Source organism: Electrophorus electricus, chromosome 17, assembly GCF_041902795.1.
Source record: "Electrophorus electricus isolate QZ-2024a chromosome 17, ASM4190279v1, whole genome shotgun sequence".
Classification (NCBI taxonomy): Eukaryota; Metazoa; Chordata; class Actinopteri; order Gymnotiformes; family Gymnotidae; genus Electrophorus; species Electrophorus electricus.
The window spans coordinates 13,149,360-13,221,125 of NC_137513.1; positions in this window are offsets into that span (position 1 = coordinate 13,149,360).

A 71,766-nucleotide genomic window follows, 5' to 3' on the forward strand; every position below is an offset into this window, starting at 1 on the left:
ACACAATCTCTTGCCCTGCAACAGTGTTTAAGGTGAATACAAAGCTGTTTCGTAGTGTGAAAAAGGTAAAGAACAGAGTTTCAAAGTAAAGATTCTTCTTACAATGCATTCCCTTTTAGTCTAAAACACAATCTCTTGCCCTGAAACAGTGTTTAAGGTGAATACAAAGCTGTTTCGTAGTGTGAAAAAGGTAAAAAACAGAGTTTCAAAGTAAAGATTCTTCTTATAATGCATTCCCTTTTAGTCTAAAACACAATCTCTTGCCCTGAAACAGTGTTTAAGGTGAATACAAAGCTGTTTCGTAGTGTGAAAAAGGTAAAGAACAGAGTTTCAAAGTAAAGATTCTTCTTATAATGCATTCCCTTTTAGTCTAAAACACAATCTCTTGCCCTGAAACAGTGTTTAAGGTGAATACAAAGCTGTTTCATAGTGTCAAAAAGGTAAAGAACATAGTTTCAAAGTAAAGATTCTTCTTATAATGCATTCCCTTTTAGTCTAAAACACAATCTCTTGCCCTGCAACAGTGTTTAAGGTGAATACAAAGCTGTTTCATAGTGTCAAAAAGGTAAAGAACAGAGTTTCAAAGTAAAGATTCTTCTTATAATGCATTCCCTTTTAGTCTAAAACACAATCTCTTGCCCTGCAACAGTGTTTAAGGTGAATACAAAGCTGTTTCGTAGTGTGAAAAAGGTAAAGAACAGAGTTTCAAAGTAAAGATTCTTCTTACAATGCATTCCCTTTTAGTCTAAAACACAATCTCTTGCCCTGAAACAGTGTTTAAGGTGAATACAAAGCTGTTTCGTAGTGTGAAAAAGGTAAAAAACAGAGTTTCAAAGTAAAGATTCTTCTTATAATGCATTCCCTTTTAGTCTAAAACACAATCTCTTGCCCTGAAACAGTGTTTAAGGTGAATACAAAGCTGTTTCATAGTGTCAAAAAGGTAAAGAACATAGTTTCAAAGTAAAGAGTCTTCTTATAATGCATTCCCTTTTAGTCTAAAACACAATCTCTTGCCCTGCAACAGTGTTTAAGGTGAATACAAAGCTGCTTCATAGTGTTAAAAAGGTAAAGAACAGAGTTTCAAAGTAAAGATTCTTCTTATAATGCATTCCCTTTTAGTCTAAAACACAATCTCTTGCCCTGCAACAGTGTTTAAGGTGAATACAAAGCTGTTTCGTAGTGTGAAAAAGGTAAAGAACAGAGTTTCAAAGTAAAGATTCTTCTTACAATGCATTCCCTTTTAGTCTAAAACACAATCTCTTGCCCTGAAACAGTGTTTAAGGTGAATACAAAGCTGTTTCGTAGTGTGAAAAAGGTAAAAAACAGAGTTTCAAAGTAAAGATTCTTCTTATAATGCATTCCCTTTTAGTCTAAAACACAATCTCTTGCCCTGAAACAGTGTTTAAGGTGAATACAAAGCTGTTTCGTAGTGTGAAAAAGGTAAAGAACAGAGTTTCAAAGTAAAGATTCTTCTTATAATGCATTCCCTTTTAGTCTAAAACACAATCTCTTGCCCTGAAACAGTGTTTAAGGTGAATACAAAGCTGTTTCATAGTGTCAAAAAGGTAAAGAACATAGTTTCAAAGTAAAGATTCTTCTTATAATGCATTCCCTTTTAGTCTAAAACACAATCTCTTGCCCAGAAACAGTGTTTAAGGTGAATACAAAGCTGTTTCATAGTGTTAAAAAGGTAAAGAACAGAGTTTCAAAGTAAAGATTCTTCTTATAATGCATTCCCTTTTAGTCTAAAACACAATCTCTTGCCCAGAAACAGTGTTTAAGGTGAATACAAAGCTGTTTCATAGTGTTAAAAAGGTAAAGAACAGAGTTGCAAAGTAAAGATTCTTCTTATAATGCATTCCCTTTTAGTCTAAAACACAATCTCTTGCCCTGAAACAGTGTTTAAGCTATTCAATTTGGTTAAAAACAAGATGTCTTGCTCTGAAACAGTGTATAAGCTGATTACAATGCATAGAAGCCCTGTTTCTTTGTGGTTAGAGGTGTACAAACAGAGTTGCAATTACTTTAAATTGTCATATTACAAACACCTTGTTTCTCCCCTGTATAAACTCTTTTCACTTGAAATATGTGTTTTCTTAGGATATTGTAAGTTGTTCAGTTTGGTTAAAAACAATATTTCTTGCTCTGAAACTATGTATGAGCTTATTATAATGCGTGGAAACGCTGCCTCCTTGTGGTTAGAGGTGTAAAAACAGAGTTGCAATTACTTTCAAGGGTCACATTAGAACCATGTTAAAACAACTTGTTCTCCCCTGGATAAACTCTTTTCACTTGAAATATGTGTTTTCTTAACACATTGTAAGTTATTCAATTTGGTTAAAAACAAGATGCCTTGTTCTGAAACAGTGTTTAAGGTGAATACAAAGCTGTTTCGTAGTGTGAAAAAGGTAAAGAACAGACTTTCTATGTAAAGATTCTTCTTATAATGCATTCCCTTTTAGTCTAAAACACAATCTCTTGCCCTGCAACAGTGTTTAAGGTGAATACAAAGCTGTTTCATAGTGTCAAAAAGGTAAAGAACATAGTTTCAAAGTAAAGATTCTTCTTATAATGCATTCCCTTTTAGTCTAAATCACAATCTCTTGCCCTGAAACAGTGTTTAAGGTGAATACAAAGCTGCTTCATAGTGTTAAAAAGGTAAAGAACAGAGTTTCAAAGTAAAGATTCTTCTTATAATGCATTCCCTTTTAGTCTAAAACACAATCTCTTGCCCTGAAACAGTGTTTAAGGTGAATACAAAGCTGCTTCATAGTGTTAAAAAGGTAAAGAACAGAGTTTCAAAGTAAAGATTCTTCTTATAATGCATTCCCTTTTAGTCTAAAACACAATCTCTTGCCCTGCAACAGTGTTTAAGGTGAATACAAAGCTGTTTCATAGTGTCAAAAAGGTAAAGAACATAGTTTCAAAGTAAAGATTCTTCTTATAATGCATTCCCTTTTAGTCTAAAACACAATCTCTTGCCCTGAAACAGTGTTTAAGGTGAATACAAAGCTGCTTCATAGTGTTAAAAAGGTAAAGAACAGAGTTTCAAAGTAAAGATTCTTCTTATTATGCATTCCTTTTGTCTAAAACACAATCTCTTGCCCTGAAACAGTGTTTAAGGTGAATACAAAGCTGTTTCATAGTGTTAAAAAGGTAAAGAACAGAGTTTCAAAGTAAAGATTCTTCTTATAATGCATTCCCTTTTAGTCTAAAACACAATCTCTTGCCCTGAAACAGTGTTTAAGGTGAATACAAAGCTGCTTCATAGTGTTAAAAAGGTAAAGAACAGAGTTTCAAAGTAAAGATTCTTCTTATAATGTATTCCCTTTTAGTCTAAAACACAATCTCTTGCCCTGAAACAGTGTTTAAGGTGAATACAAAGCTGCTTCATAGTGTTAAAAAGGTAAAGAACAGAGTTTCAAAGTAAAGAGTCTTCTTATAATGCATTCCCTTTTAGTCTAAAACACAATTTCTTGCCCTGCAACAGTGTTTAAGGTGAATACAAAGCTGCTTCATAGTGTTAAAAAGGTAAAGAACAGAGTTTCAAAGTAAAGATTCTTCTTATAATGCATTCCCTTTTAGTCTAAAACACAATCTCTTGCCCTGCAACAGTGTTTAAGGTGAATACAAAGCTGTTTCATAGTGTCAAAAAGGTAAAGAACATAGTTTCAAAGTAAAGATTCTTCTTATAATGCATTCCCTTTTAGTCTAAAACACAATCTCTTGCCCTGCAACAGTGTTTAAGGTGAATACAAAGCTGTTTCATAGTGTCAAAAAGGTAAAGAACATAGTTTCAAAGTAAAGATTCTTCTTATAATGTATTCCCTTTTAGTCTAAAACACAATCTCTTGCCCTGAAACAGTGTTTAAGGTGAATACAAAGCTGCTTCATAGTGTTAAAAAGGTAAAGAACAGAGTTGCAAAGGAAAGATTCTTCTTATAATGCATTCCCTTTTAGTCTAAAACACAATCTCTTGCCCTGAAACAGTGTTTAAGGTGAATACAAAGCTGCTTCATAGTGTTAAAAAGGTAAAGAACAGAGTTTCAAAGTAAAGATTCTTCTTATAATGCATTCCCTTTTAGTCTAAAACACAATCTCTTGCCCTGAAACAGTGTTTAAGGTGAATACAAAGCTGCTTCATAGTGTTAAAAAGGTAAAGAACAGAGTTTCAAAGTAAAGATTCTTCTTATAATGCATTCCCTTTTAGTCTAAAACACAATCTCTTGCCCTGAAACAGTGTTTAAGGTGAATACAAAGCTGCTTCATAGTGTCAAAAAGGTAAAGAACATAGTTTCAAAGTAAAGATTCTTCTTATAATGCATTCCCTTTTAGTCTAAAACACAATCTCTTGCCCTGCAACAGTGTTTAAGGTGAATACAAAGCTGTTTCATAGTGTCAAAAAGGTAAAGAACATAGTTTCAAAGTAAAGAGTCTTCTTATAATGCATTCCCTTTTAGTCTAAAACACAATCTCTTGCCCTGCAACAGTGTTTAAGGTGAATACAAAGCTGCTTCATAGTGTTAAAAAGGTAAAGAACAGAGTTTCAAAGTAAAGATTCTTCTTATAATGCATTCCCTTTTAGTCTAAAACACAATCTCTTGCCCTGCAACAGTGTTTAAGGTGAATACAAAGCTGTTTCGTAGTGTGAAAAAGGTAAAGAACAGAGTTTCAAAGTAAAGATTCTTCTTACAATGCATTCCCTTTTAGTCTAAAACACAATCTCTTGCCCTGAAACAGTGTTTAAGGTGAATACAAAGCTGTTTCGTAGTGTGAAAAAGGTAAAGAACAGAGTTTCAAAGTAAAGATTCTTCTTATAATGCATTCCCTTTTAGTCTAAAACACAATCTCTTGCCCTGAAACAGTGTTTAAGGTGAATACAAAGCTGTTTCATAGTGTCAAAAAGGTAAAGAACATAGTTTCAAAGTAAAGATTCTTCTTATAATGCATTCCCTTTTAGTCTAAAACACAATCTCTTGCCCTGCAACAGTGTTTAAGGTGAATACAAAGCTGTTTCGTAGTGTCAAAAAGGTAAAGAACAGAGTTTCAAAGTAAAGATTCTTCTTATAATGCATTCCCTTTTAGTCTAAAACACAATCTCTTGCCCTGCAACAGTGTTTAAGGTGAATACAAAGCTGTTTCGTAGTGTGAAAAAGGTAAAGAACAGAGTTTCAAAGTAAAGATTCTTCTTACAATGCATTCCCTTTTAGTCTAAAACACAATCTCTTGCCCTGCAACAGTGTTTAAGGTGAATACAAAGCTGTTTCATAGTGTCAAAAAGGTAAAGAACAGAGTTTCAAAGTAAAGATTCTTCTTATAATGCATTCCCTTTTAGTCTAAAACACAATCTCTTGCCCTGCAACAGTGTTTAAGGTGAATACAAAGCTGTTTCGTAGTGTGAAAAAGGTAAAGAACAGAGTTTCAAAGTAAAGATTCTTCTTACAATGCATTCCCTTTTAGTCTAAAACACAATCTCTTGCCCTGAAACAGTGTTTAAGGTGAATACAAAGCTGTTTCGTAGTGTGAAAAAGGTAAAAAACAGAGTTTCAAAGTAAAGATTCTTCTTATAATGCATTCCCTTTTAGTCTAAAACACAATCTCTTGCCCTGAAACAGTGTTTAAGGTGAATACAAAGCTGTTTCATAGTGTCAAAAAGGTAAAGAACATAGTTTCAAAGTAAAGAGTCTTCTTATAATGCATTCCCTTTTAGTCTAAAACACAATCTCTTGCCCTGCAACAGTGTTTAAGGTGAATACAAAGCTGCTTCATAGTGTTAAAAAGGTAAAGAACAGAGTTTCAAAGTAAAGATTCTTCTTATAATGCATTCCCTTTTAGTCTAAAACACAATCTCTTGCCCTGCAACAGTGTTTAAGGTGAATACAAAGCTGTTTCGTAGTGTGAAAAAGGTAAAGAACAGAGTTTCAAAGTAAAGATTCTTCTTACAATGCATTCCCTTTTAGTCTAAAACACAATCTCTTGCCCTGAAACAGTGTTTAAGGTGAATACAAAGCTGTTTCGTAGTGTGAAAAAGGTAAAAAACAGAGTTTCAAAGTAAAGATTCTTCTTATAATGCATTCCCTTTTAGTCTAAAACACAATCTCTTGCCCTGAAACAGTGTTTAAGGTGAATACAAAGCTGTTTCGTAGTGTGAAAAAGGTAAAGAACAGAGTTTCAAAGTAAAGATTCTTCTTATAATGCATTCCCTTTTAGTCTAAAACACAATCTCTTGCCCTGAAACAGTGTTTAAGGTGAATACAAAGCTGTTTCATAGTGTCAAAAAGGTAAAGAACATAGTTTCAAAGTAAAGATTCTTCTTATAATGCATTCCCTTTTAGTCTAAAACACAATCTCTTGCCCAGAAACAGTGTTTAAGGTGAATACAAAGCTGTTTCATAGTGTTAAAAAGGTAAAGAACAGAGTTTCAAAGTAAAGATTCTTCTTATAATGCATTCCCTTTTAGTCTAAAACACAATCTCTTGCCCAGAAACAGTGTTTAAGGTGAATACAAAGCTGTTTCATAGTGTTAAAAAGGTAAAGAACAGAGTTGCAAAGTAAAGATTCTTCTTATAATGCATTCCCTTTTAGTCTAAAACACAATCTCTTGCCCTGAAACAGTGTTTAAGCTATTCAATTTGGTTAAAAACAAGATGTCTTGCTCTGAAACAGTGTATAAGCTGATTACAATGCATAGAAGCCCTGTTTCTTTGTGGTTAGAGGTGTACAAACAGAGTTGCAATTACTTTAAATTGTCATATTACAAACACCTTGTTTCTCCCCTGTATAAACTCTTTTCACTTGAAATATGTGTTTTCTTAGGATATTGTAAGTTGTTCAGTTTGGTTAAAAACAATATTTCTTGCTCTGAAACTATGTATGAGCTTATTATAATGCGTGGAAACGCTGCCTCCTTGTGGTTAGAGGTGTAAAAACAGAGTTGCAATTACTTTCAAGGGTCACATTAGAACCATGTTAAAACAACTTGTTCTCCCCTGGATAAACTCTTTTCACTTGAAATATGTGTTTTCTTAACACATTGTAAGTTATTCAATTTGGTTAAAAACAAGATGCCTTGTTCTGAAACAGTGTTTAAGGTGAATACAAAGCTGTTTCGTAGTGTGAAAAAGGTAAAGAACAGACTTTCTATGTAAAGATTCTTCTTATAATGCATTCCCTTTTAGTCTAAAACACAATCTCTTGCCCTGCAACAGTGTTTAAGGTGAATACAAAGCTGTTTCATAGTGTCAAAAAGGTAAAGAACATAGTTTCAAAGTAAAGATTCTTCTTATAATGCATTCCCTTTTAGTCTAAATCACAATCTCTTGCCCTGAAACAGTGTTTAAGGTGAATACAAAGCTGCTTCATAGTGTTAAAAAGGTAAAGAACAGAGTTTCAAAGTAAAGATTCTTCTTATAATGCATTCCCTTTTAGTCTAAAACACAATCTCTTGCCCTGAAACAGTGTTTAAGGTGAATACAAAGCTGCTTCATAGTGTTAAAAAGGTAAAGAACAGAGTTTCAAAGTAAAGATTCTTCTTATAATGCATTCCCTTTTAGTCTAAAACACAATCTCTTGCCCTGCAACAGTGTTTAAGGTGAATACAAAGCTGTTTCATAGTGTCAAAAAGGTAAAGAACATAGTTTCAAAGTAAAGATTCTTCTTATAATGCATTCCCTTTTAGTCTAAAACACAATCTCTTGCCCTGAAACAGTGTTTAAGGTGAATACAAAGCTGCTTCATAGTGTTAAAAAGGTAAAGAACAGAGTTTCAAAGTAAAGATTCTTCTTATTATGCATTCCTTTTGTCTAAAACACAATCTCTTGCCCTGAAACAGTGTTTAAGGTGAATACAAAGCTGTTTCATAGTGTTAAAAAGGTAAAGAACAGAGTTTCAAAGTAAAGATTCTTCTTATAATGCATTCCCTTTTAGTCTAAAACACAATCTCTTGCCCTGAAACAGTGTATAAGGTGAATACAAAGCTGCTTCATAGTGTTAAAAAGGTAAAGAACAGAGTTTCAAAGTAAAGATTCTTCTTATAATGTATTCCCTTTTAGTCTAAAACACAATCTCTTGCCCTGAAACAGTGTTTAAGGTGAATACAAAGCTGCTTCATAGTGTTAAAAAGGTAAAGAACAGAGTTTCAAAGTAAAGAGTCTTCTTATAATGCATTCCCTTTTAGTCTAAAACACAATTTCTTGCCCTGCAACAGTGTTTAAGGTGAATACAAAGCTGCTTCATAGTGTTAAAAAGGTAAAGAACAGAGTTTCAAAGTAAAGATTCTTCTTATAATGCATTCCCTTTTAGTCTAAAACACAATCTCTTGCCCTGCAACAGTGTTTAAGGTGAATACAAAGCTGTTTCATAGTGTCAAAAAGGTAAAGAACATAGTTTCAAAGTAAAGATTCTTCTTATAATGCATTCCCTTTTAGTCTAAAACACAATCTCTTGCCCTGCAACAGTGTTTAAGGTGAATACAAAGCTGTTTCATAGTGTCAAAAAGGTAAAGAACATAGTTTCAAAGTAAAGATTCTTCTTATAATTAGTCTAAAACACAATCTCTTGCCCTGAAACAGTGTTTAAGGTGAATACAAAGCTGCTTCATAGTGTTAAAAAGGTAAAGAACAGAGTTGCAAAGGAAAGATTCTTCTTATAATGCATTCCCTTTTAGTCTAAAACACAATCTCTTGCCCTGAAACAGTGTTTAAGGTGAATACAAAGCTGCTTCATAGTGTTAAAAAGGTAAAGAACAGAGTTTCAAAGTAAAGATTCTTCTTATAATGCATTCCCTTTTAGTCTAAAACACAATCTCTTGCCCTGAAACAGTGTTTAAGGTGAATACAAAGCTGCTTCATAGTGTTAAAAAGGTAAAGAACAGAGTTTCAAAGTAAAGATTCTTCTTATAATGCATTCCCTTTTAGTCTAAAACACAATCTCTTGCCCTGAAACAGTGTTTAAGGTGAATACAAAGCTGCTTCATAGTGTCAAAAAGGTAAAGAACATAGTTTCAAAGTAAAGATTCTTCTTATAATGCATTCCCTTTTAGTCTAAAACACAATCTCTTGCCCTGCAACAGTGTTTAAGGTGAATACAAAGCTGTTTCATAGTGTCAAAAAGGTAAAGAACATAGTTTCAAAGTAAAGAGTCTTCTTATAATGCATTCCCTTTTAGTCTAAAACACAATCTCTTGCCCTGCAACAGTGTTTAAGGTGAATACAAAGCTGCTTCATAGTGTTAAAAAGGTAAAGAACAGAGTTTCAAAGTAAAGATTCTTCTTATAATGCATTCCCTTTTAGTCTAAAACACAATCTCTTGCCCTGCAACAGTGTTTAAGGTGAATACAAAGCTGTTTCGTAGTGTGAAAAAGGTAAAGAACAGAGTTTCAAAGTAAAGATTCTTCTTACAATGCATTCCCTTTTAGTCTAAAACACAATCTCTTGCCCTGAAACAGTGTTTAAGGTGAATACAAAGCTGTTTCGTAGTGTGAAAAAGGTAAAGAACAGAGTTTCAAAGTAAAGATTCTTCTTATAATGCATTCCCTTTTAGTCTAAAACACAATCTCTTGCCCTGAAACAGTGTTTAAGGTGAATACAAAGCTGTTTCATAGTGTCAAAAAGGTAAAGAACATAGTTTCAAAGTAAAGATTCTTCTTATAATGCATTCCCTTTTAGTCTAAAACACAATCTCTTGCCCTGCAACAGTGTTTAAGGTGAATACAAAGCTGTTTCATAGTGTCAAAAAGGTAAAGAACAGAGTTTCAAAGTAAAGATTCTTCTTATAATGCATTCCCTTTTAGTCTAAAACACAATCTCTTGCCCTGCAACAGTGTTTAAGGTGAATACAAAGCTGTTTCGTAGTGTGAAAAAGGTAAAGAACAGAGTTTCAAAGTAAAGATTCTTCTTACAATGCATTCCCTTTTAGTCTAAAACACAATCTCTTGCCCTGAAACAGTGTTTAAGGTGAATACAAAGCTGTTTCGTAGTGTGAAAAAGGTAAAAAACAGAGTTTCAAAGTAAAGATTCTTCTTATAATGCATTCCCTTTTAGTCTAAAACACAATCTCTTGCCCTGAAACAGTGTTTAAGGTGAATACAAAGCTGTTTCATAGTGTTAAAAAGGTAAAGAACAGAGTTGCAAAGTAAAGATTCTTCTTATAATGCATTCCCTTTTAGTCTAAAACACAATCTCTTGCCCTGAAACAGTGTTTAAGCTATTCAATTTGGTTAAAAACAAGATGTCTTGCTCTGAAACAGTGTATAAGCTGATTACAATGCATAGAAGCCCTGTTTCTTTGTTGTTAGAGGTGTACAAACAGAGTTGCAATTACTTTAAATTGTCATATTACAAACACCTTGTTTCTCCCCTGTATAAACTCTTTTCACTTGAAATATGTGTTTTCTTAGGATATTGTAAGCTGTTCAGTTTGGTTAAAAACAATATTTCTTGCTCTGAAACTATGTATGAGCTTATTATAATGCGTGGAAACGCTGCCTCCTTGTGGTTAGAGGTGTAAAAACAGAGTTGCAATTACTTTCAAGGGTCACATTAGAACCATGTTAAAACAACTTGTTCTCCCCTGGATAAACTCTTTTCACTTGAAATATGTGTTTTCTTAACACATTGTAAGTTATTCAATTTGGTTAAAAACAAGATGCCTTGTTCTGAAACAGTGTTTAAGGTGAATACAAAGCTGTTTCGTAGTGTGAAAAAGGTAAAGAACAGACTTTCTATGTAAAGATTCTTCTTATAATGCATTCCCTTTTAGTCTAAAACACAATCTCTTGCCCTGCAACAGTGTTTAAGGTGAATACAAAGCTGTTTCATAGTGTCAAAAAGGTAAAGAACATAGTTTCAAAGTAAAGATTCTTCTTATAATGCATTCCCTTTTAGTCTAAATCACAATCTCTTGCCCTGAAACAGTGTTTAAGGTGAATACAAAGCTGCTTCATAGTGTTAAAAAGGTAAAGAACAGAGTTTCAAAGTAAATATTCTTCTTATAATGCATTCCCTTTTAGTCTAAAACACAATCTCTTGCCCTGAAACAGTGTTTAAGGTGAATACAAAGCTGCTTCATAGTGTTAAAAAGGTAAAGAACAGAGTTGCAAAGTAAAGATTCTTCTTATAATGCATTCCCTTTTAGTCTAAAACACAATCTCTTGCCCTGAAACAGTGTTTAAGGTGAATACAAAGCTGCTTCATAGTGTTAAAAAGGTAAAGAACAGAGTTTCAAAGTAAAGATTCTTCTTATAATGCATTCCCTTTTAGTCTAAAACACAATCTCTTGCCCTGAAACAGTGTTTAAGCTATTCAATTTGGTTAAAAACAAGATGTCTTGCTCTGAAACAGTGTATAAGCTGATTACAATGCATAGAAGCCCTGTTTCTTTGTGGTTAGAGGTGTACAAACAGAGTTGCAATTACTTTAAATTGTCATATTACAAACACCTTGTTTCTCCCCTGTATAAACTCTTTTCACTTGAAATATGTGTTTTCTTAGGATATTGTAAGTTGTTCAGTTTGGTTAAAAACAATATTTCTTGCTCTGAAACTATGTATGAGCTTATTATAATGCGTGGAAACGCTGCCTCCTTGTGGTTAGAGGTGTAAAAACAGAGTTGCAATTACTTTCAAGGGTCACATTAGAACCATGTTAAAACAACTTGTTCTCCCCTGGATAAACTCTTTTCACTTGAAATATGTGTTTTCTTAACACATTGTAAGTTATTCAATTTGGTTAAAAACAAGATGCCTTGTTCTGAAACAGTGTTTAAGGTGAATACAAAGCTGTTTCGTAGTGTGAAAAAGGTAAAGAACAGACTTTCTATGTAAAGATTCTTCTTATAATGCATTCCCTTTTAGTCTAAAACACAATCTCTTGCCCTGCAACAGTGTTTAAGGTGAATACAAAGCTGTTTCATAGTGTCAAAAAGGTAAAGAACATAGTTTCAAAGTAAAGATTCTTCTTATAATGCATTCCCTTTTAGTCTAAATCACAATCTCTTGCCCTGAAACAGTGTTTAAGGTGAATACAAAGCTGCTTCATAGTGTTAAAAAGGTAAAGAACAGAGTTTCAAAGTAAAGATTCTTCTTATAATGCATTCCCTTTTAGTCTAAAACACAATCTCTTGCCCTGAAACAGTGTTTAAGGTGAATACAAAGCTGCTTCATAGTGTTAAAAAGGTAAAGAACAGAGTTTCAAAGTAAAGATTCTTCTTATTATGCATTCCCTTTGTCTAAAACACAATCTCTTGCCCTGAAACAGTGTTTAAGGTGAATACAAAGCTGTTTCATAGTGTTAAAAAGGTAAAGAACAGAGTTTCAAAGTAAAGATTCTTCTTATAATGCATTCCCTTTTAGTCTAAAACACAATCTCTTGCCCTGAAACAGTGTTTAAGGTGAATACAAAGCTGCTTCATAGTGTTAAAAAGGTAAAGAACAGAGTTTCAAAGTAAAGATTCTTCTTATAATGTATTCCCTTTTAGTCTAAAACACAATCTCTTGCCCTGAAACAGTGTTTAAGGTGAATACAAAGCTGCTTCATAGTGTTAAAAAGGTAAAGAACAGAGTTTCAAAGTAAAGAGTCTTCTTATAATGCATTCCCTTTTAGTCTAAAACACAATTTCTTGCCCTGCAACAGTGTTTAAGGTGAATACAAAGCTGCTTCATAGTGTTAAAAAGGTAAAGAACAGAGTTTCAAAGTAAAGATTCTTCTTATAATGCATTCCCTTTTAGTCTAAAACACAATCTCTTGCCCTGCAACAGTGTTTAAGGTGAATACAAAGCTGTTTCATAGTGTCAAAAAGGTAAAGAACATAGTTTCAAAGTAAAGATTCTTCTTATAATGCATTCCCTTTTAGTCTAAAACACAATCTCTTGCCCTGCAACAGTGTTTAAGGTGAATACAAAGCTGTTTCATAGTGTCAAAAAGGTAAAGAACATAGTTTCAAAGTAAAGATTCTTCTTATAATGCATTCCCTTTTAGTCTAAATCACAATCTCTTGCCCTGAAACAGTGTTTAAGGTGAATACAAAGCTGCTTCATAGTGTTAAAAAGGTAAAGAACAGAGTTTCAAAGTAAAGATTCTTCTTATAATGCATTCCCTTTTAGTCTAAAACACAATCTCTTGCCCTGAAACAGTGTTTAAGGTGAATACAAAGCTGCTTCATAGTGTTAAAAAGGTAAAGAACAGAGTTTCAAAGTAAAGATTCTTCTTATTATGCATTCCCTTTGTCTAAAACACAATCTCTTGCCCTGAAACAGTGTTTAAGGTGAATACAAAGCTGTTTCATAGTGTTAAAAAGGTAAAGAACAGAGTTTCAAAGTAAAGATTCTTCTTATAATGCATTCCCTTTTAGTCTAAAACACAATCTCTTGCCCTGAAACAGTGTTTAAGGTGAATACAAAGCTGCTTCATAGTGTTAAAAAGGTAAAGAACAGAGTTTCAAAGTAAAGATTCTTCTTATAATGTATTCCCTTTTAGTCTAAAACACAATCTCTTGCCCTGAAACAGTGTTTAAGGTGAATACAAAGCTGCTTCATAGTGTTAAAAAGGTAAAGAACAGAGTTTCAAAGTAAAGAGTCTTCTTATAATGCATTCCCTTTTAGTCTAAAACACAATTTCTTGCCCTGCAACAGTGTTTAAGGTGAATACAAAGCTGCTTCATAGTGTTAAAAAGGTAAAGAACAGAGTTTCAAAGTAAAGATTCTTCTTATAATGCATTCCCTTTTAGTCTAAAACACAATCTCTTGCCCTGCAACAGTGTTTAAGGTGAATACAAACCTGTTTCATAGTGTCAAAAAGGTAAAGAACATAGTTTCAAAGTAAAGATTCTTCTTATAATGCATTCCCTTTTAGTCTAAAACACAATCTCTTGCCCTGCAACAGTGTTTAAGGTGAATACAAAGCTGTTTCATAGTGTCAAAAAGGTAAAGAACATAGTTTCAAAGTAAAGATTCTTCTTATAATGCATTCCCTTTTAGTCTAAATCACAATCTCTTGCCCTGAAACAGTGTTTAAGGTGAATACAAAGCTGCTTCATAGTGTTAAAAAGGTAAAGAACAGAGTTTCAAAGTAAAGATTCTTCTTATAATGCATTCCCTTTTAGTCTAAAACACAATCTCTTGCCCTGAAACAGTGTTTAAGGTGAATACAAAGCTGCTTCATAGTGTTAAAAAGGTAAAGAACAGAGTTTCAAAGTAAAGATTCTTCTTATAATGTATTCCCTTTTAGTCTAAAACACAATCTCTTGCCCTGAAACAGTGTTTAAGGTGAATACAAAGCTGCTTCATAGTGTTAAAAAGGTAAAGAACAGAGTTTCAAAGTAAAGATTCTTCTTACAATGCATTCCCTTTTAGTCTAAAACACAATCTCTTGCCCTGAAACAGTGTTTAAGGTGAATACAAAGCTGTTTCGTAGTGTGAAAAAGGTAAAAAACAGAGTTTCAAAGTAAAGATTCTTCTTATAATGCATTCCCTTTTAGTCTAAAACACAATCTCTTGCCCTGAAACAGTGTTTAAGGTGAATACAAAGCTGTTTCGTAGTGTGAAAAAGGTAAAGAACAGAGTTTCAAAGTAAAGATTCTTCTTATAATGCATTCCCTTTTAGTCTAAAACACAATCTCTTGCCCTGAAACAGTGTTTAAGGTGAATACAAAGCTGTTTCATAGTGTCAAAAAGGTAAAGAACATAGTTTCAAAGTAAAGATTCTTCTTATAATGCATTCCCTTTTAGTCTAAAACACAATCTCTTGCCCTGCAACAGTGTTTAAGGTGAATACAAAGCTGTTTCATAGTGTCAAAAAGGTAAAGAACAGAGTTTCAAAGTAAAGATTCTTCTTATAATGCATTCCCTTTTAGTCTAAAACACAATCTCTTGCCCTGCAACAGTGTTTAAGGTGAATACAAAGCTGTTTCGTAGTGTGAAAAAGGTAAAGAACAGAGTTTCAAAGTAAAGATTCTTCTTACAATGCATTCCCTTTTAGTCTAAAACACAATCTCTTGCCCTGAAACAGTGTTTAAGGTGAATACAAAGCTGTTTCGTAGTGTGAAAAAGGTAAAAAACAGAGTTTCAAAGTAAAGATTCTTCTTATAATGCATTCCCTTTTAGTCTAAAACACAATCTCTTGCCCTGAAACAGTGTTTAAGGTGAATACAAAGCTGTTTCATAGTGTTAAAAAGGTAAAGAACAGAGTTGCAAAGTAAAGATTCTTCTTATAATGCATTCCCTTTTAGTCTAAAACACAATCTCTTGCCCTGAAACAGTGTTTAAGCTATTCAATTTGGTTAAAAACAAGATGTCTTGCTCTGAAACAGTGTATAAGCTGATTACAATGCATAGAAGCCCTGTTTCTTTGTTGTTAGAGGTGTACAAACAGAGTTGCAATTACTTTAAATTGTCATATTACAAACACCTTGTTTCTCCCCTGTATAAACTCTTTTCACTTGAAATATGTGTTTTCTTAGGATATTGTAAGCTGTTCAGTTTGGTTAAAAACAATATTTCTTGCTCTGAAACTATGTATGAGCTTATTATAATGCGTGGAAACGCTGCCTCCTTGTGGTTAGAGGTGTAAAAACAGAGTTGCAATTACTTTCAAGGGTCACATTAGAACCATGTTAAAACAACTTGTTCTCCCCTGGATAAACTCTTTTCACTTGAAATATGTGTTTTCTTAACACATTGTAAGTTATTCAATTTGGTTAAAAACAAGATGCCTTGTTCTGAAACAGTGTTTAAGGTGAATACAAAGCTGTTTCGTAGTGTGAAAAAGGTAAAGAACAGACTTTCTATGTAAAGATTCTTCTTATAATGCATTCCCTTTTAGTCTAAAACACAATCTCTTGCCCTGCAACAGTGTTTAAGGTGAATACAAAGCTGTTTCATAGTGTCAAAAAGGTAAAGAACATAGTTTCAAAGTAAAGATTCTTCTTATAATGCATTCCCTTTTAGTCTAAATCACAATCTCTTGCCCTGAAACAGTGTTTAAGGTGAATACAAAGCTGCTTCATAGTGTTAAAAAGGTAAAGAACAGAGTTTCAAAGTAAATATTCTTCTTATAATGCATTCCCTTTTAGTCTAAAACACAATCTCTTGCCCTGAAACAGTGTTTAAGGTGAATACAAAGCTGCTTCATAGTGTTAAAAAGGTAAAGAACAGAGTTGCAAAGTAAAGATTCTTCTTATAATGCATTCCCTTTTAGTCTAAAACACAATCTCTTGCCCTGAAACAGTGTTTAAGGTGAATACAAAGCTGCTTCATAGTGTTAAAAAGGTAAAGAACAGAGTTTCAAAGTAAAGATTCTTCTTATAATGCATTCCCTTTTAGTCTAAAACACAATCTCTTGCCCTGAAACAGTGTTTAAGCTATTCAATTTGGTTAAAAACAAGATGTCTTGCTCTGAAACAGTGTATAAGCTGATTACAATGCATAGAAGCCCTGTTTCTTTGTGGTTAGAGGTGTACAAACAGAGTTGCAATTACTTTAAATTGTCATATTACAAACACCTTGTTTCTCCCCTGTATAAACTCTTTTCACTTGAAATATGTGTTTTCTTAGGATATTGTAAGTTGTTCAGTTTGGTTAAAAACAATATTTCTTGCTCTGAAACTATGTATGAGCTTATTATAATGCGTGGAAACGCTGCCTCCTTGTGGTTAGAGGTGTAAAAACAGAGTTGCAATTACTTTCAAGGGTCACATTAGAACCATGTTAAAACAACTTGTTCTCCCCTGGATAAACTCTTTTCACTTGAAATATGTGTTTTCTTAACACATTGTAAGTTATTCAATTTGGTTAAAAACAAGATGCCTTGTTCTGAAACAGTGTTTAAGGTGAATACAAAGCTGTTTCGTAGTGTGAAAAAGGTAAAGAACAGACTTTCTATGTAAAGATTCTTCTTATAATGCATTCCCTTTTAGTCTAAAACACAATCTCTTGCCCTGCAACAGTGTTTAAGGTGAATACAAAGCTGTTTCATAGTGTCAAAAAGGTAAAGAACATAGTTTCAAAGTAAAGATTCTTCTTATAATGCATTCCCTTTTAGTCTAAATCACAATCTCTTGCCCTGAAACAGTGTTTAAGGTGAATACAAAGCTGCTTCATAGTGTTAAAAAGGTAAAGAACAGAGTTTCAAAGTAAAGATTCTTCTTATAATGCATTCCCTTTTAGTCTAAAACACAATCTCTTGCCCTGAAACAGTGTTTAAGGTGAATACAAAGCTGCTTCATAGTGTTAAAAAGGTAAAGAACAGAGTTTCAAAGTAAAGATTCTTCTTATTATGCATTCCCTTTGTCTAAAACACAATCTCTTGCCCTGAAACAGTGTTTAAGGTGAATACAAAGCTGTTTCATAGTGTTAAAAAGGTAAAGAACAGAGTTTCAAAGTAAAGATTCTTCTTATAATGCATTCCCTTTTAGTCTAAAACACAATCTCTTGCCCTGAAACAGTGTTTAAGGTGAATACAAAGCTGCTTCATAGTGTTAAAAAGGTAAAGAACAGAGTTTCAAAGTAAAGATTCTTCTTATAATGTATTCCCTTTTAGTCTAAAACACAATCTCTTGCCCTGAAACAGTGTTTAAGGTGAATACAAAGCTGCTTCATAGTGTTAAAAAGGTAAAGAACAGAGTTTCAAAGTAAAGAGTCTTCTTATAATGCATTCCCTTTTAGTCTAAAACACAATTTCTTGCCCTGCAACAGTGTTTAAGGTGAATACAAAGCTGCTTCATAGTGTTAAAAAGGTAAAGAACAGAGTTTCAAAGTAAAGATTCTTCTTATAATGCATTCCCTTTTAGTCTAAAACACAATCTCTTGCCCTGCAACAGTGTTTAAGGTGAATACAAAGCTGTTTCATAGTGTCAAAAAGGTAAAGAACATAGTTTCAAAGTAAAGATTCTTCTTATAATGCATTCCCTTTTAGTCTAAAACACAATCTCTTGCCCTGCAACAGTGTTTAAGGTGAATACAAAGCTGTTTCATAGTGTCAAAAAGGTAAAGAACATAGTTTCAAAGTAAAGATTCTTCTTATAATGCATTCCCTTTTAGTCTAAATCACAATCTCTTGCCCTGAAACAGTGTTTAAGGTGAATACAAAGCTGCTTCATAGTGTGAAAAAGGTAAAGAACAGACTTTCTATGTAAAGATTCTTCTTATAATGCATTCCCTTTTAGTCTAAAACACAATCTCTTGCCCTGCAACAGTGTTTAAGGTGAATACAAAGCTGTTTCATAGTGTCAAAAAGGTAAAGAACATAGTTTCAAAGTAAAGATTCTTCTTATAATGCATTCCCTTTTAGTCTAAATCACAATCTCTTGCCCTGAAACAGTGTTTAAGGTGAATACAAAGCTGCTTCATAGTGTTAAAAAGGTAAAGAACAGAGTTTCAAAGTAAAGATTCTTCTTATAATGCATTCCCTTTTAGTCTAAAACACAATCTCTTGCCCTGAAACAGTGTTTAAGGTGAATACAAAGCTGCTTCATAGTGTTAAAAAGGTAAAGAACAGAGTTTCAAAGTAAAGATTCTTCTTATTATGCATTCCCTTTGTCTAAAACACAATCTCTTGCCCTGAAACAGTGTTTAAGGTGAATACAAAGCTGTTTCATAGTGTTAAAAAGGTAAAGAACAGAGTTTCAAAGTAAAGATTCTTCTTATAATGCATTCCCTTTTAGTCTAAAACACAATCTCTTGCCCTGAAACAGTGTTTAAGGTGAATACAAAGCTGCTTCATAGTGTTAAAAAGGTAAAGAACAGAGTTTCAAAGTAAAGATTCTTCTTATAATGTATTCCCTTTTAGTCTAAAACACAATCTCTTGCCCTGAAACAGTGTTTAAGGTGAATACAAAGCTGCTTCATAGTGTTAAAAAGGTAAAGAACAGAGTTTCAAAGTAAAGAGTCTTCTTATAATGCATTCCCTTTTAGTCTAAAACACAATTTCTTGCCCTGCAACAGTGTTTAAGGTGAATACAAAGCTGCTTCATAGTGTTAAAAAGGTAAAGAACAGAGTTTCAAAGTAAAGATTCTTCTTATAATGCATTCCCTTTTAGTCTAAAACACAATCTCTTGCCCTGCAACAGTGTTTAAGGTGAATACAAACCTGTTTCATAGTGTCAAAAAGGTAAAGAACATAGTTTCAAAGTAAAGATTCTTCTTATAATGCATTCCCTTTTAGTCTAAAACACAATCTCTTGCCCTGCAACAGTGTTTAAGGTGAATACAAAGCTGTTTCATAGTGTCAAAAAGGTAAAGAACATAGTTTCAAAGTAAAGATTCTTCTTATAATGCATTCCCTTTTAGTCTAAATCACAATCTCTTGCCCTGAAACAGTGTTTAAGGTGAATACAAAGTTGCTTCATAGTGTTAAAAAGGTAAAGAACAGAGTTTCAAAGTAAAGATTCTTCTTATAATGCATTCCCTTTTAGTCTAAAACACAATCTCTTGCCCTGAAACAGTGTTTAAGGTGAATACAAAGCTGCTTCATAGTGTTAAAAAGGTAAAGAACAGAGTTTCAAAGTAAAGATTCTTCTTATAATGTATTCCCTTTTAGTCTAAAACACAATCTCTTGCCCTGAAACAGTGTTTAAGGTGAATACAAAGCTGCTTCATAGTGTTAAAAAGGTAAAGAACAGAGTTTCAAAGTAAAGATTCTTCTTATAATGCATTCCCTTTTAGTCTAAAACACAATCTCTTGCCCTGAAACAGTGTTTAAGGTGAATACAAAGCTGCTTCATAGTGTTAAAAAGGTAAAGAACAGAGTTTCAAAGTAAAGATTCTTCTTATAATGTATTCCCTTTTAGTCTAAAACACAATCTCTTGCCCTGAAACAGTGTTTAAGGTGAATACAAAGCTGCTTCATAGTGTTAAAAAGGTAAAGAACAGAGTTTCAAAGTAAAGAGTCTTCTTATAATGCATTCCCTTTTAGTCTAAAACACAATTTCTTGCCCTGCAACAGTGTTTAAGGTGAATACAAAGCTGCTTCATAGTGTTAAAAAGGTAAAGAACAGAGTTTCAAAGTAAAGATTCTTCTTATAATGCATTCCCTTTTAGTCTAAAACACAATCTCTTGCCCTGCAACAGTGTTTAAGGTGAATACAAAGCTGTTTCATAGTGTCAAAAAGGTAAAGAACATAGTTTCAAAGTAAAGATTCTTCTTATAATGCATTCCCTTTTAGTCTAAAACACAATCTCTTGCCCTGCAACAGTGTTTAAGGTGAATACAAAGCTGTTTCATAGTGTCAAAAAGGTAAAGAACATAGTTTCAAAGTAAAGATTCTTCTTATAATGCATTCCCTTTTAGTCTAAAACACAATCTCTTGCCCTGAAACAGTGTTTAAGGTGAATACAAAGCTGCTTCATAGTGTTAAAAAGGTAAAGAACAGAGTTGCAAAGGAAAGATTCTTCTTATAATGCATTCCCTTTTAGTCTAAAACACAATCTCTTGCCCTGAAACAGTGTTTAAGGTGAATACAAAGCTGCTTCATAGTGTTAAAAAGGTAAAGAACAGAGTTTCAAAGTAAAGATTCTTCTTATAATGCATTCCCTTTTAGTCTAAAACACAATCTCTTGCCCTGAAACAGTGTTTAAGGTGAATACAAAGCTGCTTCATAGTGTTAAAAAGGTAAAGAACAGAGTTTCAAAGTAAAGATTCTTCTTATAATGCATTCCCTTTTAGTCTAAAACACAATCTCTTGCCCTGAAACAGTGTTTAAGGTGAATACAAAGCTGCTTCATAGTGTCAAAAAGGTAAAGAACATAGTTTCAAAGTAAAGATTCTTCTTATAATGCATTCCCTTTTAGTCTAAAACACAATCTCTTGCCCTGCAACAGTGTTTAAGGTGAATACAAAGCTGTTTCATAGTGTCAAAAAGGTAAAGAACATAGTTTCAAAGTAAAGAGTCTTCTTATAATGCATTCCCTTTTTTGTCTAAAACACAATCTCTTGCCCTGCAACAGTGTTTAAGGTGAATACAAAGCTGCTTCATAGTGTTAAAAAGGTAAAGAACATAGTTTCAAAGTAAAGAGTCTTCTTATAATGCATTCCCTTTTTTGTCTAAAACACAATCTCTTGCCCTGAAACAGTGTTTAAGGTGAATACAAAGCTGCTTCATAGTGTTAAAAAGGTAAAGAACAGAGTTTCAAAGTAAAGATTCTTCTTACAATGCATTCCCTTTTAGTCTAAAACACAATCTCTTGCCCTGAAACAGTGTTTAAGGTGAATACAAAGCTGTTTCGTAGTGTGAAAAAGGTAAAGAACAGAGTTTCAAAGTAAAGATTCTTCTTATAATGCATTCCCTTTTAGTCTAAAACACAATCTCTTGCCCTGAAATAGTGTTTAAGGTGAATACAAAGCTGTTTCATAGTGTCAAAAAGGTAAAGAACATAGTTTCAAAGTAAAGATTCTTCTTATAATGCATTCCCTTTTAGTCTAAAACACAATCTCTTGCCCAGAAACAGTGTTTAAGGTGAATACAAAGCTGTTTCATAGTGTTAAAAAGGTAAAGAACAGAGTTTCAAAGTAAAGATTCTTCTTATAATGCATTCCCTTTTAGTCTAAAACACAATCTCTTGCCCTGCAACAGTGTTTAAGGTGAATACAAAGCTGTTTCATAGTGTCAAAAAGGTAAAGAACATAGTTTCAAAGTAAAGATTCTTCTTATAATGCATTCCCTTTTAGTCTAAAACACAATCTCTTGCCCTGCAACAGTGTTTAAGGTGAATACAAAGCTGTTTCATAGTGTCAAAAAGGTAAAGAACAGAGTTTCAAAGTAAAGATTCTTCTTATAATGCATTCCCTTTTAGTCTAAAACACAATCTCTTGCCCTGCAACAGTGTTTAAGGTGAATACAAAGCTGTTTCATAGTGTCAAAAAGGTAAAGAACATAGTTTCAAAGTAAAGATTCTTCTTATAATGCATTCCCTTTTAGTCTAAAACACAATCTCTTGCCCAGAAACAGTGTTTAAGGTGAATACAAAGCTGTTTCATAGTGTTAAAAAGGTAAAGAACAGAGTTGCAAAGTAAAGATTCTTCTTATAATGCATTCCCTTTTAGTCTAAAACACAATCTCTTGCCCTGCAACAGTGTTTAAGGTGAATACAAAGCTGTTTCATAGTGTCAAAAAGGTAAAGAACATAGTTTCAAAGTAAAGATTCTTCTTATAATGCATTCCCTTTTAGTCTAAAACACAATCTCTTGCCCAGAAACAGTGTTTAAGGTGAATACAAAGCTGTTTCATAGTGTTAAAAAGGTAAAGAACAGAGTTGCAAAGTAAAGATTCTTCTTATAATGCATTCCCTTTTAGTCTAAAACACAATCTCTTGCCCTGAAACAGTGTTTAAGCTATTCAATTTGGTTAAAAACAAGATGTCTTGCTCTGAAACAGTGTATAAGCTGATTACAATGCATAGAAGCCCTGTTTCTTTGTGGTTAGAGGTGTACAAACAGAGTTGCAATTACTTTAAATTGTCATATTACAAACACCTTGTTTCTCCCCTGTATAAACTCTTTTCACTTGAAATATGTGTTTTCTTAGGATATTGTAAGTTGTTCAGTTTGGTTAAAAACAATATTTCTTGCTCTGAAACTATGTATGAGCTTATTATAATGCGTGGAAACGCTGCCTCCTTGTGGTTAGAGGTGTAAAAACAGAGTTGCAATTACTTTCAAGGGTCACATTAGAACCATGTTAAAACAACTTGTTCTCCCCTGGATAAACTCTTTTCACTTGAAATATGTGTTTTCTTAACACATTGTAAGTTATTCAATTTGGTTAAAAACAAGATGCCTTGTTCTGAAACAGTGTTTAAGGTGAAAACAAAGCTGTTTCGTAGTGTGAAAAAGGTAAAGAACAGACTTTCTATGTAAAGATTCTTCTTATAATGCATTCCCTTTTAGTCTAAAACACAATCTCTTGCCCTGCAACAGTGTTTAAGGTGAATACAAAGCTGTTTCATAGTGTCAAAAAGGTAAAGAACATAGTTTCAAAGTAAAGATTCTTCTTATAATGCATTCCCTTTTAGTCTAAATCACAATCTCTTGCCCTGAAACAGTGTTTAAGGTGAATACAAAGCTGCTTCATAGTGTTAAAAAGTTAAAGAACAGAGTTTCAAAGTAAAGATTCTTCTTATAATGCATTCCCTTTTAGTCTAAAACACAATCTCTTGCCCTGAAACAGTGTTTAAGGTGAATACAAAGCTGCTTCATAGTGTTAAAAAGGTAAAGAACAGAGTTTCAAAGTAAAGATTCTTCTTATAATGCATTCCCTTTTAGTCTAAAACACAATCTCTTGCCCTGCAACAGTGTTTAAGGTGAATACAAAGCTGTTTCATAGTGTCAAAAAGGTAAAGAACATAGTTTCAAAGTAAAGATTCTTCTTATAATGCATTCCCTTTTAGTCTAAAACACAATCTCTTGCCCTGCAACAGTGTTTAAGGTGAATACAAAGCTGTTTCATAGTGTCAAAAAGGTAAAGAACATAGTTTCAAAGTAAAGATTCTTCTTATAATGCATTCCCTTTTAGTCTAAAACACAATCTCTTGCCCTGAAACAGTGTTTAAGGTGAATACAAAGCTGCTTCATAGTGTTAAAAAGGTAAAGAACAGAGTTTCAAAGTAAAGATTCTTCTTATAATGCATTCCCTTTTAGTCTAAAACACAATCTCTTGCCCTGAAACAGTGTTTAAGGTGAATACAAAGCTGCTTCATAGTGTTAAAAAGGTAAAGAACAGAGTTTCAAAGTAAAGAGTCTTCTTATAATGCATTCCCTTTTAGTCTAAAACACAATTTCTTGCCCTGCAACAGTGTTTAAGGTGAATACAAAGCTGCTTCATAGTGTCAAAAAGGTAAAGAACAGAGTTTCAAAGTAAAGATTCTTCTTATAATGCATTCCCTTTTAGTCTAAAACACAATCTCTTGCCCTGCAACAGTGTTTAAGGTGAATACAAAGCTGTTTCATAGTGTCAAAAAGGTAAAGAACATAGTTTCAAAGTAAAGAGTCTTCTTATAATGCATTCCCTTTTAGTCTAAAACACAATCTCTTGCCCTGCAACAGTGTTTAAGGTGAATACAAAGCTGCTTCATAGTGTTAAAAAGGTAAAGAACAGAGTTTCAAAGTAAAGAGTCTTCTTATAATGCATTCCCTTTTAGTCTAAAACACAATTTCTTGCCCTGCAACAGTGTTTAAGGTGAATACAAAGCTGCTTCATAGTGTGAAAAAGGTAAAGAACAGACTTTCTATGTAAAGATTCTTCTTATAATGCATTCCCTTTTAGTCTAAAACACAATCTCTTGCCCTGCAACAGTGTTTAAGGTGAATACAAAGCTGTTTCATAGTGTCAAAAAGGTAAAGAACATAGTTTCAAAGTAAAGATTCTTCTTATAATGCATTCCCTTTTAGTCTAAAACACAATCTCTTGCCCAGAAACAGTGTTTAAGGTGAATACAAAGCTGTTTCATAGTGTTAAAAAGGTAAAGAACAGAGTTGCAAAGTAAAGATTCTTCTTATAATGCATTCCCTTTTAGTCTAAAACACAATCTCTTGCCCTGCAACAGTGTTTAAGGTGAATACAAAGCTGTTTCATAGTGTCAAAAAGGTAAAGAACATAGTTTCAAAGTAAAGAGTCTTCTTATAATGCATTCCCTTTTTTGTCTAAAACACAATCTCTTGCCCTGCAACAGTGTTTAAGGTGAATACAAAGCTGCTTCATAGTGTTAAAAAGGTAAAGAACAGAGTTTCAAAGTAAAGATTCTTCTTATAATGCATTCCCTTTTAGTCTAAAACACAATCTCTTGCCCTGCAACAGTGTTTAAGGTGAATACAAAGCTGTTTCGTAGTGTGAAAAAGGTAAAGAACAGAGTTTCAAAGTAAAGATTCTTCTTACAATGCATTCCCTTTTAGTCTAAAACACAATCTCTTGCCCTGAAACAGTGTTTAAGGTGAATACAAAGCTGTTTCGTAGTGTGAAAAAGGTAAAGAACAGAGTTTCAAAGTAAAGATTCTTCTTATAATGCATTCCCTTTTAGTCTAAAACACAATCTCTTGCCCTGAAACAGTGTTTAAGGTGAATACAAAGCTGTTTCATAGTGTCAAAAAGGTAAAGAACATAGTTTCAAAGTAAAGATTCTTCTTATAATGCATTCCCTTTTAGTCTAAAACACAATCTCTTGCCCAGAAACAGTGTTTAAGGTGAATACAAAGCTGTTTCATAGTGTTAAAAAGGTAAAGAACAGAGTTTCAAAGTAAAGATTCTTCTTATAATGCATTCCCTTTTAGTCTAAAACACAATCTCTTGCCCTGCAACAGTGTTTAAGGTGAATACAAAGCTGTTTCATAGTGTCAAAAAGGTAAAGAACATAGTTTCAAAGTAAAGATTCTTCTTATAATGCATTCCCTTTTAGTCTAAAACACAATCTCTTGCCCTGCAACAGTGTTTAAGGTGAATACAAAGCTGTTTCATAGTGTCAAAAAGGTAAAGAACAGAGTTTCAAAGTAAAGATTCTTCTTATAATGCATTCCCTTTTAGTCTAAAACACAATCTCTTGCCCTGCAACAGTGTTTAAGGTGAATACAAAGCTGTTTCATAGTGTCAAAAAGGTAAAGAACATAGTTTCAAAGTAAAGATTCTTCTTATAATGCATTCCCTTTTAGTCTAAAACACAATCTCTTGCCCAGAAACAGTGTTTAAGGTGAATACAAAGCTGTTTCATAGTGTTAAAAAGGTAAAGAACATAGTTGCAAAGTAAAGATTCTTCTTATAATGCATTCCCTTTTAGTCTAAAACACAATCTCTTGCCCTGCAACAGTGTTTAAGGTGAATACAAAGCTGTTTCATAGTGTCAAAAAGGTAAAGAACATAGTTTCAAAGTAAAGATTCTTCTTATAATGCATTCCCTTTTAGTCTAAAACACAATCTCTTGCCCTGCAACAGTGTTTAAGGTGAATACAAAGCTGCTTCATAGTGTTAAAAAGGTAAAGAACAGAGTTTCAAAGTAAAGAGTCTTCTTATAATGCATTCCCTTTTAGTCTAAAACACAATTTCTTGCCCTGCAACAGTGTTTAAGGTGAATACAAAGCTGCTTCATAGTGTGAAAAAGGTAAAGAACAGACTTTCTATGTAAAGATTCTTCTTATAATGCATTCCCTTTTAGTCTAAAACACAATCTCTTGCCCTGAAACAGTGTTTAAGGTGAATACAAAGCTGCTTCATAGTGTTAAAAAGGTAAAGAACAGAGTTTCAAAGTAAAGATTCTTCTTATAATGTATTCCCTTTTAGTCTAAAACACAATCTCTTGCCCTGAAACAGTGTTTAAGGTGAATACAAAGCTGCTTCATAGTGTTAAAATGGTAAAGAACAGAGTTTCAAAGTAAAGAGTCTTCTTATAATGCATTCCCTTTTAGTCTAAAACACAATTTCTTGCCCTGCAACAGTGTTTAAGGTGAATACAAAGCTGCTTCATAGTGTTAAAAAGGTAAAGAACAGAGTTGCAAAGGAAAGATTCTTCTTATAATGCATTCCCTTTTAGTCTAAAACACAATCTCTTGCCCTGAAACAGTGTTTAAGGTGAATACAAAGCTGCTTCATAGTGTTAAAAAGGTAAAGAAAAGAGTTTCAAAGTAAAGATTCTTCTTATAATGCATTCCCTTTTAGTCTAAAACACAATCTCTTGCCCTGAAACAGTGTTTAAGGTGAATACAAAGCTGCTTCATAGTGTTAAAAAGGTAAAGAACAGAGTTTCAAAGTAAAGATTCTTCTTATAATGCATTCCCTTTTAGTCTAAAACACAATCTCTTGCCCTGAAACAGTGTTTAAGGTGAATACAAAGCTGCTTCATAGTGTCAAAAAGGTAAAGAACATAGTTTCAAAGTAAAGATTCTTCTTATAATGCATTCCCTTTTAGTCTAAAACACAATCTCTTGCCCTGCAACAGTGTTTAAGGTGAATACAAAGCTGTTTCATAGTGTCAAAAAGGTAAAGAACATAGTTTCAAAGTAAAGAGTCTTCTTATAATGCATTCCCTTTTAGTCTAAAACACAATCTCTTGCCCTGCAACAGTGTTTAAGGTGAATACAAAGCTGCTTCATAGTGTTAAAAAGGTAAAGAACAGAGTTTCAAAGTAAAGATTCTTCTTATAATGCATTCCCTTTTAGTCTAAAACACAATCTCTTGCCCTGCAACAGTGTTTAAGGTGAATACAAAGCTGTTTCGTAGTGTGAAAAAGGTAAAGAACAGAGTTTCAAAGTAAAGATTCTTCTTACAATGCATTCCCTTTTAGTCTAAAACACAATCTCTTGCCCTGAAACAGTGTTTAAGGTGAATACAAAGCTGTTTCGTAGTGTGAAAAAGGTAAAAAACAGAGTTTCAAAGTAAAGATTCTTCTTATAATGCATTCCCTTTAAGTCTAAAACACAATCTCTTGCCCTGAAACAGTGTTTAAGGTGAATACAAAGCTGTTTCGTAGTGTGAAAAAGGTAAAGAACAGAGTTTCAAAGTAAAGATTCTTCTTATAATGCATTCCCTTTTAGTCTAAAACACAATCTCTTGCCCTGAAACAGTGTTTAAGGTGAATACAAAGCTGTTTCATAGTGTCAAAAAGGTAAAGAACATAGTTTCAAAGTAAAGATTCTTCTTATAATGCATTCCCTTTTAGTCTAAAACACAATCTCTTGCCCAGAAACAGTGTTTAAGGTGAATACAAAGCTGTTTCATAGTGTTAAAAAGGTAAAGAACAGAGTTTCAAAGTAAAGATTCTTCTTATAATGCATTCCCTTTTAGTCTAAAACACAATCTCTTGCCCTGCAACAGTGTTTAAGGTGAATACAAAGCTGTTTCATAGTGTCAAAAAGGTAAAGAACATAGTTTCAAAGTAAAGATTCTTCTTATAATGCATTCCCTTTTAGTCTAAAACACAATCTCTTGCCCTGCAACAGTGTTTAAGGTGAATACAAAGCTGTTTCATAGTGTCAAAAAGGTAAAGAACAGAGTTTCAAAGTAAAGATTCTTCTTATAATGCATTCCCTTTTAGTCTAAAACACAATCTCTTGCCCTGCAACAGTGTTTAAGGTGAATACAAAGCTGTTTCATAGTGTCAAAAAGGTAAAGAACATAGTTTCAAAGTAAAGATTCTTCTTATAATGCATTCCCTTTTAGTCTAAAACACAATCTCTTGCCCAGAAACAGTGTTTAAGGTGAATACAAAGCTGTTTCATAGTGTTAAAAAGGTAAAGAACAGAGTTGCAAAGTAAAGATTCTTCTTATAATGCATTCCCTTTTAGTCTAAAACACAATCTCTTGCCCTGCAACAGTGTTTAAGGTGAATACAAAGCTGTTTCATAGTGTCAAAAAGGTAAAGAACATAGTTTCAAAGTAAAGATTCTTCTTATAATGCATTCCCTTTTAGTCTAAAACACAATCTCTTGCCCTGAAACAGTGTTTAAGGTGAATACAAAGCTGCTTCATAGTGTTAAAAAGGTAAAGAACAGAGTTTCAAAGTAAAGATTATTCTTATAATGCATTCCCTTTTAGTCTAAAACACAATCTCTTGCCCTGAAACAGTGTTTAAGGTGAATACAAAGCTGCTTCATAGTGTTAAAAAGGTAAAGAACAGAGTTTCAAAGTAAAGATTCTTCTTATAATGCATTCCCTTTTAGTCTAAAACACAATCTCTTGCCCTGAAACAGTGTTTAAGGTGAATACAAAGCTGCTTCATAGTGTCAAAAAGGTAAAGAACATAGTTTCAAAGTAAAGATTCTTCTTATAATGCATTCCCTTTTAGTCTAAAACACAATCTCTTGCCCTGCAACAGTGTTTAAGGTGAATACAAAGCTGTTTCATAGTGTCAAAAAGGTAAAGAACAGAGTTTCAAAGTAAAGATTCTTCTTATAATGCATTCCCTTTTAGTCTAAAACACAATCTCTTGCCCTGAAACAGTGTTTAAGGTGAATACAAAGCTGCTTCATAGTGTTAAAAAGGTAAAGAACAGAGTTTCAAAGTAAAGATTCTTCTTATAATGTATTCCCTTTTAGTCTAAAACACAATCTCTTGCCCTGAAACAGTGTTTAAGGTGAATACAAAGCTGCTTCATAGTGTTAAAATGGTAAAGAACAGAGTTTCAAAGTAAAGAGTCTTCTTATAATGCATTCCCTTTTAGTCTAAAACACAATTTCTTGCCCTGCAACAGTGTTTAAGGTGAATACAAAGCTGCTTCATAGTGTTAAAAAGGTAAAGAACAGAGTTGCAAAGGAAAGATTCTTCTTATAATGCATTCCCTTTTAGTCTAAAACACAATCTCTTGCCCTGAAACAGTGTTTAAGCTATTCAATTTGGTTAAAAACAAGATGTCTTGCTCTGAAACAGTGTATAAGCTGATTACAATGCATAGAAGCCCTGTTTCTTTGTGGTTAGAGGTGTACAAACAGAGTTGCAATTACTTTAAATTGTCATATTACAAACACCTTGTTTCTCCCCTGTATAAACTCTTTTCACTTGAAATATGTGTTTTCTTAGGATATTGTAAGTTGTTCAGTTTGGTTAAAAACAATATTTCTTGCTCTGAAACTATGTATGAGCTTATTATAATGCGTGGAAACGCTGCCTCCTTGTGGTTAGAGGTGTAAAAACAGAGTTGCAATTACTTTCAAGGGTCACATTAGAACCATGTTAAAACAACTTGTTCTCCCCTGGATAAACTCTTTTCACTTGAAATATGTGTTTTCTTAACACATTGTAAGTTATTCAATTTGGTTAAAAACAAGATGCCTTGTTCTGAAACAGTGTTTAAGGTGAATACAAAGCTGTTTCGTAGTGTGAAAAAGGTAAAGAACAGACTTTCTATGTAAAGATTCTTCTTATAATGCATTCCCTTTTAGTCTAAAACACAATCTCTTGCCCTGCAACAGTGTTTAAGGTGAATACAAAGCTGCTTCATAGTGTTAAAAAGGTAAAGAACAGAGTTTCAAAGTAAAGATTCTTCTTATAATGCATTCCCTTTTAGTCTAAAACACAATCTCTTGCCCTGAAACAGTGTTTAAGGTGAATACAAAGCTGCTTCATAGTGTTAAAAAGGTAAAGAACAGAGTTTCAAAGTAAAGATTCTTCTTATAATGCATTCCCTTTTAGTCTAAAACACAATCTCTTGCCCTGCAACAGTGTTTAAGGTGAATACAAAGCTGTTTCATAGTGTCAAAAAGGTAAAGAACATAGTTTCAAAGTAAAGATTCTTCTTATAATGCATTCCCTTTTAGTCTAAAACACAATCTCTTGCCCTGCAACAGTGTTTAAGGTGAATACAAAGCTGTTTCATAGTGTCAAAAAGGTAAAGAACATAGTTTCAAAGTAAAGATTCTTCTTATAATGCATTCCCTTTTAGTCTAAAACACAATCTCTTGCCCTGAAACAGTGTTTAAGGTGAATACAAAGCTGCTTCATAGTGTTAAAAAGGTAAAGAACAGAGTTTCAAAGTAAAGATTCTTCTTATAATGCATTCCCTTTTAGTCTAAAACACAATCTCTTGCACTGAAACAGTGTTTAAGGTGAATACAAAGCTGCTTCATAGTGTTAAAAAGGTAAAGAACAGAGTTTCAAAGTAAAGATTCTTCTTATAATGCATTCCCTTTTAGTCTAAAACACAATCTCTTGCCCTGAAACAGTGTTTAAGCTATTCAATTTGGTTAAAAACAAGATGTCTTGCTCTGAAACAGTGTATAAGCTGATTACAATGCATAGAAGCCCTGTTTCTTTGTGGTTAGAGGTGTACAAACAGAGTTGCAATTACTTTAAATTGTCATATTACAAACACCTTGTTTCTCCCCTGTATAAACTCTTTTCACTTGAAATATGTGTTTTCTTAGGATATTGTAAGTTGTTCAGTTTGGTTAAAAACAATATTTCTTGCTCTGAAACTATGTATGAGCTTATTATAATGCGTGGAAACGCTGCCTCCTTGTGGTTAGAGGTGTAAAAACAGAGTTGCAATTACTTTCAAGGGTCACATTAGAACCATGTTAAAACAACTTGTTCTCCCCTGGATAAACTCTTTTCACTTGAAATATGTGTTTTCTTAACACATTGTAAGTTATTCAATTTGGTTAAAAACAAGATGCCTTGTTCTGAAACAGTGTTTAAGGTGAATACAAAGCTGTTTCGTAGTGTGAAAAAGGTAAAGAACAGACTTTCTATGTAAAGATTCTTCTTATAATGCATTCCCTTTTAGTCTAAAACACAATCTCTTGCCCTGCAACAGTGTTTAAGGTGAATACAAAGCTGTTTCATAGTGTCAAAAAGGTAAAGAACATAGTTTCAAAGTAAAGATTCTTCTTATAATGCATTCCCTTTTAGTCTAAATCACAATCTCTTGCCCTGAAACAGTGTTTAAGGTGAATACAAAGCTGCTTCATAGTGTTAAAAAGGTAAAGAACAGAGTTTCAAAGTAAAGATTCTTCTTATAATGCATTCCCTTTTAGTCTAAAACACAATCTCTTGCCCTGAAACAGTGTTTAAGGTGAATACAAAGCTGCTTCATAGTGTTAAAAAGGTAAAGAACAGAGTTTCAAAGTAAAGATTCTTCTTATTATGCATTCCCTTTGTCTAAAACACAATCTCTTGCCCTGAAACAGTGTTTAAGGTGAATACAAAGCTGTTTCATAGTGTTAAAAAGGTAAAGAACAGAGTTTCAAAGTAAAGATTCTTCTTATAATGCATTCCCTTTTAGTCTAAAACACAATCTCTTGCCCTGAAACAGTGTTTAAGGTGAATACAAAGCTGCTTCATAGTGTTAAAAAGGTAAAGAACAGAGTTTCAAAGTAAAGATTCTTCTTATAATGTATTCCCTTTTAGTCTAAAACACAATCTCTTGCCCTGAAACAGTGTTTAAGGTGAATACAAAGCTGCTTCATAGTGTTAAAAAGGTAAAGAACAGAGTTTCAAAGTAAAGAGTCTTCTTATAATGCATTCCCTTTTAGTCTAAAACACAATTTCTTGCCCTGCAACAGTGTTTAAGGTGAATACAAAGCTGCTTCATAGTGTTAAAAAGGTAAAGAACAGAGTTTCAAAGTAAAGATTCTTCTTATAATGCATTCCCTTTTAGTCTAAAACACAATCTCTTGCCCTGCAACAGTGTTTAAGGTGAATACAAAGCTGTTTCATAGTGTCAAAAAGGTAAAGAACATAGTTTCAAAGTAAAGATTCTTCTTATAATGCATTCCCTTTTAGTCTAAAACACAATCTCTTGCCCTGCAACAGTGTTTAAGGTGAATACAAAGCTGTTTCATAGTGTCAAAAAGGTAAAGAACATAGTTTCAAAGTAAAGATTCTTCTTATAATGCATTCCCTTTTAGTCTAAATCACAATCTCTTGCCCTGAAACAGTGTTTAAGGTGAATACAAAGCTGCTTCATAGTGTGAAAAAGGTAAAGAACAGACTTTCTATGTAAAGATTCTTCTTATAATGCATTCCCTTTTAGTCTAAAACACAATCTCTTGCCCTGCAACAGTGTTTAAGGTGAATACAAAGCTGTTTCATAGTGTCAAAAAGGTAAAGAACATAGTTTCAAAGTAAAGATTCTTCTTATAATGCATTCCCTTTTAGTCTAAATCACAATCTCTTGCCCTGAAACAGTGTTTAAGGTGAATACAAAGCTGCTTCATAGTGTTAAAAAGGTAAAGAACAGAGTTTCAAAGTAAAGATTCTTCTTATAATGCATTCCCTTTTAGTCTAAAACACAATCTCTTGCCCTGAAACAGTGTTTAAGGTGAATACAAAGCTGCTTCATAGTGTTAAAAAGGTAAAGAACAGAGTTTCAAAGTAAAGATTCTTCTTATTATGCATTCCCTTTGTCTAAAACACAATCTCTTGCCCTGAAACAGTGTTTAAGGTGAATACAAAGCTGTTTCATAGTGTTAAAAAGGTAAAGAACAGAGTTTCAAAGTAAAGATTCTTCTTATAATGCATTCCCTTTTAGTCTAAAACACAATCTCTTGCCCTGAAACAGTGTTTAAGGTGAATACAAAGCTGCTTCATAGTGTTAAAAAGGTAAAGAACAGAGTTTCAAAGTAAAGATTCTTCTTATAATGTATTCCCTTTTAGTCTAAAACACAATCTCTTGCCCTGAAACAGTGTTTAAGGTGAATACAAAGCTGCTTCATAGTGTTAAAAAGGTAAAGAACAGAGTTTCAAAGTAAAGAGTCTTCTTATAATGCATTCCCTTTTAGTCTAAAACACAATTTCTTGCCCTGCAACAGTGTTTAAGGTGAATACAAAGCTGCTTCATAGTGTTAAAAAGGTAAAGAACAGAGTTTCAAAGTAAAGATTCTTCTTATAATGCATTCCCTTTTAGTCTAAAACACAATCTCTTGCCCTGCAACAGTGTTTAAGGTGAATACAAACCTGTTTCATAGTGTCAAAAAGGTAAAGAACATAGTTTCAAAGTAAAGATTCTTCTTATAATGCATTCCCTTTTAGTCTAAAACACAATCTCTTGCCCTGCAACAGTGTTTAAGGTGAATACAAAGCTGTTTCATAGTGTCAAAAAGGTAAAGAACATAGTTTCAAAGTAAAGATTCTTCTTATAATGCATTCCCTTTTAGTCTAAATCACAATCTCTTGCCCTGAAACAGTGTTTAAGGTGAATACAAAGCTGCTTCATAGTGTTAAAAAGGTAAAGAACAGAGTTTCAAAGTAAAGATTCTTCTTATAATGCATTCCCTTTTAGTCTAAAACACAATCTCTTGCCCTGAAACAGTGTTTAAGGTGAATACAAAGCTGCTTCATAGTGTTAAAAAGGTAAAGAACAGAGTTTCAAAGTAAAGATTCTTCTTATAATGTATTCCCTTTTAGTCTAAAACACAATCTCTTGCCCTGAAACAGTGTTTAAGGTGAATACAAAGCTGCTTCATAGTGTTAAAAAGGTAAAGAACAGAGTTTCAAAGTAAAGATTCTTCTTACAATGCATTCCCTTTTAGTCTAAAACACAATCTCTTGCCCTGAAACAGTGTTTAAGGTGAATACAAAGCTGTTTCGTAGTGTGAAAAAGGTAAAAAACAGAGTTTCAAAGTAAAGATTCTTCTTATAATGCATTCCCTTTTAGTCTAAAACACAATCTCTTGCCCTGAAACAGTGTTTAAGGTGAATACAAAGCTGTTTCGTAGTGTGAAAAAGGTAAAGAACAGAGTTTCAAAGTAAAGATTCTTCTTATAATGCATTCCCTTTTAGTCTAAAACACAATCTCTTGCCCTGAAACAGTGTTTAAGGTGAATACAAAGCTGTTTCATAGTGTCAAAAAGGTAAAGAACATAGTTTCAAAGTAAAGATTCTTCTTATAATGCATTCCCTTTTAGTCTAAAACACAATCTCTTGCCCTGCAACAGTGTTTAAGGTGAATACAAAGCTGTTTCATAGTGTCAAAAAGGTAAAGAACATAGTTTCAAAGTAAAGATTCTTCTTATAATGCATTCCCTTTTAGTCTAAAACACAATCTCTTGCCCTGAAACAGTGTTTAAGGTGAATACAAAGCTGCTTCATAGTGTTAAAAAGGTAAAGAACAGAGTTTCAAAGTAAAGATTCTTCTTATTATGCATTCCTTTTGTCTAAAACACAATCTCTTGCCCTGCAACAGTGTTTAAGGTGAATACAAAGCTGTTTCATAGTGTCAAAAAGGTAAAGAACAGAGTTTCAAAGTAAAGATTCTTCTTATAATGCATTCCCTTTTAGTCTAAAACACAATCTCTTGCCCTGCAACAGTGTTTAAGGTGAATACAAAGCTGTTTCGTAGTGTGAAAAAGGTAAAGAACAGAGTTTCAAAGTAAAGATTCTTCTTACAATGCATTCCCTTTTAGTCTAAAACACAATCTCTTGCCCTGAAACAGTGTTTAAGGTGAATACAAAGCTGTTTCGTAGTGTGAAAAAGGTAAAAAACAGAGTTTCAAAGTAAAGATTCTTCTTATAATGCATTCCCTTTTAGTCTAAAACACAATCTCTTGCCCTGAAACAGTGTTTAAGGTGAATACAAAGCTGTTTCATAGTGTTAAAAAGGTAAAGAACAGAGTTGCAAAGTAAAGATTCTTCTTATAATGCATTCCCTTTTAGTCTAAAACACAATCTCTTGCCCTGAAACAGTGTTTAAGCTATTCAATTTGGTTAAAAACAAGATGTCTTGCTCTGAAACAGTGTATAAGCTGATTACAATGCATAGAAGCCCTGTTTCTTTGTTGTTAGAGGTGTACAAACAGAGTTGCAATTACTTTAAATTGTCATATTACAAACACCTTGTTTCTCCCCTGTATAAACTCTTTTCACTTGAAATATGTGTTTTCTTAGGATATTGTAAGCTGTTCAGTTTGGTTAAAAACAATATTTCTTGCTCTGAAACTATGTATGAGCTTATTATAATGCGTGGAAACGCTGCCTCCTTGTGGTTAGAGGTGTAAAAACAGAGTTGCAATTACTTTCAAGGGTCACATTAGAACCATGTTAAAACAACTTGTTCTCCCCTGGATAAACTCTTTTCACTTGAAATATGTGTTTTCTTAACACATTGTAAGTTATTCAATTTGGTTAAAAACAAGATGCCTTGTTCTGAAACAGTGTTTAAGGTGAATACAAAGCTGTTTCGTAGTGTGAAAAAGGTAAAGAACAGACTTTCTATGTAAAGATTCTTCTTATAATGCATTCCCTTTTAGTCTAAAACACAATCTCTTGCCCTGCAACAGTGTTTAAGGTGAATACAAAGCTGTTTCATAGTGTCAAAAAGGTAAAGAACATAGTTTCAAAGTAAAGATTCTTCTTATAATGCATTCCCTTTTAGTCTAAATCACAATCTCTTGCCCTGAAACAGTGTTTAAGGTGAATACAAAGCTGCTTCATAGTGTTAAAAAGGTAAAGAACAGAGTTTCAAAGTAAATATTCTTCTTATAATGCATTCCCTTTTAGTCTAAAACACAATCTCTTGCCCTGAAACAGTGTTTAAGGTGAATACAAAGCTGCTTCATAGTGTTAAAAAGGTAAAGAACAGAGTTGCAAAGTAAAGATTCTTCTTATAATGCATTCCCTTTTAGTCTAAAACACAATCTCTTGCCCTGAAACAGTGTTTAAGGTGAATACAAAGCTGCTTCATAGTGTTAAAAAGGTAAAGAACAGAGTTTCAAAGTAAAGATTCTTCTTATAATGCATTCCCTTTTAGTCTAAAACACAATCTCTTGCCCTGAAACAGTGTTTAAGCTATTCAATTTGGTTAAAAACAAGATGTCTTGCTCTGAAACAGTGTATAAGCTGATTACAATGCATAGAAGCCCTGTTTCTTTGTGGTTAGAGGTGTACAAACAGAGTTGCAATTACTTTAAATTGTCATATTACAAACACCTTGTTTCTCCCCTGTATAAACTCTTTTCACTTGAAATATGTGTTTTCTTAGGATATTGTAAGTTGTTCAGTTTGGTTAAAAACAATATTTCTTGCTCTGAAACTATGTATGAGCTTATTATAATGCGTGGAAACGCTGCCTCCTTGTGGTTAGAGGTGTAAAAACAGAGTTGCAATTACTTTCAAGGGTCACATTAGAACCATGTTAAAACAACTTGTTCTCCCCTGGATAAACTCTTTTCACTTGAAATATGTGTTTTCTTAACACATTGTAAGTTATTCAATTTGGTTAAAAACAAGATGCCTTGTTCTGAAACAGTGTTTAAGGTGAATACAAAGCTGTTTCGTAGTGTGAAAAAGGTAAAGAACAGACTTTCTATGTAAAGATTCTTCTTATAATGCATTCCCTTTTAGTCTAAAACACAATCTCTTGCCCTGCAACAGTGTTTAAGGTGAATACAAAGCTGTTTCATAGTGTCAAAAAGGTAAAGAACATAGTTTCAAAGTAAAGATTCTTCTTATAATGCATTCCCTTTTAGTCTAAATCACAATCTCTTGCCCTGAAACAGTGTTTAAGGTGAATACAAAGCTGCTTCATAGTGTTAAAAAGGTAAAGAACAGAGTTTCAAAGTAAAGATTCTTCTTATAATGCATTCCCTTTTAGTCTAAAACACAATCTCTTGCCCTGAAACAGTGTTTAAGGTGAATACAAAGCTGCTTCATAGTGTTAAAAAGGTAAAGAACAGAGTTTCAAAGTAAAGATTCTTCTTATTATGCATTCCCTTTGTCTAAAACACAATCTCTTGCCCTGAAACAGTGTTTAAGGTGAATACAAAGCTGTTTCATAGTGTTAAAAAGGTAAAGAACAGAGTTTCAAAGTAAAGATTCTTCTTATAATGCATTCCCTTTTAGTCTAAAACACAATCTCTTGCCCTGAAACAGTGTTTAAGGTGAATACAAAGCTGCTTCATAGTGTTAAAAAGGTAAAGAACAGAGTTTCAAAGTAAAGATTCTTCTTATAATGTATTCCCTTTTAGTCTAAAACACAATCTCTTGCCCTGAAACAGTGTTTAAGGTGAATACAAAGCTGCTTCATAGTGTTAAAAAGGTAAAGAACAGAGTTTCAAAGTAAAGAGTCTTCTTATAATGCATTCCCTTTTAGTCTAAAACACAATTTCTTGCCCTGCAACAGTGTTTAAGGTGAATACAAAGCTGCTTCATAGTGTTAAAAAGGTAAAGAACAGAGTTTCAAAGTAAAGATTCTTCTTATAATGCATTCCCTTTTAGTCTAAAACACAATCTCTTGCCCTGCAACAGTGTTTAAGGTGAATACAAAGCTGTTTCATAGTGTCAAAAAGGTAAAGAACATAGTTTCAAAGTAAAGATTCTTCTTATAATGCATTCCCTTTTAGTCTAAAACACAATCTCTTGCCCTGCAACAGTGTTTAAGGTGAATACAAAGCTGTTTCATAGTGTCAAAAAGGTAAAGAACATAGTTTCAAAGTAAAGATTCTTCTTATAATGCATTCCCTTTTAGTCTAAATCACAATCTCTTGCCCTGAAACAGTGTTTAAGGTGAATACAAAGCTGCTTCATAGTGTGAAAAAGGTAAAGAACAGACTTTCTATGTAAAGATTCTTCTTATAATGCATTCCCTTTTAGTCTAAAACACAATCTCTTGCCCTGCAACAGTGTTTAAGGTGAATACAAAGCTGTTTCATAGTGTCAAAAAGGTAAAGAACATAGTTTCAAAGTAAAGATTCTTCTTATAATGCATTCCCTTTTAGTCTAAATCACAATCTCTTGCCCTGAAACAGTGTTTAAGGTGAATACAAAGCTGCTTCATAGTGTTAAAAAGGTAAAGAACAGAGTTTCAAAGTAAAGATTCTTCTTATAATGCATTCCCTTTTAGTCTAAAACACAATCTCTTGCCCTGAAACAGTGTTTAAGGTGAATACAAAGCTGCTTCATAGTGTTAAAAAGGTAAAGAACAGAGTTTCAAAGTAAAGATTCTTCTTATTATGCATTCCCTTTGTCTAAAACACAATCTCTTGCCCTGAAACAGTGTTTAAGGTGAATACAAAGCTGTTTCATAGTGTTAAAAAGGTAAAGAACAGAGTTTCAAAGTAAAGATTCTTCTTATAATGCATTCCCTTTTAGTCTAAAACACAATCTCTTGCCCTGAAACAGTGTTTAAGGTGAATACAAAGCTGCTTCATAGTGTTAAAAAGGTAAAGAACAGAGTTTCAAAGTAAAGATTCTTCTTATAATGTATTCCCTTTTAGTCTAAAACACAATCTCTTGCCCTGAAACAGTGTTTAAGGTGAATACAAAGCTGCTTCATAGTGTTAAAAAGGTAAAGAACAGAGTTTCAAAGTAAAGAGTCTTCTTATAATGCATTCCCTTTTAGTCTAAAACACAATTTCTTGCCCTGCAACAGTGTTTAAGGTGAATACAAAGCTGCTTCATAGTGTTAAAAAGGTAAAGAACAGAGTTTCAAAGTAAAGATTCTTCTTATAATGCATTCCCTTTTAGTCTAAAACACAATCTCTTGCCCTGCAACAGTGTTTAAGGTGAATACAAACCTGTTTCATAGTGTCAAAAAGGTAAAGAACATAGTTTCAAAGTAAAGATTCTTCTTATAATGCATTCCCTTTTAGTCTAAAACACAATCTCTTGCCCTGCAACAGTGTTTAAGGTGAATACAAAGCTGTTTCATAGTGTCAAAAAGGTAAAGAACATAGTTTCAAAGTAAAGATTCTTCTTATAATGCATTCCCTTTTAGTCTAAATCACAATCTCTTGCCCTGAAACAGTGTTTAAGGTGAATACAAAGTTGCTTCATAGTGTTAAAAAGGTAAAGAACAGAGTTTCAAAGTAAAGATTCTTCTTATAATGCATTCCCTTTTAGTCTAAAACACAATCTCTTGCCCTGAAACAGTGTTTAAGGTGAATACAAAGCTGCTTCATAGTGTTAAAAAGGTAAAGAACAGAGTTTCAAAGTAAAGATTCTTCTTATAATGTATTCCCTTTTAGTCTAAAACACAATCTCTTGCCCTGAAACAGTGTTTAAGGTGAATACAAAGCTGCTTCATAGTGTTAAAAAGGTAAAGAACAGAGTTTCAAAGTAAAGATTCTTCTTATAATGCATTCCCTTTTAGTCTAAAACACAATCTCTTGCCCTGAAACAGTGTTTAAGGTGAATACAAAGCTGCTTCATAGTGTTAAAAAGGTAAAGAACAGAGTTTCAAAGTAAAGATTCTTCTTATAATGTATTCCCTTTTAGTCTAAAACACAATCTCTTGCCCTGAAACAGTGTTTAAGGTGAATACAAAGCTGCTTCATAGTGTTAAAAAGGTAAAGAACAGAGTTTCAAAGTAAAGATTCTTCTTATAATGCATTCCCTTTTAGTCTAAAACACAATCTCTTGCCCTGCAACAGTGTTTAAGGTGAATACAAAGCTGTTTCATAGTGTCAAAAAGGTAAAGAACATAGTTTCAAAGTAAAGATTCTTCTTATAATGCATTCCCTTTTAGTCTAAAACACAATCTCTTGCCCTGCAACAGTGTTTAAGGTGAATACAAAGCTGTTTCATAGTGTCAAAAAGGTAAAGAACATAGTTTCAAAGTAAAGATTCTTCTTATAATGCATTCCCTTTTAGTCTAAAACACAATCTCTTGCCCTGAAACAGTGTTTAAGGTGAATACAAAGCTGCTTCATAGTGTTAAAAAGGTAAAGAACAGAGTTGCAAAGGAAAGATTCTTCTTATAATGCATTCCCTTTTAGTCTAAAACACAATCTCTTGCCCTGAAACAGTGTTTAAGGTGAATACAAAGCTGCTTCATAGTGTTAAAAAGGTAAAGAACAGAGTTTCAAAGTAAAGATTCTTCTTATAATGCATTCCCTTTTAGTCTAAAACACAATCTCTTGCCCTGAAACAGTGTTTAAGGTGAATACAAAGCTGCTTCATAGTGTTAAAAAGGTAAAGAACAGAGTTTCAAAGTAAAGATTCTTCTTATAATGCATTCCCTTTTAGTCTAAAACACAATCTCTTGCCCTGAAACAGTGTTTAAGGTGAATACAAAGCTGCTTCATAGTGTCAAAAAGGTAAAGAACATAGTTTCAAAGTAAAGATTCTTCTTATAATGCATTCCCTTTTAGTCTAAAACACAATCTCTTGCCCTGCAACAGTGTTTAAGGTGAATACAAAGCTGTTTCATAGTGTCAAAAAGGTAAAGAACATAGTTTCAAAGTAAAGAGTCTTCTTATAATGCATTCCCTTTTTTGTCTAAAACACAATCTCTTGCCCTGCAACAGTGTTTAAGGTGAATACAAAGCTGCTTCATAGTGTTAAAAAGGTAAAGAACATAGTTTCAAAGTAAAGAGTCTTCTTATAATGCATTCCCTTTTTTGTCTAAAACACAATCTCTTGCCCTGAAACAGTGTTTAAGGTGAATACAAAGCTGCTTCATAGTGTTAAAAAGGTAAAGAACAGAGTTTCAAAGTAAAGATTCTTCTTACAATGCATTCCCTTTTAGTCTAAAACACAATCTCTTGCCCTGAAACAGTGTTTAAGGTGAATACAAAGCTGTTTCGTAGTGTGAAAAAGGTAAAGAACAGAGTTTCAAAGTAAAGATTCTTCTTATAATGCATTCCCTTTTAGTCTAAAACACAATCTCTTGCCCTGAAATAGTGTTTAAGGTGAATACAAAGCTGTTTCATAGTGTCAAAAAGGTAAAGAACATAGTTTCAAAGTAAAGATTCTTCTTATAATGCATTCCCTTTTAGTCTAAAACACAATCTCTTGCCCAGAAACAGTGTTTAAGGTGAATACAAAGCTGTTTCATAGTGTTAAAAAGGTAAAGAACAGAGTTTCAAAGTAAAGATTCTTCTTATAATGCATTCCCTTTTAGTCTAAAACACAATCTCTTGCCCTGCAACAGTGTTTAAGGTGAATACAAAGCTGTTTCATAGTGTCAAAAAGGTAAAGAACATAGTTTCAAAGTAAAGATTCTTCTTATAATGCATTCCCTTTTAGTCTAAAACACAATCTCTTGCCCTGCAACAGTGTTTAAGGTGAATACAAAGCTGTTTCATAGTGTCAAAAAGGTAAAGAACAGAGTTTCAAAGTAAAGATTCTTCTTATAATGCATTCCCTTTTAGTCTAAAACACAATCTCTTGCCCTGCAACAGTGTTTAAGGTGAATACAAAGCTGTTTCATAGTGTCAAAAAGGTAAAGAACATAGTTTCAAAGTAAAGATTCTTCTTATAATGCATTCCCTTTTAGTCTAAAACACAATCTCTTGCCCAGAAACAGTGTTTAAGGTGAATACAAAGCTGTTTCATAGTGTTAAAAAGGTAAAGAACAGAGTTGCAAAGTAAAGATTCTTCTTATAATGCATTCCCTTTTAGTCTAAAACACAATCTCTTGCCCTGCAACAGTGTTTAAGGTGAATACAAAGCTGTTTCATAGTGTCAAAAAGGTAAAGAACATAGTTTCAAAGTAAAGATTCTTCTTATAATGCATTCCCTTTTAGTCTAAAACACAATCTCTTGCCCAGAAACAGTGTTTAAGGTGAATACAAAGCTGTTTCATAGTGTTAAAAAGGTAAAGAACAGAGTTGCAAAGTAAAGATTCTTCTTATAATGCATTCCCTTTTAGTCTAAAACACAATCTCTTGCCCTGAAACAGTGTTTAAGCTATTCAATTTGGTTAAAAACAAGATGTCTTGCTCTGAAACAGTGTATAAGCTGATTACAATGCATAGAAGCCCTGTTTCTTTGTGGTTAGAGGTGTACAAACAGAGTTGCAATTACTTTAAATTGTCATATTACAAACACCTTGTTTCTCCCCTGTATAAACTCTTTTCACTTGAAATATGTGTTTTCTTAGGATATTGTAAGTTGTTCAGTTTGGTTAAAAACAATATTTCTTGCTCTGAAACTATGTATGAGCTTATTATAATGCGTGGAAACGCTGCCTCCTTGTGGTTAGAGGTGTAAAAACAGAGTTGCAATTACTTTCAAGGGTCACATTAGAACCATGTTAAAACAACTTGTTCTCCCCTGGATAAACTCTTTTCACTTGAAATATGTGTTTTCTTAACACATTGTAAGTTATTCAATTTGGTTAAAAACAAGATGCCTTGTTCTGAAACAGTGTTTAAGGTGAATACAAAGCTGTTTCGTAGTGTGAAAAAGGTAAAGAACAGACTTTCTATGTAAAGATTCTTCTTATAATGCATTCCCTTTTAGTCTAAAACACAATCTCTTGCCCTGCAACAGTGTTTAAGGTGAATACAAAGCTGTTTCATAGTGTCAAAAAGGTAAAGAACATAGTTTCAAAGTAAAGATTCTTCTTATAATGCATTCCCTTTTAGTCTAAATCACAATCTCTTGCCCTGAAACAGTGTTTAAGGTGAATACAAAGCTGCTTCATAGTGTTAAAAAGTTAAAGAACAGAGTTTCAAAGTAAAGATTCTTCTTATAATGCATTCCCTTTTAGTCTAAAACACAATCTCTTGCCCTGAAACAGTGTTTAAGGTGAATACAAAGCTGCTTCATAGTGTTAAAAAGGTAAAGAACAGAGTTTCAAAGTAAAGATTCTTCTTATAATGCATTCCCTTTTAGTCTAAAACACAATCTCTTGCCCTGCAACAGTGTTTAAGGTGAATACAAAGCTGTTTCATAGTGTCAAAAAGGTAAAGAACATAGTTTCAAAGTAAAGATTCTTCTTATAATGCATTCCCTTTTAGTCTAAAACACAATCTCTTGCCCTGCAACAGTGTTTAAGGTGAATACAAAGCTGTTTCATAGTGTCAAAAAGGTAAAGAACATAGTTTCAAAGTAAAGATTCTTCTTATAATGCATTCCCTTTTAGTCTAAAACACAATCTCTTGCCCTGAAACAGTGTTTAAGGTGAATACAAAGCTGCTTCATAGTGTTAAAAAGGTAAAGAACAGAGTTTCAAAGTAAAGATTCTTCTTATAATGCATTCCCTTTTAGTCTAAAACACAATCTCTTGCCCTGAAACAGTGTTTAAGGTGAATACAAAGCTGCTTCATAGTGTTAAAAAGGTAAAGAACAGAGTTTCAAAGTAAAGAGTCTTCTTATAATGCATTCCCTTTTAGTCTAAAACACAATTTCTTGCCCTGCAACAGTGTTTAAGGTGAATACAAAGCTGCTTCATAGTGTCAAAAAGGTAAAGAACAGAGTTTCAAAGTAAAGATTCTTCTTATAATGCATTCCCTTTTAGTCTAAAACACAATCTCTTGCCCTGCAACAGTGTTTAAGGTGAATACAAAGCTGTTTCATAGTGTCAAAAAGGTAAAGAACATAGTTTCAAAGTAAAGAGTCTTCTTATAATGCATTCCCTTTTAGTCTAAAACACAATCTCTTGCCCTGCAACAGTGTTTAAGGTGAATACAAAGCTGCTTCATAGTGTTAAAAAGGTAAAGAACAGAGTTTCAAAGTAAAGAGTCTTCTTATAATGCATTCCCTTTTAGTCTAAAACACAATTTCTTGCCCTGCAACAGTGTTTAAGGTGAATACAAAGCTGTTTCATAGTGTCAAAAAGGTAAAGAACATAGTTTCAAAGTAAAGATTCTTCTTATAATGCATTCCCTTTTAGTCTAAAACACAATCTCTTGCCCTGCAACAGTGTTTAAGGTGAATACAAAGCTGTTTCATAGTGTCAAAAAGGTAAAGAACATAGTTTCAAAGTAAAGATTCTTCTTATAATGCATTCCCTTTTAGTCTAAAACACAATCTCTTGCCCTGAAACAGTGTTTAAGGTGAATACAAAGCTGCTTCATAGTGTTAAAAAGGTAAAGAACAGAGTTGCAAAGGAAAGATTCTTCTTATAATGCATTCCCTTTTAGTCTAAAACACAATCTCTTGCCCTGAAACAGTGTTTAAGGTGAATACAAAGCTGCTTCATAGTGTTAAAAAGGTAAAGAACAGAGTTTCAAAGTAAAGATTCTTCTTATAATGCATTCCCTTTTAGTCTAAAACACAATCTCTTGCCCTGAAACAGTGTTTAAGGTGAATACAAAGCTGCTTCATAGTGTTAAAAAGGTAAAGAACAGAGTTTCAAAGTAAAGATTCTTCTTATAATGCATTCCCTTTTAGTCTAAAACACAATCTCTTGCCCTGAAACAGTGTTTAAGGTGAATACAAAGCTGCTTCATAGTGTCAAAAAGGTAAAGAACATAGTTTCAAAGTAAAGATTCTTCTTATAATGCATTCCCTTTTAGTCTAAAACACAATCTCTTGCCCTGCAACAGTGTTTAAGGTGAATACAAAGCTGTTTCATAGTGTCAAAAAGGTAAAGAACATAGTTTCAAAGTAAAGAGTCTTCTTATAATGCATTCCCTTTTTTGTCTAAAACACAATCTCTTGCCCTGCAACAGTGTTTAAGGTGAATACAAAGCTGCTTCATAGTGTTAAAAAGGTAAAGAACATAGTTTCAAAGTAAAGAGTCTTCTTATAATGCATTCCCTTTTTTGTCTAAAACACAATCTCTTGCCCTGAAACAGTGTTTAAGGTGAATACAAAGCTGCTTCATAGTGTTAAAAAGGTAAAGAACAGAGTTTCAAAGTAAAGATTCTTCTTACAATGCATTCCCTTTTAGTCTAAAACACAATCTCTTGCCCTGAAACAGTGTTTAAGGTGAATACAAAGCTGTTTCGTAGTGTGAAAAAGGTAAAGAACAGAGTTTCAAAGTAAAGATTCTTCTTATAATGCATTCCCTTTTAGTCTAAAACACAATCTCTTGCCCTGAAATAGTGTTTAAGGTGAATACAAAGCTGTTTCATAGTGTCAAAAAGGTAAAGAACATAGTTTCAAAGTAAAGATTCTTCTTATAATGCATTCCCTTTTAGTCTAAAACACAATCTCTTGCCCAGAAACAGTGTTTAAGGTGAATACAAAGCTGTTTCATAGTGTTAAAAAGGTAAAGAACAGAGTTTCAAAGTAAAGATTCTTCTTATAATGCATTCCCTTTTAGTCTAAAACACAATCTCTTGCCCTGCAACAGTGTTTAAGGTGAATACAAAGCTGTTTCATAGTGTCAAAAAGGTAAAGAACATAGTTTCAAAGTAAAGATTCTTCTTATAATGCATTCCCTTTTAGTCTAAAACACAATCTCTTGCCCTGCAACAGTGTTTAAGGTGAATACAAAGCTGTTTCATAGTGTCAAAAAGGTAAAGAACAGAGTTTCAAAGTAAAGATTCTTCTTATAATGCATTCCCTTTTAGTCTAAAACACAATCTCTTGCCCTGCAACAGTGTTTAAGGTGAATACAAAGCTGTTTCATAGTGTCAAAAAGGTAAAGAACATAGTTTCAAAGTAAAGATTCTTCTTATAATGCATTCCCTTTTAGTCTAAAACACAATCTCTTGCCCAGAAACAGTGTTTAAGGTGAATACAAAGCTGTTTCATAGTGTTAAAAAGGTAAAGAACAGAGTTGCAAAGTAAAGATTCTTCTTATAATGCATTCCCTTTTAGTCTAAAACACAATCTCTTGCCCTGCAACAGTGTTTAAGGTGAATACAAAGCTGTTTCATAGTGTCAAAAAGGTAAAGAACATAGTTTCAAAGTAAAGATTCTTCTTATAATGCATTCCCTTTTAGTCTAAAACACAATCTCTTGCCCAGAAACAGTGTTTAAGGTGAATACAAAGCTGTTTCATAGTGTTAAAAAGGTAAAGAACAGAGTTGCAAAGTAAAGATTCTTCTTATAATGCATTCCCTTTTAGTCTAAAACACAATCTCTTGCCCTGAAACAGTGTTTAAGCTATTCAATTTGGTTAAAAACAAGATGTCTTGCTCTGAAACAGTGTATAAGCTGATTACAATGCATAGAAGCCCTGTTTCTTTGTGGTTAGAGGTGTACAAACAGAGTTGCAATTACTTTAAATTGTCATATTACAAACACCTTGTTTCTCCCCTGTATAAACTCTTTTCACTTGAAATATGTGTTTTCTTAGGATATTGTAAGTTGTTCAGTTTGGTTAAAAACAATATTTCTTGCTCTGAAACTATGTATGAGCTTATTATAATGCGTGGAAACGCTGCCTCCTTGTGGTTAGAGGTGTAAAAACAGAGTTGCAATTACTTTCAAGGGTCACATTAGAACCATGTTAAAACAACTTGTTCTCCCCTGGATAAACTCTTTTCACTTGAAATATGTGTTTTCTTAACACATTGTAAGTTATTCAATTTGGTTAAAAACAAGATGCCTTGTTCTGAAACAGTGTTTAAGGTGAATACAAAGCTGTTTCGTAGTGTGAAAAAGGTAAAGAACAGACTTTCTATGTAAAGATTCTTCTTATAATGCATTCCCTTTTAGTCTAAAACACAATCTCTTGCCCTGCAACAGTGTTTAAGGTGAATACAAAGCTGTTTCATAGTGTCAAAAAGGTAAAGAACATAGTTTCAAAGTAAAGATTCTTCTTATAATGCATTCCCTTTTAGTCTAAATCACAATCTCTTGCCCTGAAACAGTGTTTAAGGTGAATACAAAGCTGCTTCATAGTGTTAAAAAGTTAAAGAACAGAGTTTCAAAGTAAAGATTCTTCTTATAATGCATTCCCTTTTAGTCTAAAACACAATCTCTTGCCCTGAAACAGTGTTTAAGGTGAATACAAAGCTGCTTCATAGTGTTAAAAAGGTAAAGAACAGAGTTTCAAAGTAAAGATTCTTCTTATAATGCATTCCCTTTTAGTCTAAAACACAATCTCTTGCCCTGCAACAGTGTTTAAGGTGAATACAAAGCTGTTTCATAGTGTCAAAAAGGTAAAGAACATAGTTTCAAAGTAAAGATTCTTCTTATAATGCATTCCCTTTTAGTCTAAAACACAATCTCTTGCCCTGCAACAGTGTTTAAGGTGAATACAAAGCTGTTTCATAGTGTCAAAAAGGTAAAGAACATAGTTTCAAAGTAAAGATTCTTCTTATAATGCATTCCCTTTTAGTCTAAAACACAATCTCTTGCCCTGAAACAGTGTTTAAGGTGAATACAAAGCTGCTTCATAGTGTTAAAAAGGTAAAGAACAGAGTTTCAAAGTAAAGATTCTTCTTATAATGCATTCCCTTTTAGTCTAAAACACAATCTCTTGCCCTGAAACAGTGTTTAAGGTGAATACAAAGCTGCTTCATAGTGTTAAAAAGGTAAAGAACAGAGTTTCAAAGTAAAGAGTCTTCTTATAATGCATTCCCTTTTAGTCTAAAACACAATTTCTTGCCCTGCAACAGTGTTTAAGGTGAATACAAAGCTGCTTCATAGTGTCAAAAAGGTAAAGAACAGAGTTTCAAAGTAAAGATTCTTCTTATAATGCATTCCCTTTTAGTCTAAAACACAATCTCTTGCCCTGCAACAGTGTTTAAGGTGAATACAAAGCTGTTTCATAGTGTCAAAAAGGTAAAGAACATAGTTTCAAAGTAAAGAGTCTTCTTATAATGCATTCCCTTTTAGTCTAAAACACAATCTCTTGCCCTGCAACAGTGTTTAAGGTGAATACAAAGCTGCTTCATAGTGTTAAAAAGGTAAAGAACAGAGTTTCAAAGTAAAGAGTCTTCTTATAATGCATTCCCTTTTAGTCTAAAACACAATTTCTTGCCCTGCAACAGTGTTTAAGGTGAATACAAAGCTGCTTCATAGTGTGAAAAAGGTAAAGAACAGACTTTCTATGTAAAGATTCTTCTTATAATGCATTCCCTTTTAGTCTAAAACACAATCTCTTGCCCTGCAACAGTGTTTAAGGTGAATACAAAGCTGTTTCATAGTGTCAAAAAGGTAAAGAACATAGTTTCAAAGTAAAGATTCTTCTTATAATGCATTCCCTTTTAGTCTAAAACACAATCTCTTGCCCAGAAACAGTGTTTAAGGTGAATACAAAGCTGTTTCATAGTGTTAAAAAGGTAAAGAACAGAGTTGCAAAGTAAAGATTCTTCTTATAATGCATTCCCTTTTAGTCTAAAACACAATCTCTTGCCCTGCAACAGTGTTTAAGGTGAATACAAAGCTGTTTCATAGTGTCAAAAAGGTAAAGAACATAGTTTCAAAGTAAAGAGTCTTCTTATAATGCATTCCCTTTTTTGTCTAAAACACAATCTCTTGCCCTGCAACAGTGTTTAAGGTGAATACAAAGCTGCTTCATAGTGTTAAAAAGGTAAAGAACAGAGTTTCAAAGTAAAGATTCTTCTTATAATGCATTCCCTTTTAGTCTAAAACACAATCTCTTGCCCTGCAACAGTGTTTAAGGTGAATACAAAGCTGTTTCGTAGTGTGAAAAAGGTAAAGAACAGAGTTTCAAAGTAAAGATTCTTCTTACAATGCATTCCCTTTTAGTCTAAAACACAATCTCTTGCCCTGAAACAGTGTTTAAGGTGAATACAAAGCTGTTTCGTAGTGTGAAAAAGGTAAAGAACAGAGTTTCAAAGTAAAGATTCTTCTTATAATGCATTCCCTTTTAGTCTAAAACACAATCTCTTGCCCTGAAACAGTGTTTAAGGTGAATACAAAGCTGTTTCATAGTGTCAAAAAGGTAAAGAACATAGTTTCAAAGTAAAGATTCTTCTTATAATGCATTCCCTTTTAGTCTAAAACACAATCTCTTGCCCAGAAACAGTGTTTAAGGTGAATACAAAGCTGTTTCATAGTGTTAAAAAGGTAAAGAACAGAGTTTCAAAGTAAAGATTCTTCTTATAATGCATTCCCTTTTAGTCTAAAACACAATCTCTTGCCCTGCAACAGTGTTTAAGGTGAATACAAAGCTGTTTCATAGTGTCAAAAAGGTAAAGAACATAGTTTCAAAGTAAAGATTCTTCTTATAATGCATTCCCTTTTAGTCTAAAACACAATCTCTTGCCCTGCAACAGTGTTTAAGGTGAATACAAAGCTGTTTCATAGTGTCAAAAAGGTAAAGAACAGAGTTTCAAAGTAAAGATTCTTCTTATAATGCATTCCCTTTTAGTCTAAAACACAATCTCTTGCCCTGCAACAGTGTTTAAGGTGAATACAAAGCTGTTTCATAGTGTCAAAAAGGTAAAGAACATAGTTTCAAAGTAAAGATTCTTCTTATAATGCATTCCCTTTTAGTCTAAAACACAATCTCTTGCCCAGAAACAGTGTTTAAGGTGAATACAAAGCTGTTTCATAGTGTTAAAAAGGTAAAGAACAGAGTTGCAAAGTAAAGATTCTTCTTATAATGCATTCCCTTTTAGTCTAAAACACAATCTCTTGCCCTGCAACAGTGTTTAAGGTGAATACAAAGCTGTTTCATAGTGTCAAAAAGGTAAAGAACATAGTTTCAAAGTAAAGATTCTTCTTATAATGCATTCCCTTTTAGTCTAAAACACAATCTCTTGCCCTGCAACAGTGTTTAAGGTGAATACAAAGCTGCTTCATAGTGTTAAAAAGGTAAAGAACAGAGTTTCAAAGTAAAGAGTCTTCTTATAATGCATTCCCTTTTAGTCTAAAACACAATTTCTTGCCCTGCAACAGTGTTTAAGGTGAATACAAAGCTGCTTCATAGTGTGAAAAAGGTAAAGAACAGACTTTCTATGTAAAGATTCTTCTTATAATGCATTCCCTTTTAGTCTAAAACACAATCTCTTGCCCTGAAACAGTGTTTAAGGTGAATACAAAGCTGCTTCATAGTGTTAAAAAGGTAAAGAACAGAGTTTCAAAGTAAAGATTCTTCTTATAATGTATTCCCTTTTAGTCTAAAACACAATCTCTTGCCCTGAAACAGTGTTTAAGGTGAATACAAAGCTGCTTCATAGTGTTAAAATGGTAAAGAACAGAGTTTCAAAGTAAAGAGTCTTCTTATAATGCATTCCCTTTTAGTCTAAAACACAATTTCTTGCCCTGCAACAGTGTTTAAGGTGAATACAAAGCTGCTTCATAGTGTTAAAAAGGTAAAGAACAGAGTTGCAAAGGAAAGATTCTTCTTATAATGCATTCCCTTTTAGTCTAAAACACAATCTCTTGCCCTGAAACAGTGTTTAAGGTGAATACAAAGCTGCTTCATAGTGTTAAAAAGGTAAAGAAAAGAGTTTCAAAGTAAAGATTCTTCTTATAATGCATTCCCTTTTAGTCTAAAACACAATCTCTTGCCCTGAAACAGTGTTTAAGGTGAATACAAAGCTGCTTCATAGTGTTAAAAAGGTAAAGAACAGAGTTTCAAAGTAAAGATTCTTCTTATAATGCATTCCCTTTTAGTCTAAAACACAATCTCTTGCCCTGAAACAGTGTTTAAGGTGAATACAAAGCTGCTTCATAGTGTCAAAAAGGTAAAGAACATAGTTTCAAAGTAAAGATTCTTCTTATAATGCATTCCCTTTTAGTCTAAAACACAATCTCTTGCCCTGCAACAGTGTTTAAGGTGAATACAAAGCTGTTTCATAGTGTCAAAAAGGTAAAGAACATAGTTTCAAAGTAAAGAGTCTTCTTATAATGCATTCCCTTTTAGTCTAAAACACAATCTCTTGCCCTGCAACAGTGTTTAAGGTGAATACAAAGCTGCTTCATAGTGTTAAAAAGGTAAAGAACAGAGTTTCAAAGTAAAGATTCTTCTTATAATGCATTCCCTTTTAGTCTAAAACACAATCTCTTGCCCTGCAACAGTGTTTAAGGTGAATACAAAGCTGTTTCGTAGTGTGAAAAAGGTAAAGAACAGAGTTTCAAAGTAAAGATTCTTCTTACAATGCATTCCCTTTTAGTCTAAAACACAATCTCTTGCCCTGAAACAGTGTTTAAGGTGAATACAAAGCTGTTTCGTAGTGTGAAAAAGGTAAAAAACAGAGTTTCAAAGTAAAGATTCTTCTTATAATGCATTCCCTTTAAGTCTAAAACACAATCTCTTGCCCTGAAACAGTGTTTAAGGTGAATACAAAGCTGTTTCGTAGTGTGAAAAAGGTAAAGAACAGAGTTTCAAAGTAAAGATTCTTCTTATAATGCATTCCCTTTTAGTCTAAAACACAATCTCTTGCCCTGAAACAGTGTTTAAGGTGAATACAAAGCTGTTTCATAGTGTCAAAAAGGTAAAGAACATAGTTTCAAAGTAAAGATTCTTCTTATAATGCATTCCCTTTTAGTCTAAAACACAATCTCTTGCCCAGAAACAGTGTTTAAGGTGAATACAAAGCTGTTTCATAGTGTTAAAAAGGTAAAGAACAGAGTTTCAAAGTAAAGATTCTTCTTATAATGCATTCCCTTTTAGTCTAAAACACAATCTCTTGCCCTGCAACAGTGTTTAAGGTGAATACAAAGCTGTTTCATAGTGTCAAAAAGGTAAAGAACATAGTTTCAAAGTAAAGATTCTTCTTATAATGCATTCCCTTTTAGTCTAAAACACAATCTCTTGCCCTGCAACAGTGTTTAAGGTGAATACAAAGCTGTTTCATAGTGTCAAAAAGGTAAAGAACAGAGTTTCAAAGTAAAGATTCTTCTTATAATGCATTCCCTTTTAGTCTAAAACACAATCTCTTGCCCTGCAACAGTGTTTAAGGTGAATACAAAGCTGTTTCATAGTGTCAAAAAGGTAAAGAACATAGTTTCAAAGTAAAGATTCTTCTTATAATGCATTCCCTTTTAGTCTAAAACACAATCTCTTGCCCAGAAACAGTGTTTAAGGTGAATACAAAGCTGTTTCATAGTGTTAAAAAGGTAAAGAACAGAGTTGCAAAGTAAAGATTCTTCTTATAATGCATTCCCTTTTAGTCTAAAACACAATCTCTTGCCCTGCAACAGTGTTTAAGGTGAATACAAAGCTGTTTCATAGTGTCAAAAAGGTAAAGAACATAGTTTCAAAGTAAAGATTCTTCTTATAATGCATTCCCTTTTAGTCTAAAACACAATCTCTTGCCCTGAAACAGTGTTTAAGGTGAATACAAAGCTGCTTCATAGTGTTAAAAAGGTAAAGAACAGAGTTTCAAAGTAAAGATTATTCTTATAATGCATTCCCTTTTAGTCTAAAACACAATCTCTTGCCCTGAAACAGTGTTTAAGGTGAATACAAAGCTGCTTCATAGTGTTAAAAAGGTAAAGAACAGAGTTTCAAAGTAAAGATTCTTCTTATAATGCATTCCCTTTTAGTCTAAAACACAATCTCTTGCCCTGAAACAGTGTTTAAGGTGAATACAAAGCTGCTTCATAGTGTCAAAAAGGTAAAGAACATAGTTTCAAAGTAAAGATTCTTCTTATAATGCATTCCCTTTTAGTCTAAAACACAATCTCTTGCCCTGCAACAGTGTTTAAGGTGAATACAAAGCTGTTTCATAGTGTCAAAAAGGTAAAGAACAGAGTTTCAAAGTAAAGATTCTTCTTATAATGCATTCCCTTTTAGTCTAAAACACAATCTCTTGCCCTGAAACAGTGTTTAAGGTGAATACAAAGCTGCTTCATAGTGTTAAAAAGGTAAAGAACAGAGTTTCAAAGTAAAGATTCTTCTTATAATGTATTCCCTTTTAGTCTAAAACACAATCTCTTGCCCTGAAACAGTGTTTAAGGTGAATACAAAGCTGCTTCATAGTGTTAAAATGGTAAAGAACAGAGTTTCAAAGTAAAGAGTCTTCTTATAATGCATTCCCTTTTAGTCTAAAACACAATTTCTTGCCCTGCAACAGTGTTTAAGGTGAATACAAAGCTGCTTCATAGTGTTAAAAAGGTAAAGAACAGAGTTGCAAAGGAAAGATTCTTCTTATAATGCATTCCCTTTTAGTCTAAAACACAATCTCTTGCCCTGAAACAGTGTTTAAGGTGAATACAAAGCTGCTTCATAGTGTTAAAAAGGTAAAGAAAAGAGTTTCAAAGTAAAGATTCTTCTTATAATGCATTCCCTTTTAGTCTAAAACACAATCTCTTGCCCTGAAACAGTGTTTAAGGTGAATACAAAGCTGCTTCATAGTGTTAAAAAGGTAAAGAACAGAGTTTCAAAGTAAAGATTCTTCTTATAATGCATTCCCTTTTAGTCTAAAACACAATCTCTTGCCCTGAAACAGTGTTTAAGGTGAATACAAAGCTGCTTCATAGTGTCAAAAAGGTAAAGAACATAGTTTCAAAGTAAAGATTCTTCTTATAATGCATTCCCTTTTAGTCTAAAACACAATCTCTTGCCCTGCAACAGTGTTTAAGGTGAATACAAAGCTGTTTCATAGTGTCAAAAAGGTAAAGAACATAGTTTCAAAGTAAAGAGTCTTCTTATAATGCATTCCCTTTTAGTCTAAAACACAATCTCTTGCCCTGCAACAGTGTTTAAGGTGAATACAAAGCTGCTTCATAGTGTTAAAAAGGTAAAGAACAGAGTTTCAAAGTAAAGATTCTTCTTATAATGCATTCCCTTTTAGTCTAAAACACAATCTCTTGCCCTGCAACAGTGTTTAAGGTGAATACAAAGCTGTTTCGTAGTGTGAAAAAGGTAAAGAACAGAGTTTCAAAGTAAAGATTCTTCTTACAATGCATTCCCTTTTAGTCTAAAACACAATCTCTTGCCCTGAAACAGTGTTTAAGGTGAATACAAAGCTGTTTCGTAGTGTGAAAAAGGTAAAAAACAGAGTTTCAAAGTAAAGATTCTTCTTATAATGCATTCCCTTTAAGTCTAAAACACAATCTCTTGCCCTGAAACAGTGTTTAAGGTGAATACAAAGCTGTTTCGTAGTGTGAAAAAGGTAAAGAACAGAGTTTCAAAGTAAAGATTCTTCTTATAATGCATTCCCTTTTAGTCTAAAACACAATCTCTTGCCCTGAAACAGTGTTTAAGGTGAATACAAAGCTGTTTCATAGTGTCAAAAAGGTAAAGAACATAGTTTCAAAGTAAAGATTCTTCTTATAATGCATTCCCTTTTAGTCTAAAACACAATCTCTTGCCCAGAAACAGTGTTTAAGGTGAATACAAAGCTGTTTCATAGTGTTAAAAAGGTAAAGAACAGAGTTTCAAAGTAAAGATTCTTCTTATAATGCATTCCCTTTTAGTCTAAAACACAATCTCTTGCCCTGCAACAGTGTTTAAGGTGAATACAAAGCTGTTTCATAGTGTCAAAAAGGTAAAGAACATAGTTTCAAAGTAAAGATTCTTCTTATAATGCATTCCCTTTTAGTCTAAAACACAATCTCTTGCCCTGCAACAGTGTTTAAGGTGAATACAAAGCTGTTTCATAGTGTCAAAAAGGTAAAGAACAGAGTTTCAAAGTAAAGATTCTTCTTATAATGCATTCCCTTTTAGTCTAAAACACAATCTCTTGCCCTGCAACAGTGTTTAAGGTGAATACAAAGCTGTTTCATAGTGTCAAAAAGGTAAAGAACATAGTTTCAAAGTAAAGATTCTTCTTATAATGCATTCCCTTTTAGTCTAAAACACAATCTCTTGCCCAGAAACAGTGTTTAAGGTGAATACAAAGCTGTTTCATAGTGTTAAAAAGGTAAAGAACAGAGTTGCAAAGTAAAGATTCTTCTTATAATGCATTCCCTTTTAGTCTAAAACACAATCTCTTGCCCTGAAACAGTGTTTAAGGTGAATACAAAGCTGTTTCATAGTGTTAAAAAGGTAAAGAACAGAGTTGCAAAGTAAAGATTCTTCTTATAATGCATTCCCTTTTAGTCTAAAACACAATCTCTTGCCCTGAAACAGTGTTTAAGCTATTCAATTTGGTTAAAAACAAGATGTCTTGCTCTGAAACAGTGTATAAGCTGATTACAATGCATAGAAGCCCTGTTTCTTTGTGGTTAGAGGTGTACAAACAGAGTTGCAATTACTTTAAATTGTCATATTACAAACACCTTGTTTCTCCCCTGTATAAACTCTTTTCACTTGAAATATGTGTTTTCTTAGGATATTGTAAGTTGTTCAGTTTGGTTAAAAACAATATTTCTTGCTCTGAAACTATGTATGAGCTTATTATAATGCGTGGAAACGCTGCCTCCTTGTGGTTAGAGGTGTAAAAACAGAGTTGCAATTACTTTCAAGGGTCACATTAGAACCATGTTAAAACAACTTGTTCTCCCCTGGATAAACTCTTTTCACTTGAAATATGTGTTTTCTTAACACATTGTAAGTTATTCAATTTGGTTAAAAACAAGATGCCTTGTTCTGAAACAGTGTTTAAGGTGAATACAAAGCTGTTTCGTAGTGTGAAAAAGGTAAAGAACAGACTTTCTATGTAAAGATTCTTCTTATAATGCATTCCCTTTTAGTCTAAAACACAATCTCTTGCCCTGCAACAGTGTTTAAGGTGAATACAAAGCTGTTTCATAGTGTCAAAAAGGTAAAGAACATAGTTTCAAAGTAAAGATTCTTCTTATAATGCATTCCCTTTTAGTCTAAATCACAATCTCTTGCCCTGAAACAGTGTTTAAGGTGAATACAAAGCTGCTTCATAGTGTTAAAAAGGTAAAGAACAGAGTTTCAAAGTAAAGATTCTTCTTATAATGCATTCCCTTTTAGTCTAAAACACAATCTCTTGCCCTGAAACAGTGTTTAAGGTGAATACAAAGCTGCTTCATAGTGTTAAAAAGGTAAAGAACAGAGTTTCAAAGTAAAGATTCTTCTTATAATGCATTCCCTTTTAGTCTAAAACACAATCTCTTGCCCTGCAACAGTGTTTAAGGTGAATACAAAGCTGTTTCATAGTGTCAAAAAGGTAAAGAACATAGTTTCAAAGTAAAGATTCTTCTTATAATGCATTCCCTTTTAGTCTAAAACACAATCTCTTGCCCTGCAACAGTGTTTAAGGTGAATACAAAGCTGTTTCATAGTGTCAAAAAGGTAAAGAACATAGTTTCAAAGTAAAGATTCTTCTTATAATGCATTCCCTTTTAGTCTAAAACACAATCTCTTGCCCTGAAACAGTGTTTAAGGTGAATACAAAGCTGCTTCATAGTGTTAAAAAGGTAAAGAACAGAGTTTCAAAGTAAAGATTCTTCTTATAATGCATTCCCTTTTAGTCTAAAACACAATCTCTTGCCCTGAAACAGTGTTTAAGGTGAATACAAAGCTGCTTCATAGTGTTAAAAAGGTAAAGAACAGAGTTTCAAAGTAAAGATTCTTCTTATAATGCATTCCCTTTTAGTCTAAAACACAATCTCTTGCCCTGCAACAGTGTTTAAGGTGAATACAAAGCTGTTTCATAGTGTCAAAAAGGTAAAGAACATAGTTTCAAAGTAAAGATTCTTCTTATAATGCATTCCCTTTTAGTCTAAAACACAATCTCTTGCCCTGAAACAGTGTTTAAGGTGAATACAAAGCTGCTTCATAGTGTTAAAAAGGTAAAGAACAGAGTTTCAAAGTAAAGATTCTTCTTATTATGCATTCCCTTTGTCTAAAACACAATCTCTTGCCCTGAAACAGTGTTTAAGGTGAATACAAAGCTGTTTCATAGTGTTAAAAAGGTAAAGAACAGAGTTTCAAAGTAAAGATTCTTCTTATAATGCATTCCCTTTTAGTCTAAAACACAATCTCTTGCCCTGAAACAGTGTTTAAGGTGAATACAAAGCTGCTTCATAGTGTTAAAAAGGTAAAGAACAGAGTTTCAAAGTAAAGATTCTTCTTATAATGTATTCCCTTTTAGTCTAAAACACAATCTCTTGCCCTGAAACAGTGTTTAAGGTGAATACAAAGCTGCTTCATAGTGTTAAAAAGGTAAAGAACAGAGTTTCAAAGTAAAGAGTCTTCTTATAATGCATTCCCTTTTAGTCTAAAACACAATTTCTTGCCCTGCAACAGTGTTTAAGGTGAATACAAAGCTGCTTCATAGTGTTAAAAAGGTAAAGAACAGAGTTTCAAAGTAAAGATTCTTCTTATAATGCATTCCCTTTTAGTCTAAAACACAATCTCTTGCCCTGCAACAGTGTTTAAGGTGAATACAAAGCTGTTTCATAGTGTCAAAAAGGTAAAGAACATAGTTTCAAAGTAAAGATTCTTCTTATAATGCATTCCCTTTTAGTCTAAAACACAATCTCTTGCCCTGCAACAGTGTTTAAGGTGTATACAAAGCTGTTTCATAGTGTCAAAAAGGTAAAGAACATAGTTTCAAAGTAAAGATTCTTCTTATAATGCATTCCCTTTTAGTCTAAAACACAATCTCTTGCCCTGAAACAGTGTTTAAGGTGAATACAAAGCTGCTTCATAGTGTTAAAAAGGTAAAGAACAGAGTTTCAAAGTAAAGATTATTCTTATAATGCATTCCCTTTTAGTCTAAAACACAATCTCTTGCCCTGAAACAGTGTTTAAGGTGAATACAAAGCTGCTTCATAGTGTTAAAAAGGTAAAGAACAGAGTTTCAAAGTAAAGATTCTTCTTATAATGCATTCCCTTTTAGTCTAAAACACAATCTCTTGCCCTGAAACAGTGTTTAAGGTGAATACAAAGCTGCTTCATAGTGTCAAAAAGGTAAAGAACATAGTTTCAAAGTAAAGATTCTTCTTATAATGCATTCCCTTTTAGTCTAAAACACAATCTCTTGCCCTGCAACAGTGTTTAAGGTGAATACAAAGCTGTTTCATAGTGTCAAAAAGGTAAAGAACATAGTTTCAAAGTAAAGATTCTTCTTATAATGCATTCCCTTTTAGTCTAAATCACAATCTCTTGCCCTGAAACAGTGTTTAAGGTGAATACAAAGCTGCTTCATAGTGTTAAAAAGGTAAAGAACAGAGTTTCAAAGTAAAGATTCTTCTTATAATGCATTCCCTTTTAGTCTAAAACACAATCTCTTGCCCTGAAACAGTGTTTAAGGTGAATACAAAGCTGCTTCATAGTGTTAAAAAGGTAAAGAACAGAGTTTCAAAGTAAAGATTCTTCTTATAATGCATTCCCTTTTAGTCTAAAACACAATCTCTTGCCCTGCAACAGTGTTTAAGGTGAATACAAAGCTGTTTCATAGTGTCAAAAAGGTAAAGAACATAGTTTCAAAGTAAAGATTCTTCTTATAATGCATTCCCTTTTAGTCTAAAACACAATCTCTTGCCCTGAAACAGTGTTTAAGGTGAATACAAAGCTGCTTCATAGTGTTAAAAAGGTAAAGAACAGAGTTTCAAAGTAAAGATTCTTCTTATTATGCATTCCTTTTGTCTAAAACACAATCTCTTGCCCTGAAACAGTGTTTAAGGTGAATACAAAGCTGTTTCATAGTGTTAAAAAGGTAAAGAACAGAGTTTCAAAGTAAAGATTCTTCTTATAATGCATTCCCTTTTAGTCTAAAACACAATCTCTTGCCCTGAAACAGTGTTTAAGGTGAATACAAAGCTGCTTCATAGTGTTAAAAAGGTAAAGAACAGAGTTTCAAAGTAAAGATTCTTCTTATAATGTATTCCCTTTTAGTCTAAAACAAAATCTCTTGCCCTGAAACAGTGTTTAAGGTGAATACAAAGCTGCTTCATAGTGTTAAAAAGGTAAAGAACAGAGTTTCAAAGTAAAGATTCTTCTTATAATGCATTCCCTTTTAGTCTAAAACACAATCTCTTGCCCTGCAACAGTGTTTAAGGTGAATACAAAGCTGTTTCATAGTGTCAAAAAGGTAAAGAACATAGTTTCAAAGTAAAGATTCTTCTTATAATGCATTCCCTTTTAGTCTAAAACACAATCTCTTGCCCTGAAACAGTGTTTAAGGTGAATACAAAGCTGCTTCATAGTGTTAAAAAGGTAAAGAACAGAGTTTCAAAGTAAAGATTCTTCTTATTATGCATTCCCTTTGTCTAAAACACAATCTCTTGCCCTGAAACAGTGTTTAAGGTGAATACAAAGCTGTTTCATAGTGTTAAAAAGGTAAAGAACAGAGTTTCAAAGTAAAGATTCTTCTTATAATGCATTCCCTTTTAGTCTAAAACACAATCTCTTGCCCTGAAACAGTGTTTAAGGTGAATACAAAGCTGCTTCATAGTGTTAAAAAGGTAAAGAACAGAGTTTCAAAGTAAAGATTCTTCTTATAATGTATTCCCTTTTAGTCTAAAACACAATCTCTTGCCCTGAAACAGTGTTTAAGGTGAATACAAAGCTGCTTCATAGTGTTAAAAAGGTAAAGAACAGAGTTTCAAAGTAAAGAGTCTTCTTATAATGCATTCCCTTTTAGTCTAAAACACAATTTCTTGCCCTGCAACAGTGTTTAAGGTGAATACAAAGCTGCTTCATAGTGTTAAAAAGGTAAAGAACAGAGTTTCAAAGTAAAGATTCTTCTTATAATGCATTCCCTTTTAGTCTAAAACACAATCTCTTGCCCTGCAACAGTGTTTAAGGTGAATACAAAGCTGTTTCATAGTGTCAAAAAGGTAAAGAACATAGTTTCAAAGTAAAGATTCTTCTTATAATGCATTCCCTTTTAGTCTAAAACACAATCTCTTGCCCTGCAACAGTGTTTAAGGTGAATACAAAGCTGTTTCATAGTGTCAAAAAGGTAAAGAACATAGTTTCAAAGTAAAGATTCTTCTTATAATGCATTCCCTTTTAGTCTAAAACACAATCTCTTGCCCTGAAACAGTGTTTAAGGTGAATACAAAGCTGCTTCATAGTGTTAAAAAGGTAAAGAACAGAGTTTCAAAGTAAAGATTCTTCTTATAATGCATTCCCTTTTAGTCTAAAACACAATCTCTTGCCCTGAAACAGTGTTTAAGGTGAATACAAAGCTGCTTCATAGTGTTAAAAAGGTAAAGAACAGAGTTTCAAAGTAAAGATTCTTCTTATAATGCATTCCCTTTTAGTCTAAAACACAATCTCTTGCCCTGCAACAGTGTTTAAGGTGAATACAAAGCTGTTTCATAGTGTCAAAAAGGTAAAGAACATAGTTTCAAAGTAAAGATTCTTCTTATAATGCATTCCCTTTTAGTCTAAAACACAATCTCTTGCCCTGCAACAGTGTTTAAGGTGAATACAAAGCTGTTTCATAGTGTCAAAAAGGTAAAGAACATAGTTTCAAAGTAAAGATTCTTCTTATAATGCATTCCCTTTTAGTCTAAAACACAATCTCTTGCCCTGCAACAGTGTTTAAGGTGAATACAAAGCTGTTTCATAGTGTCAAAAAGGTAAAGAACATAGTTTCAAAGTAAAGATTCTTCTTATAATGCATTCCCTTTTAGTCTAAAACACAATCTCTTGCCCTGCAACAGTGTTTAAGGTGAATACAAAGCTGTTTCATAGTGTCAAAAAGGTAAAGAACATAGTTTCAAAGTAAAGATTCTTCTTATAATGCATTCCCTTTTAGTCTAAAACACAATCTCTTGCCCTGAAACAGTGTTTAAGGTGAATACAAAGCTGCTTCATAGTGTTAAAAAGGTAAAGAACAGAGTTTCAAAGTAAAGATTCTTCTTATAATGTATTCCCTTTTAGTCTAAAACACAATCTCTTGCCCTGAAACAGTGTTTAAGGTGAATACAAAGCTGTTTCATAGTGTCAAAAAGGTAAAGAACATAGTTTCAAAGTAAAGATTCTTCTTATAATGCATTCCCTTTTAGTCTAAAACACAATCTCTTGCCCTGAAACAGTGTTTAAGGTGAATACAAAGCTGCTTCATAGTGTTAAAAAGGTAAAGAACAGAGTTTCAAAGTAAAGATTCTTCTTATTATGCATTCCCTTTGTCTAAAACACAATCTCTTGCCCTGAAACAGTGTTTAAGGTGAATACAAAGCTGTTTCATAGTGTTAAAAAGGTAAAGAACAGAGTTTCAAAGTAAAGATTCTTCTTATAATGCATTCCCTTTTAGTCTAAAACACAATCTCTTGCCCTGAAACAGTGTTTAAGGTGAATACAAAGCTGCTTCATAGTGTTAAAAAGGTAAAGAACAGAGTTTCAAAGTAAAGATTCTTCTTATAATGTATTCCCTTTTAGTCTAAAACATAATCTCTTGCCCTGAAACAGTGTTTAAGGTGAATACAAAGCTGCTTCATAGTGTTAAAAAGGTAAAGAACAGAGTTTCAAAGTAAAGAGTCTTCTTATAATGCATTCCCTTTTAGTCTAAAACACAATTTCTTGCCCTGCAACAGTGTTTAAGGTGAATACAAAGCTGCTTCATAGTGTTAAAAAGGTAAAGAACAGAGTTTCAAAGTAAAGATTCTTCTTATAATGCATTCCCTTTTAGTCTAAAACACAATCTCTTGCCCTGCAACAGTGTTTAAGGTGAATACAAAGCTGTTTCATAGTGTCAAAAAGGTAAAGAACATAGTTTCAAAGTAAAGATTCTTCTTATAATGCATTCCCTTTTAGTCTAAAACACAATCTCTTGCCCTGCAACAGTGTTTAAGGTGAATACAAAGCTGTTTCATAGTGTCAAAAAGGTAAAGAACATAGTTTCAAAGTAAAGATTCTTCTTATAATGCATTCCCTTTTAGTCTAAAACACAATCTCTTGCCCTGAAACAGTGTTTAAGGTGAATACAAAGCTGCTTCATAGTGTTAAAAAGGTAAAGAACAGAGTTGCAAAGGAAAGATTCTTCTTATAATGCATTCCCTTTTAGTCTAAAACACAATCTCTTGCCCTGAAACAGTGTTTAAGGTGAATACAAAGCTGCTTCATAGTGTTAAAAAGGTAAAGAACAGAGTTTCAAAGTAAAGATTCTTCTTATTATGCATTCCCTTTGTCTAAAACACAATCTCTTGCCCTGAAACAGTGTTTAAGGTGAATACAAAGCTGTTTCATAGTGTTAAAAAGGTAAAGAACAGAGTTTCAAAGTAAAGATTCTTCTTATAATGCATTCCCTTTTAGTCTAAAACACAATCTCTTGCCCTGAAACAGTGTTTAAGGTGAATACAAAGCTGCTTCATAGTGTCAAAAAGGTAAAGAACAGAGTTTCAAAGTAAAGATTCTTCTTATAATGTATTCCCTTTTAGTCTAAAACATAATCTCTTGCCCTGAAACAGTGTTTAAGGTGAATACAAAGCTGCTTCATAGTGTTAAAAAGGTAAAGAACAGAGTTTCAAAGTAAAGAGTCTTCTTATAATGCATTCCCTTTTAGTCTAAAACACAATTTCTTGCCCTGCAACAGTGTTTAAGGTGAATACAAAGCTGCTTCATAGTGTTAAAAAGGTAAAGAACAGAGTTTCAAAGTAAAGATTCTTCTTATAATGCATTCCCTTTTAGTCTAAAACACAATCTCTTGCCCTGCAACAGTGTTTAAGGTGAATACAAAGCTGTTTCATAGTGTCAAAAAGGTAAAGAACATAGTTTCAAAGTAAAGATTCTTCTTATAATGCATTCCCTTTTAGTCTAAAACACAATCTCTTGCCCTGCAACAGTGTTTAAGGTGAATACAAAGCTGTTTCATAGTGTCAAAAAGGTAAAGAACATAGTTTCAAAGTAAAGATTCTTCTTATAATGCATTCCCTTTTAGTCTAAAACACAATCTCTTGCCCTGAAACAGTGTTTAAGGTGAATACAAAGCTGCTTCATAGTGTTAAAAAGGTAAAGAACAGAGTTGCAAAGGAAAGATTCTTCTTATAATGCATTCCCTTTTAGTCTAAAACACAATCTCTTGCCCTGAAACAGTGTTTAAGGTGAATACAAAGCTGCTTCATAGTGTTAAAAAGGTAAAGAACAGAGTTTCAAAGTAAAGATTATTCTTATAATGCATTCCCTTTTAGTCTAAAACACAATCTCTTGCCCTGAAACAGTGTTTAAGGTGAATACAAAGCTGCTTCATAGTGTTAAAAAGGTAAAGAACAGAGTTTCAAAGTAAAGATTCTTCTTATAATGCATTCCCTTTTAGTCTAAAACACAATCTCTTGCCCTGCAACAGTGTTTAAGGTGAATACAAAGCTGTTTCATAGTGTCAAAAAGGTAAAGAACATAGTTTCAAAGTAAAGATTCTTCTTATAATGCATTCCCTTTTAGTCTAAAACACAATCTCTTGCCCTGCAACAGTGTTTAAGGTGAATACAAAGCTGTTTCATAGTGTCAAAAAGGTAAAGAACATAGTTTCAAAGTAAAGATTCTTCTTATAATGCATTCCCTTTTAGTCTAAAACACAATCTCTTGCCCTGAAACAGTGTTTAAGGTGAATACAAAGCTGCTTCATAGTGTTAAAAAGGTAAAGAACAGAGTTTCAAAGTAAAGATTCTTCTTATAATGCATTCCCTTTTAGTCTAAAACACAATCTCTTGCCCTGAAACAGTGTTTAAGGTGAATACAAAGCTGCTTCATAGTGTTAAAAAGGTAAAGAACAGAGTTTCAAAGTAAAGAGTCTTCTTATAATGCATTCCCTTTTAGTCTAAAACACAATTTCTTGCCCTGCAACAGTGTTTAAGGTGAATACAAAGCTGCTTCATAGTGTTAAAAAGGTAAAGAACAGAGTTTCAAAGTAAAGATTCTTCTTATAATGCATTCCCTTTTAGTCTAAAACACAATCTCTTGCCCTGCAACAGTGTTTAAGGTGAATACAAAGCTGTTTCATAGTGTTAAAAAGGTAAAGAACAGAGTTGCAAAGTAAAGATTCTTCTTATAATGCATTCCCTTTTAGTCTAAAACACAATCTCTTGCCCTGCAACAGTGTTTAAGGTGAATACAAAGCTGTTTCATAGTGTCAAAAAGGTAAAGAACATAGTTTCAAAGTAAAGATTCTTCTTATAATGCATTCCCTTTTAGTCTAAAACACAATCTCTTGCCCAGAAACAGTGTTTAAGGTGAATACAAAGCTGTTTCATAGTGTTAAAAAGGTAAAGAACAGAGTTGCAAAGTAAAGATTCTTCTTATAATGCATTCCCTTTTAGTCTAAAACACAATCTCTTGCCCTGCAACAGTGTTTAAGGTGAATACAAAGCTGTTTCATAGTGTCAAAAAGGTAAAGAACATAGTTTCAAAGTAAAGATTCTTCTTATAATGCATTCCCTTTTAGTCTAAAACACAATCTCTTGCCCAGAAACAGTGTTTAAGGTGAATACAAAGCTGTTTCATAGTGTTAAAAAGGTAAAGAACAGAGTTGCAAAGTAAAGATTCTTCTTATAATGCATTCCCTTTTAGTCTAAAACACAATCTCTTGCCCTGAAACAGTGTTTAAGCTATTCAATTTGGTTAAAAACAAGATGTCTTGCTCTGAAACAGTGTATAAGCTGATTACAATGCATAGAAGCCCTGTTTCTTGGTGGTTAGAGGTGTACAAACAGAGTTGCAATTACTTTAAATTGTCATATTACAAACACCTTGTTTCTCCCCTGTATAAACTCTTTTCACTTGAAATATGTGTTTTCTTAGGATATTGTAAGTTGTTCAGTTTGGTTAAAAACAATATTTCTTGCTCTGAAACTATGTATGAGCTTATTATAATGCGTGGAAACGCTGCCTCCTTGTGGTTAGAGGTGTAAAAACAGAGTTGCAATTACTTTCAAGGGTCACATTAGAACCATGTTAAAACAACTTGTTCTCCCCTGGATAAACTCTTTTCACTTGAAATATGTGTTTTCTTAACACATTGTAAGTTATTCAATTTGGTTAAAAACAAGATGCCTTGTTCTGAAACAGTGTTTAAGGTGAATACAAAGCTGTTTCGTAGTGTGAAAAAGGTAAAGAACAGACTTTCTATGTAAAGATTCTTCTTATAATGCATTCCCTTTTAGTCTAAAACACAATCTCTTGCCCTGAAACAGTGTTTAAGGTGAATACAAAGCTGCTTCATAGTGTTAAAAAGGTAAAGAACAGAGTTTCAAAGTAAAGATTCTTCTTATAATGCATTCCCTTTTAGTCTAAAACACAATCTCTTGCCCTGAAACAGTGTTTAAGGTGAATACAAAGCTGCTTCATAGTGTCAAAAAGGTAAAGAACATAGTTTCAAAGTAAAGATTCTTCTTATAATGCATTCCCTTTTAGTCTAAAACACAATCTCTTGCCCTGCAACAGTGTTTAAGGTGAATACAAAGCTGCTTCATAGTGTTAAAAAGGTAAAGAACAGAGTTTCAAAGTAAAGATTCTTCTTATAATGCATTCCCTTTTAGTCTAAAACACAATCTCTTGCCCTGAAACAGTGTTTAAGGTGAATACAAAGCTGCTTCATAGTGTTAAAAAGGTAAAGAACAGAGTTGCAAAGTAAAGATTCTTCTTATAATGCATTCCCTTTTAGTCTAAAACACAATCTCTTGCCCTGAAACAGTGTTTAAGGTGAATACAAAGCTGCTTCATAGTGTTAAAAAGGTAAAGAACAGAGTTTCAAAGTAAAGATTCTTCTTATAATGCATTCCCTTTTAGTCTAAAACACAATCTCTTGCCCTGAAACAGTGTTTAAGCTATTCAATTTGGTTAAAAACAAGATGTCTTGCTCTGAAACAGTGTATAAGCTGATTACAATGCATAGAAGCCCTGTTTCTTTGTGGTTAGAGGTGTACAAACAGAGTTGCAATTACTTTAAATTGTCATATTACAAACACCTTGTTTCTCCCCTGTATAAACTCTTTTCACTTGAAATATGTGTTTTCTTAGGATATTGTAAGTTGTTCAGTTTGGTTAAAAACAATATTTCTTGCTCTGAAACTATGTATGAGCTTATTATAATGCGTGGAAACGCTGCCTCCTTGTGGTTAGAGGTGTAAAAACAGAGTTGCAATTACTTTCAAGGGTCACATTAGAACCATGTTAAAACAACTTGTTCTCCCCTGGATAAACTCTTTTCACTTGAAATATGTGTTTTCTTAACACATTGTAAGTTATTCAATTTGGTTAAAAACAAGATGCCTTGTTCTGAAACAGTGTTTAAGGTGAATACAAAGCTGTTTCGTAGTGTGAAAAAGGTAAAGAACAGACTTTCTATGTAAAGATTCTTCTTATAATGCATTCCCTTTTAGTCTAAAACACAATCTCTTGCCCTGCAACAGTGTTTAAGGTGAATACAAAGCTGTTTCATAGTGTCAAAAAGGTAAAGAACATAGTTTCAAAGTAAAGATTCTTCTTATAATGCATTCCCTTTTAGTCTAAATCACAATCTCTTGCCCTGAAACAGTGTTTAAGGTGAATACAAAGCTGCTTCATAGTGTTAAAAAGGTAAAGAACAGAGTTTCAAAGTAAAGATTCTTCTTATAATGCATTCCCTTTTAGTCTAAAACACAATCTCTTGCCCTGAAACAGTGTTTAAGGTGAATACAAAGCTGCTTCATAGTGTTAAAAAGGTAAAGAACAGAGTTTCAAAGTAAAGATTCTTCTTATTATGCATTCCCTTTGTCTAAAACACAATCTCTTGCCCTGAAACAGTGTTTAAGGTGAATACAAAGCTGTTTCATAGTGTTAAAAAGGTAAAGAACAGAGTTTCAAAGTAAAGATTCTTCTTATAATGCATTCCCTTTTAGTCTAAAACACAATCTCTTGCCCTGAAACAGTGTTTAAGGTGAATACAAAGCTGCTTCATAGTGTTAAAAAGGTAAAGAACAGAGTTTCAAAGTAAAGATTCTTCTTATAATGTATTCCCTTTTAGTCTAAAACACAATCTCTTGCCCTGAAACAGTGTTTAAGGTGAATACAAAGCTGCTTCATAGTGTTAAAAAGGTAAAGAACAGAGTTTCAAAGTAAAGAGTCTTCTTATAATGCATTCCCTTTTAGTCTAAAACACAATTTCTTGCCCTGCAACAGTGTTTAAGGTGAATACAAAGCTGCTTCATAGTGTTAAAAAGGTAAAGAACAGAGTTTCAAAGTAAAGATTCTTCTTATAATGCATTCCCTTTTAGTCTAAAACACAATCTCTTGCCCTGCAACAGTGTTTAAGGTGAATACAAAGCTGTTTCATAGTGTCAAAAAGGTAAAGAACATAGTTTCAAAGTAAAGATTCTTCTTATAATGCATTCCCTTTTAGTCTAAAACACAATCTCTTGCCCTGCAACAGTGTTTAAGGTGAATACAAAGCTGTTTCATAGTGTCAAAAAGGTAAAGAACATAGTTTCAAAGTAAAGATTCTTCTTATAATGCATTCCCTTTTAGTCTAAATCACAATCTCTTGCCCTGAAACAGTGTTTAAGGTGAATACAAAGCTGCTTCATAGTGTGAAAAAGGTAAAGAACAGACTTTCTATGTAAAGATTCTTCTTATAATGCATTCCCTTTTAGTCTAAAACACAATCTCTTGCCCTGCAACAGTGTTTAAGGTGAATACAAAGCTGTTTCATAGTGTCAAAAAGGTAAAGAACATAGTTTCAAAGTAAAGATTCTTCTTATAATGCATTCCCTTTTAGTCTAAATCACAATCTCTTGCCCTGAAACAGTGTTTAAGGTGAATACAAAGCTGCTTCATAGTGTTAAAAAGGTAAAGAACAGAGTTTCAAAGTAAAGATTCTTCTTATAATGCATTCCCTTTTAGTCTAAAACACAATCTCTTGCCCTGAAACAGTGTTTAAGGTGAATACAAAGCTGCTTCATAGTGTTAAAAAGGTAAAGAACAGAGTTTCAAAGTAAAGATTCTTCTTATTATGCATTCCCTTTGTCTAAAACACAATCTCTTGCCCTGAAACAGTGTTTAAGGTGAATACAAAGCTGTTTCATAGTGTTAAAAAGGTAAAGAACAGAGTTTCAAAGTAAAGATTCTTCTTATAATGCATTCCCTTTTAGTCTAAAACACAATCTCTTGCCCTGAAACAGTGTTTAAGGTGAATACAAAGCTGCTTCATAGTGTTAAAAAGGTAAAGAACAGAGTTTCAAAGTAAAGATTCTTCTTATAATGTATTCCCTTTTAGTCTAAAACACAATCTCTTGCCCTGAAACAGTGTTTAAGGTGAATACAAAGCTGCTTCATAGTGTTAAAAAGGTAAAGAACAGAGTTTCAAAGTAAAGAGTCTTCTTATAATGCATTCCCTTTTAGTCTAAAACACAATTTCTTGCCCTGCAACAGTGTTTAAGGTGAATACAAAGCTGCTTCATAGTGTTAAAAAGGTAAAGAACAGAGTTTCAAAGTAAAGATTCTTCTTATAATGCATTCCCTTTTAGTCTAAAACACAATCTCTTGCCCTGCAACAGTGTTTAAGGTGAATACAAAGCTGTTTCATAGTGTCAAAAAGGTAAAGAACATAGTTTCAAAGTAAAGATTCTTCTTATAATGCATTCCCTTTTAGTCTAAAACACAATCTCTTGCCCTGCAACAGTGTTTAAGGTGAATACAAAGCTGTTTCATAGTGTCAAAAAGGTAAAGAACATAGTTTCAAAGTAAAGATTCTTCTTATAATGCATTCCCTTTTAGTCTAAATCACAATCTCTTGCCCTGAAACAGTGTTTAAGGTGAATACAAAGCTGCTTCATAGTGTTAAAAAGGTAAAGAACAGAGTTTCAAAGTAAAGATTCTTCTTATAATGCATTCCCTTTTAGTCTAAAACACAATCTCTTGCCCTGAAACAGTGTTTAAGGTGAATACAAAGCTGCTTCATAGTGTTAAAAAGGTAAAGAACAGAGTTTCAAAGTAAAGATTCTTCTTATAATGTATTCCCTTTTAGTCTAAAACACAATCTCTTGCCCTGAAACAGTGTTTAAGGTGAATACAAAGCTGCTTCATAGTGTTAAAAAGGTAAAGAACAGAGTTTCAAAGTAAAGATTCTTCTTATAATGCATTCCCTTTTAGTCTAAAACACAATCTCTTGCCCTGAAACAGTGTTTAAGGTGAATACAAAGCTGCTTCATAGTGTTAAAAAGGTAAAGAACAGAGTTTCAAAGTAAAGATTCTTCTTATAATGTATTCCCTTTTAGTCTAAAACACAATCTCTTGCCCTGAAACAGTGTTTAAGGTGAATACAAAGCTGCTTCATAGTGTTAAAAAGGTAAAGAACAGAGTTTCAAAGTAAAGAGTCTTCTTATAATGCATTCCCTTTTAGTCTAAAACACAATTTCTTGCCCTGCAACAGTGTTTAAGGTGAATACAAAGCTGCTTCATAGTGTTAAAAAGGTAAAGAACAGAGTTTCAAAGTAAAGATTCTTCTTATAATGCATTCCCTTTTAGTCTAAAACACAATCTCTTGCCCTGCAACAGTGTTTAAGGTGAATACAAAGCTGTTTCATAGTGTCAAAAAGGTAAAGAACATAGTTTCAAAGTAAAGATTCTTCTTATAATGCATTCCCTTTTAGTCTAAAACACAATCTCTTGCCCTGCAACAGTGTTTAAGGTGAATACAAAGCTGTTTCATAGTGTCAAAAAGGTAAAGAACATAGTTTCAAAGTAAAGATTCTTCTTATAATGCATTCCCTTTTAGTCTAAAACACAATCTCTTGCCCTGAAACAGTGTTTAAGGTGAATACAAAGCTGCTTCATAGTGTTAAAAAGGTAAAGAACAGAGTTGCAAAGGAAAGATTCTTCTTATAATGCATTCCCTTTTAGTCTAAAACACAATCTCTTGCCCTGAAACAGTGTTTAAGGTGAATACAAAGCTGCTTCATAGTGTTAAAAAGGTAAAGAACAGAGTTTCAAAGTAAAGATTCTTCTTATAATGCATTCCCTTTTAGTCTAAAACACAATCTCTTGCCCTGAAACAGTGTTTAAGGTGAATACAAAGCTGCTTCATAGTGTTAAAAAGGTAAAGAACAGAGTTTCAAAGTAAAGATTCTTCTTATAATGCATTCCCTTTTAATCTAAAACACAATCTCTTGCCCTGAAACAGTGTTTAAGGTGAATACAAAGCTGCTTCATAGTGTCAAAAAGGTAAAGAACATAGTTTCAAAGTAAAGATTCTTCTTATAATGCATTCCCTTTTAGTCTAAAACACAATCTCTTGCCCTGCAACAGTGTTTAAGGTGAATACAAAGCTGTTTCATAGTGTCAAAAAGGTAAAGAACATAGTTTCAAAGTAAAGAGTCTTCTTATAATGCATTCCCTTTTTTGTCTAAAACACAATCTCTTGCCCTGCAACAGTGTTTAAGGTGAATACAAAGCTGCTTCATAGTGTTAAAAAGGTAAAGAACAGAGTTTCAAAGTAAAGATTCTTCTTATAATGCATTCCCTTTTAGTCTAAAACACAATCTCTTGCCCTGCAACAGTGTTTAAGGTGAATACAAAGCTGTTTCGTAGTGTGAAAAAGGTAAAGAACAGAGTTTCAAAGTAAAGATTCTTCTTACAATGCATTCCCTTTTAGTCTAAAACACAATCTCTTGCCCTGAAACAGTGTTTAAGGTGAATACAAAGCTGTTTCGTAGTGTGAAAAAGGTAAAGAACAGAGTTTCAAAGTAAAGATTCTTCTTATAATGCATTCCCTTTTAGTCTAAAACACAATCTCTTGCCCTGAAACAGTGTTTAAGGTGAATACAAAGCTGTTTCATAGTGTCAAAAAGGTAAAGAACATAGTTTCAAAGTAAAGATTCTTCTTATAATGCATTCCCTTTTAGTCTAAAACACAATCTCTTGCCCAGAAACAGTGTTTAAGGTGAATACAAAGCTGTTTCATAGTGTTAAAAAGGTAAAGAACAGAGTTTCAAAGTAAAGATTCTTCTTATAATGCATTCCCTTTTAGTCTAAAACACAATCTCTTGCCCTGCAACAGTGTTTAAGGTGAATACAAAGCTGTTTCATAGTGTCAAAAAGGTAAAGAACATAGTTTCAAAGTAAAGATTCTTCTTATAATGCATTCCCTTTTAGTCTAAAACACAATCTCTTGCCCTGCAACAGTGTTTAAGGTGAATACAAAGCTGTTTCATAGTGTCAAAAAGGTAAAGAACAGAGTTTCAAAGTAAAGATTCTTCTTATAATGCATTCCCTTTTAGTCTAAAACACAATCTCTTGCCCTGCAACAGTGTTTAAGGTGAATACAAAGCTGTTTCATAGTGTCAAAAAGGTAAAGAACATAGTTTCAAAGTAAAGATTCTTCTTATAATGCATTCCCTTTTAGTCTAAAACACAATCTCTTGCCCAGAAACAGTGTTTAAGGTGAATACAAAGCTGTTTCATAGTGTTAAAAAGGTAAAGAACAGAGTTGCAAAGTAAAGATTCTTCTTATAATGCATTCCCTTTTAGTCTAAAACACAATCTCTTGCCCTGCAACAGTGTTTAAGGTGAATACAAAGCTGTTTCATAGTGTCAAAAAGGTAAAGAACATAGTTTCAAAGTAAAGATTCTTCTTATAATGCATTCCCTTTTAGTCTAAAACACAATCTCTTGCCCAGAAACAGTGTTTAAGGTGAATACAAAGCTGTTTCATAGTGTTAAAAAGGTAAAGAACAGAGTTGCAAAGTAAAGATTCTTCTTATAATGCATTCCCTTTTAGTCTAAAACACAATCTCTTGCCCTGAAACAGTGTTTAAGCTATTCAATTTGGTTAAAAACAAGATGTCTTGCTCTGAAACAGTGTATAAGCTGATTACAATGCATAGAAGCCCTGTTTCTTTGTGGTTAGAGGTGTACAAACAGAGTTGCAATTACTTTAAATTGTCATATTACAAACACCTTGTTTCTCCCCTGTATAAACTCTTTTCACTTGAAATATGTGTTTTCTTAGGATATTGTAAGTTGTTCAGTTTGGTTAAAAACAATATTTCTTGCTCTGAAACTATGTATGAGCTTATTATAATGCGTGGAAACGCTGCCTC